Genomic DNA, 72,089 nt, shown 5'->3' with positions numbered 1-72,089 from the left:
ATTAAAGCCAAATGATGATAGAGTCATCCTCAGGTATTGCCAGTTTATGCGGTCGAAAGCTTTTTCAGCATCCAGCGTTAGCAATACAGATGGCAGTTTGTTTTTTCCCATCTGATGTACGAGGTTGATGGTCCTCCTCGTGCCATCAGTGGTTTGTCGACCCTCCACAAAACCTAGCTGATCATTGTTTATAATGGTGGGAAGAATTTTCTTTAGCCTATCAGCAATCATTTTTGCATAAATTTTTACATCCGTATTTATGAGAGAAATGGGTCTGTAACAGCCAACATGTTCAGAGTCCCCCCCTGGTTTTGGGATCAGAGTTATCGTAGCTTCCAGCATAGTTGCTGGAAAAGAACCCGACAGGTTCATTAAGAGCATTAGTAAGGAAGGGGGAGAGAAGAGTAGAAAAAGACTTGTAATAGTCATTAGTAAATCCATCCGGGCCAGGGGATTTTTTTGGTTTTAGGGAGTTGATTGTACATAGGGTTTCTAATTCTGTAAAAGGGGAGTTAAGAATAGTTAAGTTATCGGGAGTAATTTGTGGAAGTTTTATTTTAGATAGGAGTTTATTGATTACTTCAAAAGTTGGTTGGGGAAAGTGAGGATCGTTTTTAAGGTTATAGAGCCTGGAGTAGTAATCTGCAAAGGAGTTAGCTATTTCCTCTGAAATGGAGGTTGTGTTAACTCTTTAAGATTAAATATTTAGATCCCAGCAAGGAACCAAATTTGGCTTTCTAGGTAGCAGCCTGACAGCCGAAGTTATGAACCTCTTACTCTAGCGGTGGATCGTGAGGTTTTGATTAAAATAAAAAAAAAATAAAAAAAGACCCTAGGACTGAATTTTGGACCTTAAAAGTACTAGGTTTGAGGCCCTTTTCTAGTTAATTCTGGAGGAAATCTAAGATCTGACCCATGTTAGGTTGAAAGGTTGAAATGTATCTGCAGGACTGGATTTACCCAGGAAATGAACATCTTCCATATTTTACCGTATATGGCTATTGTTACCGGTTTTCTGTTCTGTTTTTTTGTTGTTTGTGTTATAAGAACTCTCTAAAAAAAAACAATCTAAGAGACCTCTGGCTCTCAGGATTGTGGTCTCAATAGCCAGGCAGCTAAGTTCAACTTGTGGAGATCTGAGTAATATAGAGGACCTTGATGGTGAAGGTTGTTGAGCCGAGGCAGCATCAAGAGACCCTAGTGGGTTAAAACCAAACCAAACCAGCTTCTGTGGAGCTACTTGGGTGCTATCAAAATTGTAGTGACCCTGTCTGCTCCAATTTTCTGCAATGTCCTTGCTGGAACCGGAATTGGTGGGAAGGCATAGGTCAGCATGAAGTTCCAAGGATGAGCGAATACATCTACTACCAGACATTTTTCTCTTGGGTTTAGCGAAAAGTAGTTCTCCACATTTGCTTTCTGATAATTTGCAAAAAAAAAATCTCTCCAGATAGCCCCATTTTCTAACTAACATATGGAACACCTCTGAGTCTGGGCTCCACTTGCCTGGGAGGATGTCTCTTTTGCAGGGAAAGTCTGCTTGGATGTTGGCAGAGTACTTCAAGTGGAAGATCGATACTGATAGATGTTGCTGTGGCCAAGAAAATATTCTTTTGGAGACTATCTTAAGACTTATGTCTTGTGCTCCCCTGGTCACATAGATGGGCCACAGTTATGTGGTCTGAAAAGATTTTCATATGGGACCCTTGACTTAAGGATGTTGCAGCTTTGAGAGCTTCATCTCCAGCCTTCAGTTCTCTGAAGTTGGAAGATTTGAGGCTAATTTCAGGTGTCCAGAGCCCTGAAAGGATGTTTATGCAACTATGGCTCCCCAACCCCTTTAGCTGGCATCTGTTGTGACTGTTACCAAGGGATCATGATTCTAGCAGACTGCCCTCTGTAGATTTTTTGGAACCATTCACCAAAAGAGAGGCTTTTACACAGCCTGGTAGAGAGATCTATCCGTTAAATGACCAAGGGGATGCAGCCATGGACCCAAATACTGACATTGCCGAATTCAGAGTCGCTGATCTCTGGTCTTGTAGAATCAAGATTCTGGATTTTACCTTGAATTGTCTGTCTTCCTTCAAGAAGGATGTTTGCAGGAAACCAGAATGATGCCGAGAAACTTCAAATGGAAGAACGTTGTACTGATAGTGGAGGATATGATGGTTCTAGGACACTGCACATCTCAAGAACTTCCTGTGAGGCTGGTGGAAGGGAATGTGATAATAGGGGTCTCTTAGATCAATCATTGCCATTATGAAGTTCTGCCCCATCATGGAATTGTGGACCGGATTGATTCCATCTTGAACCGTCTTGTAGACATGTTAGTTCAATGGTTTTAGATTAATTATGATCCGGTGAGAGCCATTGGGTTTCTTTACCAGGAAAAGATATGATTATTGACATGTTCCAATTTACACTCCTGGAACGGGGGACATAACCCCTGAGTTTAGGAATTCCTGAAGATCTGATGTGAGTAGATCTTGTGACGTCTGGGTTGGAAGGGAGGTGACTCAGACACTGTGGAGGATAGGAGGAAAACTCGATCTTCAGACCTTCTCTGATGGTATTCAAGAACCACTGGCTGTAGGATATAATTTGCCATTGAAAAAGAAAGTTTGAGATATAGCCTCCTACCATATTGGAGTCATAGTTTGTCTTGATGTTGGTTTTGGGAAACAAAGATGTTCTTGCCTTTCCCACCTTTGGGGTAATTTCAACACTCTGTCTTTCCTTTACTTTTACACTGAGGTTGGTTCTAAGGGAGACGAAAAAAAACCTTTTTTCTTTAGGGGTTTTTTGCTCCGGCACAGACACCGGCATGCAGAGGGAGGAGATGCTGGTGAGCTCAGGGAGGCCCCCACCATGGATCACCATTCTGCTTTACCTTTTGCAAAGACACAGGAAAAATAGAGAGGTCACGAAACTAAGGAAACGGGAGCAGCTACGGGGTAGGAAAGTCAGAACCACGACCTCAGCAGCCCGGTTAAAATAAGGTACGTTGGCAGTGCTTTGTTCACTGGCCACAGAGCACCACAAGATAACCTCTTTATGCCCCATAGGTACAGGAAAAAACACTGGAGATGTTAGGCGGGAGTGGCCATTTAACATGTGTTTTCTGTCCCTATTAGTGTGGGGAGTTAACCTCCTGTGGTGCTGTTGTGGAGGGTGCCTGGCAAAAATTAAAAAATAAAAAAAGCCATCATTCTATGAAGAAAAGTCATGCTGACTTCCATAAATTTGATTAAAAGGGGGTTATTTGGTTGTGTCTAAAGTCACTTAAGAGTTGAAAAAGAGTGCTGCTGATGACATTATACAACCCATCACGATTTTCCACAAGTCTTAGCATGTGTGTGGGGTCCTAACATCATCCTTCAGTAAGTATGTGGTAGCCAATGGTTCTGGATGGCGTCAATTAACCCTTTTAAATTTAAGATCACTAGTTATTTAAAAACAGTCAGCTCAACTTCTTATAATGGTTAAAATAGCAAAGTGCTTGAAAAAACATGCAACTTTGCAATTTTACCCTTCTATCAGTTCAAGAACGGAGAGATTTTTAATTTTATAGTTTACTGCTTACTGTACTCTACGAGAGTGGCCAGTTTCCTACACGAAGTGTGTGCTTGCAAGTGTGGCTCAAAAGCTGGATTGATCCCTGCATTTTACCAGCTAAAGGCTATGTGCGCGCTCTGCACCGCACCGAAAATGTGCGCTTCAGAGCGCAGCTGAAAAAGAGAATTTTGTTTACTTACCGTAAATTCTTTTTCTTATAGTTCCGACATGGGAGACCCAGACCATGGGTGTATAGCTTCTGCCTCCGGAGGACACACAAAGTACTACACTAAAAAGTGTAGCTCCTCCCTCCGAGCATATACACCCCCTGGATCACCAAATACAGCCAGTTTAGTGCAAAAGCTGAAGGAGGACATCCACCCACAAGTAAAAATAGAGCAAAACCCGGAACAACCGTAGCCTCTGTCTACAATAATAGCCGGTGAAAACACACGGAACAAGAAAACTGCCAACAGGCAAAGGGAGGGTGCTGGGTCTCCCATGTCGGAACTATAAGAAAAAGAATTTACGGTAAGTAAACAAAAAAGAGAATTTTGTTTACTTACCGTAAATTCTTTTTCTTATAGTTCCGTCATGGGAGACCCAGACCATGGGTGTATAGCTACTGCCCCCCGGAGGACACACAAAGTTACTACACTCAAAACGTGTAGCTCCTCCCTCCCAGTATATACACCCCCTGCTAGCCAGTCCTAGCCAGTTTAGTGCAAAAGCTGAAGGAGGACATCCACCCACAAGAAGAGACAGAGTAAAAACCGGAACCTCTGTCTAAAACAATAACAGCCGGTGAAGACACCGGAACAAGAAACCTGCCAACAGGCAATAGGGAGGGTGCTGGGTCTCCCATGACGGAACTATAAGAAAAAGAATTTACGGTAAGTAAACAAAATTCTCTTTTTCTTTATCGTTCCTATGGGAGACCCAGACCATGGGACGTTCCAAAGCAGTCCATGGGTGGGAATAAACAGACAACTGAGAAGCAGGCAAAACCTAACTTCACAAATGGGCGACAGACGCCTGAAAGATGCGTCTGCCTAAGCCCGCGTCTGCCAAAGCATAAGCATGCCTTGGATAGAGCTTCGAAAAAAGTATGCAAACTAATTCGAGCTGCAGTCTGACAGACCTACTGAGCCGTAGCCTGGAGCCTGAAAGCCCAAAAAGGCACCGACAGGTCTGATCAAATGTGCTCTGATCCCCGGCGGGGAAGGCACTTGAGTACACTTGTTGGCCCTCGGAAATGGCCGACCTAAGCCAACGAACCAGGGTCGGCTTAGATGCCGAGAGACCGCTACACTGACTAGCGGTCAGCACCAGAGAGAGGTGCACTGCCTAATAACGGCGGTGCAAAACACATAGATCCGGAGCGCCCGCACCAGATCCAGGATATGCAACGCTTTCTCAAGCGATGAACAGGGGCCGGACAAAAGGAAGGCAGGAAAATTGCCCCGGATAAGGTGGAAGCAGTAACCACCTCAGGGAAAAAAGTCCGGAGTCGGACGGAGACCACCTTGTCTTGATGCAACAGGCCAAGAAGGGGGTGACTCCGAGAGAGTACAGCCAGAACTCTCTGGCGGGAAATTATAGCCACTAGAAGACTACTTTCTGTGAAAAGATGAAACAAAGAAACCTCCCTAAGAGGCGCAAAGGGGGGTTTCCGGGAACCGAGAGGACCGGATTAAGGTCCCAGGGCTCCATAGGCCGCAGGAAAGGCGGAATAATGTGAAAGAGACAGGAGGGTCGGCAAGGCTAAAAAGGTCAAAGGACACTTTGAAGCTCGAGTCATAGCGGAGATGACTTCAGGAAGGATACCAGAAGTCGCCAAGATCCAGGACTCAAGAGCTACGCCGTCAATCTGAGAATCCAGAATTCTGACGGAAAAAACGGACCCTCTTGAGAAAAGGTCTGAACGGTCCGGAAGATGCCATGGCAACCCAACGGACAGAAGGAGCAGGGCAGGGTACCAAGCCTGCCTGGGTCAGTCTGGAGAATGAGAATGACCCGACGGCCCCCTTAACTGATCTTGCGCAGGACTCTGGGCAAGAGGTAGAGACGAAGCTGGGATCAAACATGAACCAGTGTGCCTACCGCAAAACCTGAGGATTGTGGACCACGGTTGGACAGCTGAAATAGTCTGCCTCGCAGTTTTCACATCTAGGATGTGGGCTGCGGATATGGTGGACTAGGAGTCACTTGTCCACTGAAAAATGATGAGCCGCCAAGATTGCCAGGCGGCTGAGTGTCCCGCCCTGGAAGTTGATGTAGGAAAACGCTGTCACGTTGTCCGACTGGACTCGAATGTGCCTAGGCGCCAACAGATGGTGAAGGCTTAGAGAGCTAGAAATACAGCTCTGATTTCCAGCACATTGAACCAGAGGGCTGATTCGGACAGAGTCCAAGCGCCCTGCGCTCCACAATGGAGATATACTGCTCCCAAGGCGAAAAGACCAGTACCCTGGTGAGAATCACCCGGGACGGGGCCAGGAAGGAGCATCCCTGAGACAGAGTGGCCGATACCACCACTGCAACGAGCCCCTGGTCAGTGGCGAAGCCACCACTCCGAGAAGGAGGGAGGTCGCGTGTACAGCGGAAACCCTCCAGTCTCAGAGGACGCAGGAGAAACTGGGCAAGGAATCGCTTCCATTGACGCCACCGTCTGACCAGCACCTTATTTGGTGTCTGATAGAACGACGTCGACCGCCAGCGGAGGGACTACTGATCGACTAAGAGCAGCTTCACAAGTGCCGACAGAGTCTCGAATTGCGTCCCTGAAAACCTCTGATGCGAAGTCAGAGTGGGCCTGGACAGAATGACAAGCCACCCGAATAGATTAGAGTGGTGAGAGTAAGCGAAGTACTCTGCTAAGAGTCTGCACTGGATGAAACCCTGAGAAGAAGGCCGTCCAGGGCAAACGATCACTGCCAATCCTTAGGGGTGCAGGACCCTAATCACAGCAGCCTCATGAGAATACTCGATGGGCCGTGGCTAACCGCAAGGGAAGAGCCACGAATTGGATCACTCTGATGGCAAAACGTAGTCAACGCTGGTGTGAACCTGCGATTGACCCCTGCAGAAAGGCATCTCTGATGCCGATGGCTACTAGGGAATCTCCTTGGGTTCTTGATTGATCCGGTGAAAAACACACGGAACAAGACCGAGACTCCATGTGAAAACGCCACACCTGACCATGCTTGAAAAGCTAAAGATCCAGGTCGGAAGGCACCGCCCTCTTCGGGGACTAGAAATGGATTTAAGCAAAAATCTCAGAACCGTTCCCAGTCGGCAACCGGAACAATTACTCCGTTGGCCTGCAAGAAATGCCACGGCCTGTGAGAAGGCGGCGGCTTTGGGGCCGGGAGGAGTTGACAGAAAAAATCTGTTTGGCGGGTGGACAGAATTCCATCCTGTAGCCATGGGAGATATAAACTCGCCCCCACTGAACGGAGACGTGGTAGAACCATACGTCGCCAAGTGGAGAGAGCCTGCCACCGACCAAGGAGGTGGTTGGCGTGGCCAGATAGCTCGGAGGAAGCTGACTCCGTGGTAGCATCTCCTGCGGTCTTCTGAAGACGCAGCTTCAAGCCATTTGGTTCCATGAACTAAGGCCGAGCTAGAGGACGATCAGAAGGAGGAACGGAAACCACCGAAACCTCAACTGATTCCTGCCCTGGTTTAGGTTTGTGGCAAGGGAGAACTCTCGTCGCCGAGAGCTTCCTAAATTTCATCTAGTTGGTTCCGAAGAGACTGTTCCCACCAAAGGGAAGCCCAGCAAGGAACCTCTATAGAGGCATCTGCCTTCCATTGCCGAAGCCACACCTGCGGAAAGCGAGGAAAGTAGCCAAAACCACCGCTGTGCGGTGTCCAGCATGGCAGACTTGGCAGAGGATGGAAAGACTGAAGTCTGGAAGTTCAGGCAACCGTCTTGGGCATAGAGTCCCTGTGAGGGAATGCATCTCCTCTGAGGAGCCATCAGCCACTGACATAACGGTCCGGGCTGAGCCACCTGAGGTGAATGAGCCCACCTCTTGACCACCATTGGTGGACGGGGGAAACCCAGTCCTCAGAATCACGCTTCATGGGAAGCGACTGTCAGAGCGGACCCTGGGCTGGTCACAGGGGCCTGAAAACTGGAGTAGTTAAGGAACACACGTTGTGTTCACCTAGATAAGGTAACTCCGGCGGATTGAGGTCCAGTACTGGATCCTTATAGAGGTGCCGTCAGCCACTGATACAACTATCCGGGCTGAAAGTCTGGACACCGGAGTGGCCACGCTTGGCGAATGAGTACACTCCTTGACCACCTCTGATGGGAGGGGGAGACAGGCAGCAGAACCCCGCTGTGGGATCTGCAGGACAGGCTGCGGGCTTGGACGCAGCGGGCTGAAAACTGGAGTGGCTAAGGAACACACTCCTCGTCTTGCTAAAGGTATACTGATGCCTTTTTGCCAGCGGGGAATACTCCCCTGATACAGGCGGATGGAGGTCCATACAAGTATAATGGACGCAATCTAATCATTCGCATCCCCGTCATCTACGGACGGATCAAAGAACGTAAAGCAGCGTCCGAGCCCCTGATAGAGACATCCTCCTCGTCCAGTGAGTCAGCTCGTATCGGAGCTGCGGGACGGGGAAGGACAGGGGACCCTGCGTCTCCCTGTCAGGAGGACGGGGTCTGTGAGCTTTGCTGAGCAAGCAGAAAACGCCCTGAGAAGGGGGTTGCATGCTCAGCGGATGCCGGGACAGCCGACCCCTGGAAAAAGAGATTCCCCCAGGGGTCAGCCACCGAACCCGGAGCAGCTGGAGGGACCCAAGCTGAGGGGCCACAGCGGTTATGAGCTCGGTACAGCCGTACGAGACTACCAGCAGTGGATAATAAAAAACAGCCTGCAGCCTCGCTCTGTGAGACCTGCTGCAGAGGTGGGGGGCTCTGTCTAGAATGTCTAGAAAACACAAGACAGGGGTTCAGCCTGGGGAGACTCCAGGCTGAGGCACCACCACCTAAGAACCATTACAGTATGGGTCTGTGCCGGTTCAGGCAATATGAGCCTACATGCAGAACATGTAGTGTACAGCCTTGGAGCTGTGCTCCTAGTGAGACATGCTGCTGAGGAGGAGGTACTATAATAAAGAATTAACTCCTTCACAATGCCCTGATAGTATATAAAAGTGCACAACCAGAGGTTGTGACTTGTCAGGCCGCTATTGTGAGTGCCCCCCCAGGTTCCAAACCTGGACCCCCAGCCAGATATTCACTCCCTGCAGCCAGCGCCGATCAGCGTACTAAGAATGCTGAGAAAATGGCGCTAGAGTGAGGGGGGAGGGCGGGGGTTAACCCAGGAGCGGGAATCGGAGGGCTAAGAAATGTACAGGGGAGGGAATCATCTCCTCAACAAGGAGTGTCCTCCCCTGTGCAGAGCGGCGGTTGGGCGGCGCTGCAGCGTCCCCCTGCATGCCTGACATGCAGGGGAACGAGACGAAACTAGGCCGCGGCTGAAGCCGGGGCCTAGAGTTAAACATGCGGCCGAAAATCAGGCATCATCGGCGCGGTACACAGAAAAAAAACAGTGGAACCGGCCGGAAACACAGTAAAAGCAGCATTATCAAAGTCAAACACTGTCCCCCTAATAAAGTGCCCGACATTGCAGAAGGACCCTCTGAATAACGTCTCTATACTTAGCTTTGAGACGCAGGGTCCAGTCCTCCGTCCAGCAGGGTCCTGTCAAAGGGCTGCGGATGGAGGCCGGTCTCCTGCAAAGCAGTGAGAACCGTGTTGGCTCCCACTTCAAGCCAGAGCCCCTAAGGGATGGTGAAGGAGCGCGGCATGAAGGGCTCTTGCCCTGATCAACCTTAACAGCACTGCCGCCAGGGAAGTGTGAAGGGACATGCCGGGGGTCCAGTGGACCCGCTTTTCTTCCAAATCTTTAGAAAAAATGAAAATCAAAAAAGGATGCATGTGTGTGTGTGATCCTCCTGACACAAAGCATGAAACTGGCTAGGACTGGCTAGCAGGGGGTGTATATACTGGGAGGGAGGAGCTACACGTTTTGAGTGTAGTAACTTTGTGTGTCCTCCGGGGGGCAGTAGCTATACACCCATGGTCTGGGTCTCCCATAGGAACGATAAAGAAATTCTCTTTTTCTTCATCGTTCCTTATGGGAGACCCAGACCATGGGACGTCTCAAAGCAGTCCATGGGTGGGAATAAACAGAAAACTGAGAAGTAGGCAAAACCTAACTTCACAAATGGGCGACAGCCGCCTGAAGGATGCGTTTGCCCAAGCTCGCATCTGCCGAAGCATGAGCATGCACTTGGTAGTGCTTCGAAAAAGTATGCAGACTGCACCAAGTGGCAGCCTGACAGACCTGCTGAGCCGTAGCCTGGTGCCCGAAAGCCCAAGAGGCACCGACAGCTCTGGTCAAGTGTGCCTTGATCCCCGGCGGGGGAGGCACATGAGTACACTGGTAGGCATCGGAAAAGACCGACCCAATCCAACGAGGTAGGGTCGGCTTAGAAGCCGAGAGGCCCTTACGCCGACCAGTGGTCAGCACAGAGGAGAGGTGCACCGCCTAAGAGCAGCGGTGCGAAACACATAGATCCGGAGCGCCCGCACCAGATCCAGAGAACGCAACGCCTTTTCAAAGCGATGAACAGGAGCCGACCAAAAGGAAGGCAGGGAAATGTCCCGGTTAAGGTGGAAGGAGAAACCACCTTAGGGAGAAAGTCCGGAGTCGGACGGAGAACCACCTTGTCTTGATAAAAAAGAAAAAGGCGACTCCGAAGAGAGTGCAGCCAAATCAGAGACTCTCCCGAGAGAAGTTATGGCCACTAGAAAAACCACTTTCTGTGAAAGACAAGACAAAGAAACCGCCCTAAGAGACTCAAAGGGGGGTTTCTAGAAGCCGTGAGGACCGGATTAAGGTCCCAGGGCAGCAAGGGCCGCCGGTAAGGCGGAGAGATGTGAGATGCGCCCTGCATGAAGGAGCACACCTGAGCCAGCCGGGCGATACGCCGCTGGAACAACACTGACAGAGCCGAGACCTGTCCCTTGAGGGAATTGAGGGATAGTCCTAGCTGCAGACCGGCCTGTAGAAGGGACAGGAGGGTCGGCAAGGAAAAACGGCCAAGAAGCATGGCCGGAAGAGCGACACCAGGACAGGAAAATTTTCCAGGTCCTGTGAAAGATTTTGGCCAAGGAATACTTCCGAGCCCGAGTCACAATGGAGATGACTTCAAGAGGAATACCAGAAGTCGTCAAGATCCAGGACTCAAGAGCCACACCGTCAATCTGAGAGCCGCAGAATTCTGGCGGAAAGACGGACCTTGAGAAAGAAGGTCTGGACGGTCCGGGAGATGTCACGGCACCTCTACGGACAGACGGAGCAGGCCAGAGTACCAAGCCCGCCTGGGTCAGTCTGGAGCAATGAGAATGACCCGACGGCCCTCCATTCTGATCTTGCGCAGGACTCTGGGCAAGAGCTAGAGGGGGAAACACGTAAGACAGACGAAACTGGGACCAATATTGAACCAGCGCGTCTGCTGCAAAAGCCTGAGGATCGTGGGAGCGAAGATCCACGTCCGGAGAGCCCCACTTGCGGCAGATTGACCGAAACACTGCCGGATGCAGAGCCCACTCGCCTCTGTCCACGGTTTGACGGCTGAGATAATCTGCCTTCCAGGTTTCCACGTCTGGGATGTGGACTGCGGATATGGAGGACTTTGAGTCCTCCGTCCACGGAAGGATTCGTTGAACCTCCAATCTTGCCAGGCGGCTGAGTGTCCCGCCCTGGTGGTTGATGTAGGCAACCGCTGTCGCGTTGCCTGACTGGACTCGAATGTGCTTGGCCGCCAACAGGAGGGGAAAGGCTAAGAGAGCTAGAAGCACAGCTCTGATTTCCAGCACATTGATCGAGAGGGCTGATTCGGCCGAAGTCCAAGAGCCCTGCGCTCCGTGGTGGAGATATCCTGCTCCCCAGCCGGATAGACTGGCATCCGTGGTGAGGATCACCCAGGACGGAGCCAGGAAGGAGCGTCTCTGAAGAGAGAGGGGCCGAAGCCACCACAGAAAGGAGCCCCTGGTCTGTGGCGACAGAGCCAAAGTCCGCTAGTTCCAACAGCGGAAAATGTCCAGCTGCAGAGGACGCAGAAGGAACTGGGCAAGGGAACCGCTTGTATTGACGCCACCATCTTACCCAACACCTGCATTAGGTGCGTAAAGGAATGACGGCGGAGCCTCAGCAAAGAGCGCACCGCCAGAGGAGGGACTGCTGTTTGACTAAGGGCAGCTTCACAAGTGCCGGCAGAGTCTCGAATTGCATCCTTGGGTACGTGAGCGGAGTCAGAGTGGACTTGGACAGAAGACAAGCCACCTGAATTGGCTAGAGTGGCGAGAGTGAGCGAGGTACTCCGCTGACAGTCTGCACTGGATGAAGCCTTGACTAGAAGGCCGTCCAGGAAAACGGGATCACTGCCAACCCCTGGAGGTGCAGAACCGCAACCACTGCTGCCATGACCTTGAGGATACTCGAGGGGTCGTGGCTAACCCCAAGGGAAGAGCCACGATTGGAAATGTTCCTCCCCGATTGCAAAACGTAGCCAACGCTGGTGTGAAACTGCAATTGGCACATGCAGATAGGCATCGCTGATGTCGATGGATGCCAGGAAATCTCCTTGGGTCATTGAGGCAATGACTGATCGCAGAGACTCCATGCGAAATGCCGCACCTGAACTGCTGGTTGAGAAACTTGAGATCCAGGTCGGAAGGCACCGTCCTTTTCGAGGACTAGGAAGAGATTTGAGTAGAAATCTCAGAACCGTTCCCAGTCGGGAACCGGTACAATTACTCCGTTGGCCTGCAAGGATGCCACGGCCTGCGAGAAGGCGGCGGCCTTGAAGCAGGGGGGAGTTGACAGAAAAAAATCTGTTTGGCGGGCTGGAAGAGAATTCTATCCTGTAGCCGTGGGAGACGATATCCCGCACCCACTGATCGGAGACGTGTTGAAACCACACGTCGCCAAGGTGGGAGAGCCTGCCACCGACCAAGGACGTTACTGGCGCGGCCAGATAGTCAAGAGGAGGCTGCCTTAGTGGCAGCAGCTCCTGCGGTCTTCCGAGGACGCGGCTTCGTGCGCCAGTTGGTCCACGGTCCTTGGCTGAGTTAGTGGACGAGGCCGTGGGCTTAGAGGACGACCAGTTGGAGGAACGAAAGGAACGAAACCTCGACTGGTTCCTGCCCTGGACAGGTTTTGTGGTTTGTGGCATGGAAGTACTCTTCCTGCCAGACGCTTTCTTAATAATTTCATCCAGTTATTCACCGAATAGTCTGGTCCCAGCAAAAGGGAGCCCAGAAAGGAACTTCTTTGAAGAAGCATCTGCCTCACTCTCGAAGCCACAGGAGCCTGCGGATAGCGAGGGAATTAGCCGAAGACACCGCAGTGCGGTGAGAGCTCCGGTATGGCAGACAGGGCATAGGATGAAAAAGCTGAAGCCTGAAGGTTAAGGCAACCATTTCGGGCATAGAGTCCCTGGTGAGGGAATGCATCTCCTCTAGAGAAGCAGAGATGGCTTTGAGAGCCCACACTGCTGCAAAAGATGGGGAGAACGAGGCCCCCGCCGCCTCCTATACAGATTTGACCAGAAGGTCAACCTGGCGGACAGTGGAATGCTTAGAGAAGTGCCATCAGCCACTGATACAACTGTCTGGGCTGAAAGTCTAGACACCGGAGGGTCCACCTATGGTGATTGAGCCCACTCCTTGACCACCTCTGGTGGAAGGGGAACAGTCATCAGAACCACGCTTTGGGAAGCGTCTGTCAGGACAGGCTCTGGGTTTGGTCACAGTGGCCTGAAAAAAACTGGAGTGGTTAAAGAACACACTCCCCGTTCTCTTAGGCAAGGTATACTGATGCTTTTCTGCCAGAGGGGGTTGCTCCCTTGATACAGGCGGATTGAGGTCCAGTACAAATATAATGGACGCAATCAAATGATTAGCATCTGCGTCACCTTCGGACAAAATGGTACATGGAGTAGCGTCCGAGCCCCTAGTAAAGGCATCCTCCCCGTCCTGCGAGTCAGCTCGTGAATCAGAGCCGCGGGACGAGGAAGGAAAGGGGACCCTGCGTCTCCATTTTAGGAGGACGGGGTCTGAGACCAGATGAAGAATCCTCTGTGAGCTTCGCTGAGCGAGCCGTGGCAGCAGAAGCGCCCTGAGAAGGGGGCTGATGCATGCTCAGCAGTGTCCGGGACAGCTGTCCCCTGGAGAGAGGGATTCAACCCAAGCCGGGGGTTCAACCACCGGAGCCGGAGCAGCCGGAGGGACCACTGTGGATGAACTTCCAGGCTGCGGCACCACTATGTTAGAGCAGGCATCACAATGTGGTTATGTGCTCGGTACAGGCAGTACGAGCCTACATGCAGTGCATATTAAGAACAGCCTTGCAGCCTTGCTCTGATGTGAGACATGCTGCAGAAGTGGGGGCTCTGGCCAGAATGACCCCCAGCAGAGTATATAAACAGAGTATATAAGCAGCTCCACAACCGGAGGTTGTGGCTTGCCAGACCGTTTACATAGAGACATCTCTGTGCCCTCCAGATCCCCCAGCCCAGGCCCCCAGTGTCACAATGTGATTATGCAGACATGCATGAAAACGCTGGTAAAATGGCGCCGGAGCGAGGAGAGGGGGCGGGGCCTACTCTGAGAGCGGGATCCGGAGGGCAAATGAGGTATACAGGGGAGGGAATCTTTCCTCAGTGAGGAGTGTCCCTTCCCTGTGCTGAACAGCCGCTGGGCGGAGCCACACTGTCCCTCTGCATGACTGACATGCAGGGGCAGTGAAATCGAAACTAGGCCTCAGGCGAAGCCGGGGCCTAGATTTAAACATGCGGCCAGCGCGCAGGCACCATCGGCGCGGTTCTCCAGTGAAAACTGGAGAACCGGCCGGAAATGTTAACACAGTCACATAACACACTCTCCCCCACAAATAAAGTACAAGGGACCCCTGGAAAGACCACTTTCTGTGGTAATAACGTCTCAGTACTTAGCTTGAGAGACGCAGGGCCATGTCCCTGAGGGATGAGTGCTCCGTCCAGCAGGATCCATACGGGCTGCGGATGGAGACCGGTCTCCTGCGAGGCAGGGAGAACCGTGTTGGCTCACACTTCAAGCCAGAGCCCGAGGGGATGGTAAAGGAGCGCGGCATGAAAGGGCTCCAGCCCTGAATCAACCTTAACAGCACCGCCGACACAGTGGGGTGAGAAGGGACATGCCGGGAGTCCAGGCTTGGACCGGCTTTTCTTCAAACACTTCCAAAAATCAAAATCAGATGAGAATGCATGTGTGGATGTGTGCCTCCTGAACACAAAGCATTGATCTGGATGTATTTGGTGATCCAGGGGGTGTATATGCTAGGAGGGAGGAGCTACACTTTTTAGTGTAGTACTTTGTGTGTCCTCCGGAGGCAGAAGCTATACACCCATGGTCTGGGTCTCCCATAAGGAACGATGAAGAAAAGCTGCGTTCTGAAGCGCATGGTGCCGGCAGATTCGTGCGCTCTGCATGCTGCCTCTCCCTATAGACAGCATGCAGAACGCACGAAAAAAGTGACATGTCACTTCTTAGAACTCGATTCGGCAAGCAACCGAATCGCTGCGTTCTAACATGCCACGTGCGCACGGCCCCTGCACAATCTCCATAGATTGTGCAGGGGACGCAGGACGCATGCCGTTACGCTGCGGTGCAGAACGCAGCGTAACTGCATGTAATACGCACACGTGCGCACATACCCTTAAAGCCCCTGCGCTCCTCTGATGTTAAGGCCAGGGCCAAAACGGGGGACTACTGCGATCCTTGCATGACACTCTGTTCACGCTAGCAGCACAGGGGGAGCCAAGTGTCACTGCGACTGAGGTCTGATCATGCGATCGAACCACAGCTACGGGGGGCGGGCCAGCGCTGAGGAGGGTCGGGCCGACACTGCGGCAGGGAGGGAGGAATTTATTTCCCTCTCTCCTCCATTACCAGCTATTGCCATTCACCTAGGTTATCAGTAACAATTCATGTTTTTCTTTCTTCCAATCAGATGTGCAATGCTGAAGGTAAAGAAAACGCCAGCAGTAATAAAAAAAATTGTTTTTACTTAGAAGCAATCAGAATGTCAACAAAACATTTGCAACTTTTTTTTTTCTTTTTCGCAATTACAGAGTGGTATTCAGTTAAACAGAACAACAATTATGATGCTAAGACAACTGAAAATGAAATGATCTACATCCCCATATAACTAGTCTGTGCTGTGCACAACATGAACCTGCTCAAATTTCCATGCCAATTTACAACCCCCATCCTGTACCAGGCAAGGTCAAGTGGCCATTGAAAAACCACAAAAGGAGGGATAATTTAAAAATAAAACAAACAAGAAAAAAAAAAAAAAAAAAAAGGAAAAGGAAGTCTAAAGACACAGCTGGTAGTGTGCTACCTATACAAGAAAAAAAAAAATTAAAATAAAAAAACGGAAATAAAGACACTGTACAGTTTAAAAACAAATCTTACACATTCATATATTTGATTTGTTTTTATCTTTTAAAAATGAGTGAGCTGTGTACAGGGGGTTAAATGCTATATAGACAAAATTAAAAAAAAAAAAAAAAAAGAAAAAAAAAAAAAAAAGGCTCATGGAGATGCTCATTCATCATCATCTTCTTCCTCTTCTTCTTCGTCTTCCTCCTCCTCTTCTTCATCTTCATCCTCGTCTTCATCATCCTCAGCTCTCTTGCTCTTTTCAGGCTTAGCAGGGGCCTTTTTTCCTGTATCTAGTTTGCCTTTGGAGCGATATAGTGCCATATCCTGCAAGGAAAAAAAAAAAAAAAAAATACACAATGCACATATGTGAGATCTCAACTTCCCAAAATGCAAATAAGTAATTACATAACACATTATATACAAAACACTTTCTGGCCTCCAACATCTTTTTTCCCCCACATGTTCTATCTGCGTTTTTCTTGGATAGATCATGTATCCATTATAGCCCGCAGTGCATATATATCCATGTTTTTTTGAGGATCGCATGTCTGTGCAAAAGTCAAGGAGACATGTCTGTTTCTTACCGGAATCACAGGCGAATAGTACCAATAAGAGTCTATGGGTTAATGATAATCATGGACAGCACAGGGACGGCATCCGTGATCAACATTGTAATGGATAGGAAGTTTAATTTATTTATCAATATGTGAACGTTATGTAGGTTAGTATATAAGTGGAGTTCAGTAGCTTCAAAAATTAAAATGTGTGAATGAATAAAAAGTGTCAATTAAAAAACAATCAAAAAAAAAAAAAGAAGTTTATAGGTCTCTCTCTCGATATATTAAACACTTACATATATGTAACGGTAAGCTCTTCAAGTAACCAAAGGATTGGACTAAAGCTTTCTGGTTACACACTGCCACCTTCTGCATAAAGCCATGGTGAGCAGTGCTATACCAGCTACTGTAACATTATATAGCTTTCATCGGTAGAACAATTTCATAAGATCATCATACACCAGGGTTAGGTGAACAGGGACTGCTTTAGTCACACAAATTATATTTTTTCTCTGGAACCATGTGGCATGAGAAGGCAGAAGACGAGAACCTGCCGATTAGCCAATGCTTACATGAATTTATAACACAACACACAATTCTGTGTTTTGTGTTTTTTTGCTGAATGGAGCCATGAGTGACATAATAACAAACTGACTCGTTCACTTAAATTGACTTACATCCGAATTCATTTGGGTTTCCAGTTTTAAAGGTGAGACTAACAACTCGGCTGTCAAATACAGATGTAAACAGAGTCTTTTCGAATTTGGAAGACTGGACAAATATAGAAATTGGCCATTTTTGTATGCTAAATATCTTTTTCTTCCTTCGTATTCCTTTAAGCAGTAATGCATATCTATATTCTTACATTCACGGTTTCCATGCTTTAGCATTACAGAGTGCTAGTGTATTTTTTTGTCATTATATGTCATGTTCAGTTATGCACATGTTCACACTGCTTGTTAGGGAGTGACATCAGTATTTGTCTAGATTATGGGGTCATGCCTTCTGGCTGTGCACCCCTCCCCCACTAACCACAGATGATTTAAGTCTCTATAGCAGGTTCCTATGAGCCCATAATCAGGATGTTCCCAGAGAAGCTTCAGGTCAGTGTATGTACCCAGGAATACGAGTTTGCCTTGATGTGGCTACTGGGCAGATATAGAAATGGCCATTTTTGTATGCTACATATGCGAATCCTGTTTGTAGAAAACTTCAGGAAGACCTAATGGTAGCAATTATCTAATACCCCCCCCCACCTAAAAAATTAAATAAAAAAAAATAATTAGAAAATTGTGCAATGGGAGCAAAGCCTCTTGCCCATTTTCCACCAGGAGAAAACGGTCACATTACTATCATGGTGCCCCCCTTCCTAAAGTTTGGGGAGATCAATACAAACAATGAAGTCATGTCACTAAAAGTACAGACGGCTACCTTCTTATACTTCTCCTTCAGTTTGGATGCTTTCTTCTCGTAAGGCACCTTGTCCTCTGATGCAGTGTTATTCCACATCTCTCCTAATTTCTTTGCAACGTCTCCAATGGTCAGACCTGGATGCTCCCCTTTGATTTTAGGACGGAAGTCGGAGCAAAACAAGAAGAAAGCAGAGCTGTGTGGAAAAATAAATATATGGGGTGAAATAAAAAGAAACATAATACATTCTCTACTGAGGGTGTTTTCAGCCTAACATCATGACTTAATACTACACCATTAAGTTTGTCAAGGGTCTTGTGCCCAGATTCAGGAGCTGAGCCCGCTCTATACTGGGCAGATGCCGCTATATAACATAGGTGTAGTCTGCCTTTAACAGCAGCGATCAGCACTACCGGAGTTTGCGGCTGTTAACTTCTTAAATGCAACTGTCAATCGCTGGAAATGGCATTTAAGCACCATGATCTAGTCAGGGTGTGCATTTATGGTCCCTCCACTACAATACGGTAACTGATGGGTTATATGTCAGCGGGGCCAGCTGAGGGCCTCACGGGCCTGTCATATTTCTGCTATGACATCCATACACAACCTGGGCATTATAGAAAGTTGTTTTTTGCTATGTAAAACAGTCAGTACAAGCATAAAAAAAAAAAGTTGTGGGTTATGGAAAATAGTGGCATTTTTTTTGCAATCACCGTAATTTTACCGACCTGGAGAATCATGTTCTCAGATTAGTCTTTAATTAAAACCTTAAAAAAAACCTCATATGTCTATGTTGGCGCTAACTATATCAAAGTCATGGTCAAGCTGCCAAGAAGAAAAAAAAAAAAAAAAGGGGGGATAAATAAGAAAACACGAAAATAAGATGGCTGTGTCCTTAAAAGTGTTAACTCACGGTGGTCTCTTTGGTGCATTGGGGTCCTTAAACTTCTTTTTTGTTTCTCCTTTCGGTGGCATGTATACTTTCATTTCATTTTCATAACGAACCTTGTCAGCTTTCGCCATGTCTTCAAACTTTCCCTTCTCTTTAGCAGACATGGTCTATGTAGTAGACAAGAAAATTCAGTGTACAGAAAAAAAGAAAAAACTGCAAAGTACAAACATAAGAGGAAATTTTTGCCATGTTATCAAGATTGCCTAAAAATAAGCTGCAGTTTGCTGGACTTTGCACACAGGCACAGGACAGCAGAGTGGGCCTATTCTTTATACCTTACCTGCCATCTTCACACAGGACAGACGGCATCGCAGGCGGCGTACTTATACTATGCATGCAGGTCGCACATTCATTTTTATGCTCTTAGCATAAATTTGTACTTAAAGTTGAGTTTGACTAAAAATGTCAGCCAGAATCCAAACAACATCATGAATATTTTACCTTCCACCGTTCGGAGCACTTCTTGGAGAATTCTGCAAAGTTCACAGATGCATCAGGATGCTTTTTCTTGTGCTCTTCTCTGCACGTCTGCACAAAGTAGGCATAGGAGGACATTTTTCCTCTGGGCTTCTTAGGATCACCTTTCCCCATCTTAACAAGATTCTGTAAGAAAAGAGTCAGATTTATCAACCAAATGCTCCTACTCCATCAAACTAGTTCTGCAAAATGGGGATTTGTACTTTATATTCTCTATTATTCTTGCAAGAATAAAGTATCTGCAGCTTATTTTGGGTGCCCCCCTCCTTTTTTTGCCCTCAGTTAAGGCAGCTTTCACACTATGTTTTTTTAACATGCGTCCTGAACGTTTTTTTTAACGCAAAAACGGATCCAGTTAAAATGCGTTTTCATTTCAATGCATTTGCAATGGACTCGCGTCAACATGCGTTCACCTGCGTTTGCGTGCGTTATAGTGAGGATCCAGCGACTTGCAGTTTATCATTTTTCAAAAACGCTACTTGTAGCGTTTTTGAGCTGCGTCCAAATACTAAAAAAATTGCTGGATCATGACTAAACAGCATGCAAACGCATGTGAACGCTGGCATGCTGATAGACAGGATCCTGCTTGCTCTACTGAGCATGCCCAGAAACCAGCCTCGCGTGATCGATCACTCCCTCTCTGTCTCACTCCCTCGCCTGAGAGCTGCGGACACTCGTAACCAAGAAATATCGGGTAACCAAGCAAAGCGCTTCTCTTAGTTACCCGATGTTTACGTGTGCAGGGAGCAGGCAGCCCGGCTCCTAGCACCTGCAGATGCTCGTAACCAAGGTAAATATCGGGTATCCAAGCAAGTTACCCGATGTTTACCTTGGTTACGAGCCTCCGCAGCTGTCAGATGCCGGCTCCCAGTCTATCACGTTCAGTTCCACTGACTCCGGATCACATGACTCCAATTCCCGCCCATAAACTTAAAGTGACAGGATCCTGCAAAATAACACATGCATTTGCATGTGTTTTTTTGCTGTAAAAGCAGGAACCGCTTTTACAGCAAAAAAACGTTCATGACGCATGTTAAAAAAAAAAGTAGTGTGAAAGCAGCCTTACAGATCCATATGTACAGAGCCTACGTGGCCAGGCATGCTTGCTTATCCTCTTTGTAGTCATGGGCTCTGTGGTAATAATATTTATTCATGTATATAGCGCTATTGATTCCACATTCTTTGTCGTGTGGGAGGAAACCCGAGAACCCGGAGGAAACCCACGCAAACACATGGAGAACATACAAACTCCTTGCAGATGGTGTCCTTGGTGGGATTTGAACCCAGGACCCTAGTGCTGCAAGACTGCAGTGCTAACCACTGAGCCACCGTGCAGCTTGGTGTGATAGAGTTATTCTCCCCTAATACACCTACATATATTATTTTTTCCATGCGATTTCTTACCAGGAGTCTTAGTACAATATTGGCAACAAAGGGAAAAGTACATGCCCCTTGTTCCTCAATGGAAGACCTAGTACGTCTGCATACAAAAAAAAAAAAAAAAAAAAAAGTGAGCCATAAAACAGCTTTGTGAATGTTTAATCTCACATTTCGGCTATCTGAGACTTTGATATTGACCATAGGATACCAGTCATCTTGTGTACTTTACTCACTGAAGCAATGAGACAAAGCAGCAACCCCATCCGGGGGTCTAGAAAAACAAAAACTGAGGCGTACTGAGCCTGGACTTGTGACTGCACTGCATTTTGCATTTCCACTTGCTGGACACGACTCCCTCTTGTGCTGCCCATTATATTGATACTAAGGATCCGGGTCCCACTCATGACATCCCCTAAAAACCCCTCCATCAATTAACTGAAAGGTCATTAATAGGGATGATCGATTACTTCAAATATTCGGCTTCGCGAATATTTGCCTAATAGGTCATCACTATTCGCGAATATTCAATGCGCAATGTAAGTCTATGGGAAACCCGAATAACAACTATTCGGAACTATTCGGGCTTCCCATAGACTTATATTGCGCATCGAATATTCGCATAGCAGTGACCTATTCATCGGATATTTGCGAAGCCGAATATTTGAGGTATTCGATCATCCCTAGTCATTAACATCCAAAATCCTGGAAACCTTTAGTGTGAGACCTATAGATGTAGCCGGTGTCACAGTGACCTGCTGGGCTCACTATGGCCGCGCTGCTCCAGCACGCAGATAATATGGCGGCGGGTCATTTACTATACATTTGCGCGGCTGAGCTTTGCAAGATGCGTTTGAATATTCGTTGTGCCGAGCCGACGCTGTACTTGAATGTAGTGTTAAGGAGCAGACTAAATTGTGTCCGGTGAAAATACCTACAGCATATCACAAAAGTGAGTACACCCCCCATCAAATTTTTGTAACTACTTGTTATATCTTTTCATGGGACAACACTGAAGCTATGACACTGATATAATGTACAGTAGTCAGTATACAGCTTGTATTAAACAATAACTTGGTGTGCCCTCTAAATACAGAGCCATTAATGTCTAAATTTCTGGCTACAAAAGTGAGTACACCCCTAAGTGAAAATGGGCAAATTGTGCCCAGCCAGCCATTTTCCCTCCCCAGGGTCATGTGATGAATTAGTGTTACAAGGTCTCAGGTGTGAAGGGAGCCAACATCCAGGATTTTCCCATATAAAGCACAGGCCCATACTGGCTCTGGCATGTCGATTAATATCATACCTTCACTTTTCGGATTGGATCTTTGATTGCAGAAAAAAAAAAGTTCATAAACTTCCAGAAATTAACTCTTTGATCGTTGTGTGGATGGGCCTCTGTGGGTCACGTCCTCTTTGTAAATTCCTCCTCCGGCAGATTTTTTTTTTTCCTATCTGCGCATGCGCAGATACCGCTCATTCTTCTCCACAGTCTTTAATAAATGGTGCCTGAGATCTCGGTACACACATACGCTGACTCTGGCGCCTTTTTAATGAAGACATCATTACTTTAGCAATGCACACACCGCCAACATCTGCAATGGCGGCGCAGCATGAAATGAAATTAATTCAAAGAATGAACCAATTTCTGCAACTTTATGAAAGTTTTTTTTCTGCAGTCAAAGATCCGATCTGAAATGTGATGGTATGATTTTAATCACCATACTAGACACTAGAGCCAGTATGGCACTGCTTTTACTTTATATAGGAAACGCCTGCTGGTTGTTTCCTATTAAATTTGGTATTACCCTCTCCAAGGATCAGAAAAAAAAAAAAAAAAAAAAAAAAAAAAAAATTGTTGCTCTTCATAAAGATGGCCAAGGCTATAAAGAAGATTGCCATCACCTTGAAACTGAGCTGCAGCACGGTGGCCAAGACCATACAGTGGTTTAACAAGAGAGGAGCCACTCAGAACAGGCCTCACGATGGTGAACAAAATGAGTTAAGATGTAGGAGTGCTGCCATCATTGCTGCAGAGGTTACAGAAGAGTAGGGGGGGGGGCTTTGTGGCCTGTCAGTGCTCAGACCATACTCCACACACTGCTCTGCATGGCTGTCGTTCAAGAGGGAATCCTTTTCTAAAGATGATGCACAAGAAAGCTCGCAAATAGTTAAGACGAGCAGACTAAGGACATGGATTACTGGAGCCATGTCCGATGAGACCAAGATAAACTTATATGGTCCAGAGGATATCATGTGTGTGTAGCAGCAAACCGTTGAAGAGTACAAAGACAAGTGTGTCCTGCCCACTGTCAAGCATAGTGATGGTCATGCATCATGATTTGTGGCTGCAAGAGTGATGTCGGCTGTGGGGAGCACCAGTTTATTGAGGTAACCATGAATGCCAACATGTACAGTGACATACTGAACCAGAGCATGACCCCCTCCCTGATACAGAGCTGTAGGCAGTATTCCAACATAACGAACCCAAACACACCTCCAAGGCGACGACTGCCTTGCTAAGAAACTGAGGGTAAATGGTGCTGGACTGGCCAAGTGTCCCCATATGTAAACCCCATGTAGCATCTCTGAGGCCTTCTCAAACGGAAGGTGGAGGAGCACAAGGTCTCTAACATTCACTAGCTCCGTGATGTCATCAAAGAAGATGGAAGAGGATCCAATGGCTCCTGTGAAGCTCTAGTGATTTTGCCCAAGAGAGTTAAGGCAGTGTATTTCATTTCAGAGAAAAGGAACTTTGAACACTCCTTGCCACCTCCCAAGGATAAGTCGGCAGACACATTCCACAAGCAGCTTTTTATTTTACAAGTTTCAAGATATATTTTTAATGTTTTTCTACATGGGCATGCAGATTGAGCCCAGAGATTGACTGCAGTGGTCATCCTGCTGTCTGTCTACAAAGACTGGGCAGTGAAAATCAGTGCTGGACCTGGGGGAGGGTGGAGATTATAACCTTAAAATACGTCTGCAGTGCTATAGAAGAATTAGACTTAATCCTGGACAACCACTAATGTGGAAGCAAAGCAACTGCATATAAAAGATACATCTACGGTATGTAATATATCTGGTTCTCATAGGAGATTGCAGGCCCTAAATACACATATGGGCAATGGCTGTGTGCAGAACACTGAAACCTGCACATTTGGCACCTGGATAGGATGAGGGTGGAAACCAAAATGTTTCCATTCATTGGCTGCAAACCGAGATCTTGAAAAAGTTAAGAATTGTAGCAAAATAACCTTGAAAAGGTCGGCTTTGCTGTAAGAGCAGTGGAAGAGAGAAAGTTGGGAGCCGGTTATACAATGGTGTCAATGAGACTTTCCTTCAAATAAAATAAACATCTGTTAGTGGTCTGAGCACCTTTGCCCCTCGCCTTATCTGGGTTTTTACACATGGGATTCCCCCCACACTGTCCCCTTCCTTGTTTTATGGGCGCGTGATTCTACATTCTATGTTAATATACACTAGAAATAAATAGATGCATAACAAAAGCCTCGACTCTGTGCAGGAGCCCGAGCGTCTCCTGACGGACCCAGTGGCCTTTATGGGCCCATTATTTCAATAAACTACTGTACAATACTCGTACTCGAACTTCTAGGACATATAGTTCACTCTTGTTACATCTTCACGTTCAGTGTCAAGACACCTTGAACTAACAGGCCACATCCTCGAAGGAAGAAAGACACAACTAACCTTAGCCATGTGAGAATACCGTAGTAGGAAATACTGGACACGATAAGCGGTAGGCCCAATCGTCTATAGATCGTTCCTACAACAGTGACCTGCACCTGATATTCCTTCCTCACCAGTCTGTTTCCACTACGTCAAAATAAAACTCTCCAAAAATGGACAAGGATCTAACTTATCCAACTGGATAACAAGTGATGTGCTCAGCGTAGTAGTATCTTGTGGTAGGAGTAAGGGGTACTTTGCACACTACGACATCGCAGGTGCGATGTCGGTGGGGTCAAATCGAAAGTGACACTTCCGGCGTCGCTCTCGACATCGTAGTGTGTAAAGCCTAGATGATACGATTAACGAGAGCAAAAGTGTCGTAATCGTATCATTGGTGTAGTGTCGGCGAAAACCATAATTACCTTGCTGCGATTGTCCGATGTTGTGCCTCGTTCCTGCGGCAGCGCACATCGCTGTGTGTGAAGACGCAGGAGCGAGGAACATCTACCTGCGTCCCGGCCGGCAATGCGGAAGGAAGGAGGTGGGCGGGATGTTTACATCCTGCTCATCTCCGCCCCTCCGCTGCTATTGGTCGCCTGTCGTATGACGTCGCTATGACGCCGCACGACCCGCCCCCTTAATAAGGAGGCGGAACGCCGGCCAGAGCGACGTCCCAGGACAGGTGAGTGCATGTGAAGCTGCCGTAGCGATAATGTTCGCTACGCCAGCTATCACCATGATATCGCAGCTGCGACGGGGACTATCGCACTCGGCATCGCAGCATCGGCTTGCGATGTCGTAGTGTGCAAAGTACCCCTAACTCAAATGTTCCTGAATCTTCACTACAACCACGATGGGCCGCATCATGCAAGCGGCCTCCACTAGTGAAGAGCAAGCACTACCAAGCTCAGTATTCAGAACAAGCAGTTGGGATGCTCCGGCGGGCTCGACTTGTGTATTGAATATTACAGAAGTCAATGGAGGACTCGAGTATATTTCTGAGAAATTTTCCAGAAAAAAAATGCTTGTGTCTCCCAATACACTTGGGTACTCAAGTTGCGCCCATCTGAGCATCTAACTGCTCGTTACAGGTATTCGAACATATTAGTGCTCGGTCGTCACTAGTCTCCACAAAGTCAAACGACGATGGAGGTTTTCTCCCGGGTCATTGCCTGTTGTAATATTCACTGCTTGTGCCAATTTGGCAGCCTATGCTGGACCTTCTTGTTCCACAACATCCATAAAACAGCCTGCTAGCTGATCTCTCTACATCTTGTGCCACATGTGTCGCCTCACAACTATATGTACAGTGGCTACAATCCTGCAGTACAGAGCCATAGGCGTCCCCGATGCCACCATATGGCAGCTCTGGGAAAGTTCACTTCTCAGGAACAGAAGATGACAACCCCCTCCATGTACCCGAGAATAAGTGGAGCAAGCACTTAGGGTCAGTTTATTATTGCATTTGCAGCTTTTTTCCTCTCTACTGTTTGGTGTTTTCAGTTTAGTATTTTTTTAATTTGTGCCTTTTTATCCATTTTATATGTTCCCCTGTTTTTGTTTTTTTTAGGTTTGTCATTGTGAGTGGTGTTTCCATGATGTTGTCCGCTGATTCCTAAATTGTGTCATCAATGTCTGATTTGAAGGCGTCTGACACCACGCACCACCAGTTGATCAGCTGTTTTCGATGCAAACAGCAGGCAATGCTCAGTTCCAAAGCTGCCCAGTCTTCTAATAGCGGCGGCCACCGGGTACTGCACATCTGCCTCCTATGGATTTGAAAGGGAGGCAGATGTGCAGTACCGGGCCGCCGCCACTATAAGGTGGGGAGCTCTGGAAGTGAACATTTCTAGTCGCCTGCTGTCACTCCTGGCACAGTTGATCGGCGGGGATGCGGGGTGTTGGATCCCGGCAAGACATTGATGACGTATCCCAAGGATAGGCCATGAACGTAAAAGTCGTCAACCGCCTCTTTAAATTTTTAACAAATGTTCTCCACCTCCAGTCTGATTTTTTTTTGCATTATTTGAGCAAATAAGCCATACTTGCACATATAGCTTAATTTGTATGCAAATAACTGTATATTGGTGCACCACTACGCCCCCTTATTGTGCATGTTGGGGGGCTTCTCCCGATTCTGATTGACAGTGCAGACTTCCTAGACTGAGCTCTGCCTAAAACCAGCCAGCGTGTGTGGACAAGCACACTGAAACTGCCTGACATGTTCTTTCCAGTGTCCCGCAATGGCCCTCAGTGCCTGGGCACGTTTTCCTCCCTGCTGACGTTAAATATAATTACTGAGACATGGTTAGATGACAGTTATGACTGGGCGGCTAACCTGCAAGGATATGATTTGTTTAGGAGGGATCGTAAAAAAAGGAAAGGGGGTGGAGTATGTCTATATATAAAGTCCAGTTTAAAGCCCAGACTAAGAGAAGATATTCAAGAGGGAAATGAAGAGGTGGAGTCTCTATGGGTGGAGATACAAGGAGGGAAAACTAATAAAATCCTCATAGGAGTTTGTTATAAGCCACCAAATATAACAGAAACTACTGAAAATGTATTATTGAAACAAATAGACAAAGCAGCAAATCACAATGAGGTGATTATTATGGGGGACTTCAACTACCCCGATATAGACTGGGAAACTGAAACCTGCGTATCTCAGAAAGGAAACCGGCTTCTGTCAGTAACTAAGGATAATTATCTGTCCCAACTTGTGCCGGGCCCAACTAGAGGGGCAGCCCTTCTGGACTTAATTTTAAGCAACAGGCCAGATAGAATAACAGACGTACGAGTGGATGGGCACCTAGGGAATGGTGACCACAATATAATACAATTCCACTTGTCCTTGGAGGGGGGGGGGGGTTACAAAAACGCTGAATTTCAGGAAAGCAAAATTTGATCAGCTTAGAGAAGACCTTCGCCAAATTGATTGGGACAATGTCCTCAAAAATGGGAGCACAGAAAATAAGTGGGGAAATTTTTAAATCGGTATTAAACACCCATTGCGAGCGAGCCACACCATACCGGAAATAAAAGGGCTAGGAACAGGAGAAAACCAATGTGGCTAAATAAGGATGTAAAAGGGGCAATGAATAATAAGAAAAAGGCATTTATAAAGCTAAAACAAGAAGGCAGCGAAGAAGCATTAAAAATATATAGATAAAAAAATAAAAATGTGTAAAAAACAAATACATTTAGCAAAAGTAGAAACTGAGAGACTCATTGCTAAGGAAAGCAAAACAAATCCCAAACTATTCTTTAATTATATAAACAGAAAAAAGATTAAAATTGATGGTGTTGGCCCTTTAAAGAATAATGAGGGTAAAATCATAGAAAGCGATGTGGGAAAAGCAAATGTTTTAAATACTTTTTTCTCAACTGTGTTCACACAGGAAAAGCATATGCCAGGGGAAATGCAGAGTGATCATGTAAACGCTTCATTAAGTATGACCTGCCTAACCCAGGAAGAAGTGCAGAACCGACTAAGTAACATTAAAATTGACAAATCACCAGGCCCTGATGGCATTCACCCTCGGGTATTAAGGGAGTTAAGTAGTGTGATAGACAGGCCTCTGTTCCTTATATTTAAAGACTCTATAGAAACTGGGTCTGTTCCACTGGATTGGCGGCTAGCAAATGTGGTACCAATATTCAAAAAAGGGTGCAAAAGGGAACCTGGAAACTATAGGCCGGTAAGCTTAACATCTGTTGTGGGTAAAATGTTTGAAGGGTTTTTAAGGGATACTATTATGGAATGTCTCAATGTTAATAATTGTTTAACTCCATATCAACATGGATTTATGAAGGATCGCTCCTGTCAAACTAACCTGATCAGCTTCTATGAGGATGTAAGCTCTCACATGGACCGAGGAGAATCATTGGATGTCATTTATCTCGACTTTGGTAAAGCATTTGACACTGTCCCACATAAAAGACTGCTAAGTAAAATGAGAAAGCTTGGGCTCGGGGAAAATGTGTGTAGATGGGTAGGTAGCTGGCTTAGTGGTAGAAAACAAAGAGTGGTTATTAATGGCGCATACTCAGATTGGGCCAGGGTTACTAGTGGGGTGCCACAGGGGTCTGTATTGGGCCCCCTACTATTTAATATATTTATTAATGATCTGGTGGATGGTTTACAGAGTAAAATATCAGCATTTGCAGATGATACAAAACTATGTAAGGTAGTTAACACAAAGGAGGACAGTTTGCAACTACAGATGGATTTGAGTAAATTGGAGAATTGGGCTGAAAAATGGCAAATGAGGTTTAACACAGATAAGTGTAAGGTTATGCACAAGGGAAGGAGAAACAGATGCTACGATTACTTACTAAATGGGAAACCGCTGGGGAAACCAGACATGGAAAAATACTTAGACATCTTAGTGAATAAGAATCTAAATTGGAGTGCCCAGTGTCAGGCAGCAGCCACCAAAGCAAATAGGGTGATGGGATGCATTAGAAGAGGTCTGGGGGCACGAGATGAAAACATCATTCTCCCTCTGTACAAATCACTCGTCAGACCACACTTGGAGTATTGTGTGCAGTTTTGGGCGCCGGTGCTCAAGAAAGACATTACTGAACTTGAAAGGGTTCAGAGGCGGGCTACTAAAATAATAAATGGAGTGGGTGCATTACAATACACGGAAAGGTTATCAAAATTAGGTCTATTTACTCTAGAAAAGAGAAGACTTAGGGGAGACCTAATAAATATGTACAAATATATCAGAGGGCCATATAGAGATCTCTCCCATGATCTGTTTGTACCAAGGACTATGACAAGAAAAAGGGGGCATTCTCTTCGATTGGAGGAAAGAAAGTTCCTACATCAGCATAGAAGAGGGTTCTTCACGGTAAGAGCAGTGAGGCTCTGGAACTCTCTTCCTGAGGAAGTGGTGATGGCCAACTCACTGAATGAATTTAAGAGAGGAATGGATGCTTTTCTTGATAGCAAAAGTATAGAAGGTTATAAATAGCATAATCTTACAGGTAGATAGAAGAGCGACCAAGATTATTAGAGGAATTGGTGGGCTGCAATACCAAGACAGGTTATTAAACTTGGGGTTATTTAGTTTGGAAAAACAAAGGCTTAGGGGGGATCTAATCACAATGTATAAATATATGAGGGGACAGTACAGAGACCTTTCCAAAGATCTCTTTACACCTAGGCCTGCGACTGGAACACGGGGGCATCCGCTAGGTCTTGAGGAAAGAAGGTTTAATCATAATCACTGACGAGGATTCTTTACTGTACGAGCAGTGACACTATGGAGCTCTCTGCCGCATGATGTTGTAATGAGTGATTCACTACTAACATTTAAGCAGAGCCTGGACGCTCTTCTTGAAAAATATAATATTACCAGTTATGTATATTAGATTTTATGACAGGGTGTTGATCCAGGGAACTAGTCTGATTGCCGTATGTGGAGTCAGGAAGGAATTTTTTTTCCCCATTGGAGCTTATTTGACACATTGGGTTTTTTTTGCCTTCCTCTGGATCAACATGTTAGGCTACGGGTTGAACTAGATGGACTTAGAGTCTCCCTTCAACCTTAAAAACTATGAAACTATTTAACCCCAAGTATATTACTATTTTGCCTTAGTGATTTGAAAAATTCACCCACATATAACGTCTTCCTCACAAGGTGAATTTTCAGTTTTGCGTCTCATTCCAAGAGTTTCATTTTTTTTTATTTTTTTTTTTTTTAATTGTTCTGTCAACATTGCCATGTGGTGGTACCGGGGCTGGAGTGCTATTTTGTAAAATTGCTTTTACAACATTCATTGTGTGGTAACAATGACCCGATTACAGCAATACACATTAGTACTCACATAACATATGTAAACATACACCTACAAGTGTACAATTGTCTTTCTGCTAACATTGCACTGCTTTTAAAAAATAAAATGTATTTATTTTTTAAATAAATAAATAGTGTTTCATTTCCCAATAACGTTTTTTCATCAATAGAGCTGAGGACATTTTTTTTTCTTACGAGTTAGGTGTTGACATTGTGAGGTACCGTATTTTTCGCTTTATAAGACGCACTGGAATATAAGACGCACCCCAAACTTAGACATAAAAAAAGGTAAAAAAAAGAAAAATGGGGTCCGTCTTATACTCCGGTGTTCTCTTACCGGAGGGGGGCAGCAGTGGTGGTGAAGCGGGGTCACAGGAGGCACAGGTTGTGCTGGCAGGCGCGGCAGGTCAGTGGCAGCGGGGTCCGTGGTTGCAGGTGCCGTGGCGTCCGTGGTTGCAGGCGCGGTGGCATCCGCGGTGGCAGGATCCGTGGGGTCCGTGGTGGCGGCAGCAGCCGTGGCGTGTGAGCCGTGCAGCAGGCCGGTGCAGTGAGTGTCCGCGGTCCCGGTTCAGTGGTGGCAGCGGCGGCGGCGACTGCTCAGTGGTGGCAGGGACTGCTCAGTGGTGGAGTGTGTCCGCGGTCCCGGTTCAGTGGTGGCAGTGGCGGCGACGGCTCAGTGGTGGGAGTGGCGGCGACGGCTCAGTGGTGGGAGCGGCGGTAACTGCTCAGTGGTGGCAGCGGCAGGGACTGCTCAGTGGTGGCGTGTGTCCGCGGTCCCGGTTCAGTGGTGGCAGCGGCGGCGGCTCAGTGGTGGGAGCGGCGGCAACTGCTCAGTGGTGGCAGCGGCAGGGACTGCTCAGTGGTGGCGTGTGTCCGCGGTCCCGGTTCAGTGGTGGCAGCGGCTCAGTGGTGGGAGCGGCGGCAACTGCTCAGTGGTGGCAGCGGCAGGGACTGCTCAGTGGTGGCGTGTGTCCGCGGTCCCGGTTCAGTGGTGGCAGCGGCGGCGGCTCAGTGGTGGGAGCGGCGGCGACGGCTCAGTGGTGGAGTGTGTCCGCGGTCCCGATTCAAGTAATGGCGCCCGGAGCGACGCATGCGCAGATGGAGCTCTCATCCAAGGGCTCCATCTGCGCACGCGCTGACTCCCGGAGCAGCGCGTGCGCAGATGGAGCTCTCATCCAAGAGCTCCACCGGCGCCATCATTTGAAAGTGGGACCGCGGACAACTGGTAAGCTGCACAGCCGCCCGCCCCGCATGCACAGAGTGGCAGCCAGCAGGCTGCCCGCCCACTCTGCGTACAAGCCGCCGGGTACCTGTGCTTGCGTGCGGTGGCAGCCGGGTACCCATGGCTGTGTGCGGGCGGCAGATGGGTGACTGTGTGAGGGCGGCAGCCGGGTACCTGCACGGGCACCCGACTGCCGCTCGCACACAGCACCCGGCTGCCGCCCGCACACAGCCATGGGTACCCGTCTGCCACCGCATGCAAGCACAGGTACCTGGCTGCCGACCCCACACAGCACCCGCTGCCGCCCGCACACAGCCACGGGTACCCGGCTGCCGCTGCATGCAAGTACAGGTACCCGGCCGCTTGCATGCAGCCACAGGCACCCGCCCGATCGCCTCAGACAGGACCCCCCCCCCCCCCGCTACCGCTTTATAAGACGCACCCCCCATTTTCCTCCCAAAATTTGGGGAGGAAAAGTGCGTCTTATAAAGCGAAAAATACGGTACTTAAATTTTTTTATTGTTTTGATTTTATTTTTTAGGCTTTAGAGACAGAAAAAAAAAAAACCCCTATTCTGGCATTTAGATTATGTTTTTCCTATATGGCATTTCTATGGGTAAGCTTTTTTTTTTTGAAAAATTTAACTTTGACAGACTTGTCGAAAGCAAATATACTTATTTTTTTTATTTTCAAATTGGAAAAGGGGTGGTGATGGAGGAGTGCTTTACTTATTTTTCTCACTTTGGGTAGATCACCTAAGGAAGTAGTGCAAGTCATCATATGATTTTGGGTTTTACATACCACCACACTAGTTAGGTGTACTCACAGTTTCCTTGTCTTGTTTGATTTATAGTGAGAGATATATATATATATATATATATATATATATATATATCAGCATTGTGCTATATGGCAAAAATTAGGCTATGTGCGCACGTGTGCGTATTACATGCAGTTACGCTGCGATCTGCAGCGCAGCGTAACTGCATGCGTCCTGCGTCCCCTGCACAGTCTATGGAGATTGTGCAGGAGCCGTGCGCACGTGGCATATTAGAACGCAGTGATTCGGCTGCTGCCCGAATCGCTGCGTTCTAAGAAGTGACATGTCACTTCTTTCGTGCGGTTTGCATGCTGTCTATAGGGAGAGGCAGAATGCAGAGCGCACGTTCTCTGCCGGCACCATGCGCTTCAGAACGGAGCTTTTCAGCTGCGCTCTGAAGCGCACCTTTTAGGTGCAGTGCAGAGCGCACACGTGCGCACATAGCCTTACACTCCTTTCATGGAATTATAGACAGGTGTCAGCTGCATTACACAGCCTGCACCCAATGTGTCTGGAGTGGGCTCAGCTGCAGAGAACGCTTCAATCAAGGGCACCTGATATCTGCCGTACATGTACATCAGATATTGGGAGGGGGTAAAGAACATATGCTCACTAGTTTTATCCCCTGCTGCTTCCCCAGCAGCCTTTTCTTCCTTGGTAGCAAAAAGGAGATCCTGCCTAGACACAACTGCTGCAGACAATCACTGGTGGGGAGGCACCGGACGATACAGAGGAGTGGTGGGCCCCACTGGCCAGGGATCTGCCTCTGGTCACCACTATTATTGCACCTTTACACAAGGCGGCTATTTTTAGGAAAAGTTTGGATGTTTTAGTTATGTTATATTTAATTTATTTTAGTCCTCTTCACACTTTCTCTTTTTTATTTGAAATATATATATATATATATATTTTTTAATAAGCATTTCAAATGTTTTTCCAATTTTTTGTGAGTTTTTTGAAAAGTACTATTATTTATATGGAAAACACCAATTGCTACAGAGCACATAATATGTGTGTTGGATCCCCATATCTGATGTCATAGTAGGAGACAACCCTTTTAACACTAGAACTACTGAGGTAGTCATTTTTACTACTTTGCACCATGTATTTCTATATAGGTGTCACGAGTCCAGTAGTTCTACCGTAGTGTAATCTATTTTAAACCTATGATTTCATACCTGAATTTTTATTATATACACATTTTTTCCCCCAGCTTTTACATTGATTTACATAAGCAATGAATTATATAATTTTGAGAGATTTCTCTTAGGTAAAATACTGAATGTGTGAACATGGCCTCAGTATTTGGAAGCCAAAATGAGGAGTGGGAAAATAAAAAATAATAAATACAGAAGTGGAGCCTGTGTTACTATTAGGCTGTGTGCCCATGATCAGTGTTTGCAGCGTTTTGGACACCGCATGCTTCACCTGCGTCCAAAACGCTGTGTTGTACAGTACAAGCATAGTGGACGAAATTTCTAGAAATCCCGTGCCCACTGCACTTGCTTTTTTCCGCAGCAAACACTGACTTTCCAGACCGCAGCATGTCAATTGTTTGCTGTGGATTCGCATGCGTCCTCCGTAGGGAGAACACAGTGAGGAAACAGCAGCGCACAGAACCCTGATCGTGGGTACAAGCAGCTGCAGTCTCCTGCGGAGGAGACTCGCGGACCCATTGCGTCCAGGACGCAGTGAGTCCTGATCGTGGGCACATGTCCTTAAACTTTTCCTCTAAGTGTTGCACTCCTGATTTGGGCCACAAATACTGAGGTAACAACTCACTAAATTCTTATGTGCATGAAAAACTGAGAAATAGATTGTATTGTGTACACTCCTTAGGCCAGAGTCACACTTGCGAGTGCCTCGCGTGTAACTCGCGCGAGTCTCTCATTGCAACACCCGGCACGGACTCGCACTCTCCTGACAGGAGCGGGTCGGTTGCATGTATGTCTATGCAGCTGAGACGCTTCTGTCCGGAGAGTGTGAGTCCATGCCGGGTGATTCAATGAGAGACTCGCAAGTGTGACTCTGGCCTAGGGGAGGAAGGATGTCTTTTTTTCCCTCTTTTCTTTCAAGAACCATCATCTACAAATTTGAGAACACTTCCCTTTTTTATTTTAGACGTCATTGGGTGAAGAACTCTACAAACTGAAATTTCCCTCTCATCACGCTACTGATACAAACCTGGTCAGAGCAGAGAAAGGTTACCGTAACTGCAAGTTTCTTTATTTAAAAGGGAATCTGTCACCAGGTTTTTGCTCTCCCATCCGAGCAGCATAATGTAGAGACAGAGACCCTGATTCCTGCGATGTGTCACTTACTGAGCCGTTTGCTGTCATTTTGATAAAAATCAATGTTTTCTTTTTTAGCAGTTATTTGAATGTGACGTTGTATAATCTGCCCACATCAATGATTGGCAGCTTTCTGCTCATATGCAGTGCACACAGAAAGCTGCCATTTAGTGGCGGAGGTTATACAGAGCTCATGAATATGCTGGACTACCTGCAGCACACCAATTATTCCTCTAACGATAATCTCCTGCTGATTAAACAGTAATTTTATCAAAACGACACTAAGCAGCCCAGTAAATGACATTGCTGGAATCAGGATCTCTGCCCTACATTATGCTGCACTCATCTTAGGTGGCAAAAACCTGGTGACAGATTGCCTGTAAAAAGGGTTTATGGATTAAGAGAATTTTAAGGAAAGGGTTGTATATTGGTCACCTAGCCTATAGTCAAACTATGTGAACATCACATTGTCACACCACAATATTGCATTATGGTCAGGGCTACATGGTGACCTTAGTCGTGTCAACAAAAGAGAAAAGAAAAAAAAGAAGGGAATTTTGTTACTTACCGTAAATTCCTTTTCTTCTAGCTCCTATTGGGAGACCCAGACGATTGGGTGTATAGCACTGCCTCCGGAGGCCACACAAAGCAATTACACTAAAAAGTGTAAGGCCCCTCCCCTTCTGGCTATACACCCCCAGTGGGATCACTGGCTCACCAGTTTTAGTGCAAAAGCAAGAAGGAGGAAAGCCAATAACTGGTTTAAACAAATTCACTCCGAAGTAACGTCGGAGAACTGAAAACCATTCAACATGAACAACATGTGTACCCGAAAAACAACCAAAAATCCCGAAGGACAACAGGGCGGGTGCTGGGTCTCCCAATAGGAGCTAGAAGAAAAGGAATTTACGGTAAGTAACAAAATTCCCTTCTTCTTCGGCGCTCCATTGGGAGACCCAGACGATTGGGACGTCCAAAAGCTGTCCCTGGGTGGGTAAAGAAATACCTCATGTTAGAGCTGCAAAGACAGCCCTCCCCTACGGGGAGGCAACTGCCGCCTGCAGGACTCTTCTACCTAGGCTGGCGTCCGCCGAAGCATAGGTATGCACCTGATAATGTTTGGTGAAAGTGTGCAGACTCGACCAGGTAGCTGCCTGGCACACCTGTTGAGCCGTAGCCTGGTGTCGTAATGCCCAGGACGCACCCACGGCTCTGGTAGAATGGGCCTTCAGCCCTGATGGAACCGGAAGCCCAGCAGAACGGTAGGCTTCAAGAATTGGTTCTTTGATCCATCGAGCCAGGGTGGCCTTGGAAGCCTGCGACCCTTTGCGCTTACCAGCGACAAGGACAAAGAGTGCATCCGAACGGCGCAGGGGCGCCGTGCGGGAAATGTAGATTCTGAGTGCTCTCACCAGATCTAACAAATGTAAATCCTTCTCATAGCGATGAACTGCATGAGGACAAAAAGAAGGCAAAGAGATATCCTGATTAAGATGAAAAGAGGATACCACCTTCGGGAACAACTCCTGAATGGGTCGCAGCACTACCTTGTCCTGGTGGAAGACCAGGAAGGGAGCCTTGGATGACAGCGCTGCTAGCTCAGACACTCTCCGAAGAGATGTGATCGCTACCAGAAAAGCCACTTTCTGTGATAGTCTAGAAGGTGAAACCTCCCTCAGAGGCTCGAAGGGCGGCTTCTGGAGGGCAACCAGTACCCTGTTCAGATCCCATGGATCTAACGGCCGCTTGTACGGGGGTACGATATGACAAACCCCCTGCAGGAACGTGCGTACCTTAGAAAGTCGTGCTAGACGCTTCTGAAAAAAGACGGATAGCGCCGAGACTTGCCCTTTAAGGGAGCCGAGCGACAAACCTTTTTCTAACCTAGATTGCAGGAAAGAAAGAAATGTAGGCAATGCAAATGGCCAGGGAGACACTCCCTGAGCAGAGCACCAGGATAAGAATATCCTCCACGTTCTGTGGTAGATCTTAGCGGACGTGGGCTTCCTAGCCTGTCTCATGGTGGCAACGACCCCTTGGGATAATCCTGAAGACGCTAGGATCCAGGACTCAATGGCCACACAGTCAGGTTCAGGGCCGCAGAATTCCGATGGAAAAACGGCCCTTGGGACAGCAAGTCTGGTCGGTCTGGTAGTGCCTACGGTTGGCCGACCGTGAGATGCCACAGATCCGGATACCACGCCCTCCTTGGCCAGTCTGGGGCGACGAGTATGACGCGGCTGCAGTCGGATCTGATCTTGCGTAGCACCCTGGGCAAGAGTGCCAGAGGTGGAAACACATAAGGGATCCGGAACTGCGACCAATCTTGCACTAAGGCGTCTGCCGCCAGAGCTCTGTGATCGCGAGACCGTGCCATGAAGGTTGGGACCTTGTTGTTGTGCCGGGACGCCATTAAGTCGACGTCCGGCCTTCCCCAGCGGCGACAGATTTCCTGAAACACGTCCGGGTGAAGGGACCATTCCCCTGCGTCCATGCCCTGGCGACTGAGGAAGTCTGCTTCCCAGTTTTCTACGCCGGGGATGTGAACTGCGGATATGGTGGAGGCCGTGGCTTCCACCCACCTCAGAATCCGCCGGACTTCCTGGAAGGCTTGCCGACTGCGTGTCCCCCCTTGGTGGTTGATGTATGCCACCGCTGTGGAGTTGTCCGACTGAATTCGGATTTGCCTTCCTTCCAGCCACTGCTGGAAGGCTAGTAGGGCAAGATACACTGCTCTGATTTCCAGAACATTGATCTGAAGGGTGGACTCCTGCTGGGTCCACGTACCCTGAGCCCTGTGGTGGAGAAAAACTGCTCCCCATCCTGACAGACTCGCGTCTGTCGTGACCACCGCCCAGGACGGTGGTAGGAAGGATCTTCCCTGTGATAATGAGGTGGGAAGAAGCCACCACTGCAGAGAGTCCTTGGCCGTCTGGGAAAGGGAGACTTTCCTGCCCAGGGATGTTGACTTCCCGTCCCATTGGCGGAGAATGTCCCATTGAAGTGGGCGCAGATGAAACTGCGCAAACGGAACCGCCTCCATTGTCGCCACCATCTTCCCGAGGAAGTGCATGAGGCGTCTTAAGGAGTGCGACTGACTTTGAAGGAGAGCCTGCACCCCAGTCTGTAGTGACCGCTGCTTGTCCAGCGGAAGCTTCACTATCGCTGAGAGAGTATGAAACTCCATGCCAAGATACGTCAGTGATTGGGTCGGTAACAGAGTTGACTTTGAGAAGTTGATGATCCACCCGAACGTCTGGAGAGTCTCCAGTGCAACGTTCAGGCTGAGTTGGCATGCCTCCTGAGAGGGTGCCTTGACAAGTAGATCGTCCAAGTAAGGGATCATAGAGTGTCCCTGAGAGTGCAAGACTGCTACCACTGCCGCCATGACCTTGGTGAACACCCGTGGGGCTGTCGCCAGACCAAATGGCAGAGCTACGAACTGAAGATGGTCGTCTCCTATCACGAAGCGTAGAAAGCGTTGGTGCTCTGTAGCAATCGGCACGTGGAGATAAGCATCTTTGATGTCTATTGATGCTAGGAAATCTCCTTGAGACATTGAGGCAATGACAGAGCGGAGGGATTCCATCCGGAACCGCCTGGCGTTCACATGCTTGTTGAGCAGTTTTAGGTCCAGAACAGGACGGAATGAGCCGTCCTTTTTTGGCACCACAAAGAGATTGGAGTAAAAACCTTGTCCTTGTTCCCGAAGAGGAACAGGGACCACCACTCCTTCTGCTCTTAGAGAATGCACCGCCTGCAGAAGGGCATCTGCTCGGTCGGGATGTGGGGAAGTTCTGAAGAACCGAGGCGGAGGACGAGAACTGAACTCTATCCTGTACCCGTGAGACAAAATGTCTGTTACCCACCGGTCTTTGACCTGTGGCAGCCAAATGTCGCAAAAGCGGGAGAGCCTGCCACCGACCGAGGATGCGGATGGAGGCGGCCGAAAGTCATGAGGCAGCCGCCTTGGAAGCGGTACCTCCGGTTGCTTTCTTGGGGCGTGAGTGAGTCCGCCAGGAATCAGAGCTCCTTTGCTCCTTCTGAGTCCCTTTGGACGAGGAGAATTGGGGCTTGCCCGAGCCTCGAAAGGACCGAAACTTTGACTGCCACTTCCTCTGTTGAGGTTTGCTTGATCTGGGCTGGGGTAAGGAAGAGTCCTTACCTTTGGACTGTTTAATGATTTCCGCCAATTGCTCACCAAACAGTCTGTCTCCAGATAATGGCAAGCTGGTTAAACATTTTTTAGAAGCAGAATCTGCTTTCCATTCTTTTAACCACAAGGCTCTGCGCAAAACTACAGAGTTGGCGGATGCCATTGAGGTACGGCTCGTAGAGTCTAGTACCGCATTGATAGCGTAGGTCGCAAACGCAGTCATTTGCGTAGTTAAGGACGCCACTTGCGGCACTGCTGGACTTAAGAAAGAGTCCACCTGTGCCAGACCAGCTGAAATAGCTTGGAGCGCCCACACGGCCGCGAATGCTGGAGCAAACGACGCGCCAATAGCTTCATAGACAGATTTCAACCAAAGGTCCATCTGTCTGTCATTGGCATCTTTAAGTGAAGCCCCATCCTCCACTGCAACTATGGATCTAGCTGCAAGCCTGGATATTGGAGGGTCCACTTTTGGACACTGGGTCCAGCGTTTGACCACGTCAGGGGGAAAGGGATAACGTGTATCCTTCAGACGTTTGGAAAAAACGCTTGTCCGGATAAGCATGGTGTTTCTGGATTGATTCTCTGAAGTCAGAGTGGTCCAGAAAAGTACTCAATTTACGCTTGGGATACAGGAAATGGAATTTCTCCTGCTGGGCAGCTGCCTCCTCTGCTGAAGGGGCTGGGGGAGAAATATCCAACAGCCTATTGATGGCCGCTATAAGGTCATTTACCATGGCGTCACCATCTGGCGTATCCAAATTGAGTGCGGTGTCAGGACCAGACTCCTGATCACCCACCTCTGTCTCATCATATAGAGACCCTTCTCGCTGAGACCCTGACCCGCGTGACGACGTGGAGGGTCTCTCCCAGCGAGCTCGCTTAGGCGGCCTGGGACTGTCATCAGAGTCAGAGCCCTCAGCCTGTGATGCCTGGGACCCCCTTGAAGTACGGATTAGTTCCAACTGAGGGGGACCGGGGAACATAGACACAGCAGTGTCCATGGTCTGAGCAACTGGCCTGGACTGCAAGGTCTCCAGGATTTTTGTCATAGTCACAGACATTTTATCAGCAAAGACTGCAAATTCTGTCCCCGTCACCGGGGCAGGGTTCACAGGCGTCTCTGCCTGGGCTACCACCACCATAGGCTCTGGCTGACGAAGTGCCACTGGGACTGAACATTGCACACAATGAGAGTCGTTGGAGCCTGCTGGTAGATTAGCCCCACATGCTGTACAAGCAGTGTATACAGCCCGTGCCTTGGCACCCTTGCGTTTTGTGGATGACATGTTGCTGTCTCCTCAGAGCAATATAGGGGTATACAGCCAAGAAGCGACCGTACAGTGCAGTATATATATATATATATATATATATATCTGGTACAGGAAAAAGTACACCAATACACACTGTGGCACTAGTGGGGCCAGCACTAATGTGCTGCTTACCGCCCGCTAAACGCGGGTGTGTGGTCGCCAGAAATCCCTAGTCTGGGTCTCCCAGAGCCTGTGTCCATCCTCCAGCCAGACTGCATGCAGGAATGGCTGCCGGCGTCCTGTGGAGGGGGGGGGGGGGGCCCTGGGCGTGCTCAGACCAAAAGCGGGAAACCTGCGTCCCACTGTGCCTAGTGAGAGGGCTGGAGCATGTAAATAAGGCTCCAGCCCTCGGCGCTGACGATTGCACAGCGTCTGTCCCATTCCCTGATTGACAGGGAGGGGGCGGGAACGAAGCGGAGCTAGGCCGCAAAAGCCGGGGACTAAATTTATAAGCGCCGCCGCCGTAAAAGCGCGGTCGGCGCTAAGTCCCCGGCGCACTACAAGTCCCAGTCGCGCCGCCGCTCCGAGAGTGGCCGGCGCGGTAGTTCCCAGCACATGAATTCACACAGCTAAGCTGCTGTGACTCAAACCCCAGCGTGCAGCGCTACTGTCCCCGGCGCACTAACACACCCAGCAAGTCTGGCGTGTGCGTGCCTGTCTGTACGGGGACACAGAGTACCTGAAAGTTGCAGGGCCTTGTCCCTGAACGGTACCCAGCTCCGTATCCAGCAGGTTCACTGGGTCTGTGGATGGAGCCCGGCCTCAGGGCTTGGGGGCCGGTAAGATCCCACTTCCTCAGAGCCCCTCAGGGGGATGGGGAAGGAAAACAGCATGTGGGCTCCAGCCTCTGTACCCGCAATGGGTACCTCAACCTTACAAACCACAAGTGGGGTAAGAAGGGAGCATGCTGGGGGCCCCATATGGGCCCTCTTTTCTTCCATCCGACATAGTCAGCAGCTACTGCTGACTAAACAGTGGAGCTATGCGTGGATGTCTGACCTCCTTCGCACAAAGCAGAAAACTGGTGAGCCAGTGATCCCACTGGGGGTGTATAGCCAGAAGGGGAGGGGCCTTACACTTTTTAGTGTAATTGCTTTGTGTGGCCTCCGGAGGCAGTGCTATACACCCAATCGTCTGGGTCTCCCAATGGAGCGCCGAAGAAAAGTAGAGTGTGATGTCCTCAGCTCGCTGCGGTGTATTTTATGAGGCGATTTGGATGGAAGCTTCATGCAATCGAGTATCTGTAACCTCCATGAGACCGGAAGGCCCACAGCAGACGCTTAGCAAGTGAGGGAGTCGCATGTGATGTTCATTGTCGCGTCATGACCAGATAATCATATTCTTGTAATGTGATCTTGATGTAATGTCCCAATTCACTGTATAGCCCGAACCTAGAGATTATCGCTGTGATCACTCCGCAGTAGGAGACTATCCAAAGCCTACTGGAGTTTTGGTTGCGGGTCACACACGACTTTGCCAGTTGCTCATGGCTATGTGATTCCTATGATATAGTGAAATTGCCACACACCTCACCACCTTCACTTTTGTTATGTTGCGATGCAACATAGCCATAAAGTTGGGGACATATTGTGACTTTGGACTTATGGGGTAATTTTTTTTAAATCATACTACTGAAAGTCTATGTGATCATTTTGCACACGAAGACATCATTATCCCACTATTCTAAGGGGTAATCTGGCGCCAGTCACTTCTACAGCCATCTGCCGGCTCAAGAGACTGGTATCATGAATAGAGTTGAGTGAGTACCTAACTTTTCGTACTCCCTATACTCATAACGAGTACTGTCTAATACTCGTGTATTTATTCTGAATAGTATCTGCAATGCAAGTCAATGGGGAAAACTCGCAAAGTAATGAATAACCTGAATGCCGTACTATACGTGCGAGTAGCAAATAGTGCGGAATTCGTGTTACTCGTCACATTGACAGTTTTTCACCATTGACTTGCATTGCACACGCTATTCAGAATGAATACGTGAGTATTAGACAGTGCTCGTTATGAGTATAGCGGGTACGAATAGTTAGGTACCCGCTCAGCTCTAATTGTGAGCCTATAGATAAAGATGCAGGCACAATTCACGATACCTGGATGTCTTTAATCGGACCTACCCATGGTTTCAGGTGGAAACGTTTTGTTTCTTCGGTATCAGTGATGGAAGAATAAAGTTCTCTTTACACCGAGAGCGCTGTTCCCATCTTTACCTGTTATGTATGTAACGCCAAGTTGGGGGTCATCCTATCCTTCGGGGAATGTGCATCTCAGGATTTTACACAAGTGTGGAAGGTTATCGCTGTCCTCATTTTTCTGACAAGGTATAGTGAACCGTCCTATTGATTAGGCGACATCTGTGCAGTATTGCTGCTTGTACTCATGTGCCGGCAGATATCGGTAGAGGCGACGTCATGGCTGATGACTCCCAATGCAGAAGTGAGAAGAACTGGATCACCCCTTTAAAAAGGAGAGCACTTCATCCTGGAATGTTAGGAAGGAGCCCGACTTGAGCCCATACTTGACCTCCGCTTCCTTCTATAGGAAATAGCCAAGCACTGAGCAACTTTGCGACATCCAAGACAAGACCTCACTAGAGAATCCAGTCCATTGGCCTCGTCAGTGATCTGTGTCTGCCAGACGGGAGACCCGATACCCACCTCCTACTGGATGGCATCAGCAGCTCTTTGTTTGATTAGCCGGCCTATCCCAGGCCAACTAATCAAACAGATAAGAGGCAGTTATCAGGTCAGTGATGAAGCCGATGGTGAAATTCAATTCACAGAATCTAGTCCAACTACTGAGCCCTAATCTGGGATTGCTGGAGATCTGAGCGGTCTGACCCCCAATAAATACTGGCTGTAGTGTAATGTAATACATAGTAACTAATGTAATAGTGTAATATATACTGGCTGTAGTGTAACGTAATGTAATATATAGTAACTAGTGTAATAACATATAATGTAGTGATGGGTCGGTCGCGAACGATCCGACACAAAGATTCGGCTCCCTGCTGTGACAGACAAGAGCCGGATCACCAATGAGAGCCACTAAAATATCTAAACGGCTCTTTTTGTAGCTGAAACCCCGCCCATCCACGGCACAACTCCGCCTACTCAACAATCTAATTGGTCACTTGTAAGTGGGCGGGGTTTTGGCGGCGTTACTATAATCTTAAATATGTGTTCACCTGGGGTGAACACATATTTAATAAGGAGCAGAGAACGATCTGAAAGATCCGGCTCTTTTTGTTGAGCAGAGCCATGGGTACCGGATCACCAAAAAGAGCCGGACTGCCCATCACTAATATAATGGCTGTAGTGTAATGTAATATATAGTGACTAGTGTAATATAATATACACTGACGGTAGTGTAAGTTATATTATATGCCTTTTATAATGTGTGAATACCGCGCAGCAGGTACTCTATACCGCGTAGACGGTAGATACTGTATACCGCGCAGCACACAGGCGGTAGACACTGTATACCGTGAATACAGGAGAACGTGCTGTTTTGGATACAGCCGTCCCCCGCGGATGTCGGACCAGGGCTGCGTAAACCTTTATGCTAATTTCTCAAGTCTGAAGAAATGTGAACCGGTTTTGTTCAACTTCTAGGAGCCATCTTCAGTCTTATGTGGCACTGTCGTGACCTGTGTCTTAGCTTTGACACTCACATGCAGTGCACCAGTCCACCAGGACATTTATATATTTTTTTTTCTTTCCAATCTCTTGTGCATGAAAGAAAGTCCCCTTGAAATGTGTCCATCCGCGTGTCTGTGGGTGGCAGGAGCCCGGCCGGGGGAGCGGTGTCCCGGCTGTGTCACTCCGCGCCGCTCCGGTGCTGTCTCCGCGCAGACATTATGCGGGGCTCGGTGTGAGGAGAAAGAGACTGGGAGAGATAGAGGGAGCCGGGGCCGCGCGCGCGCTCCCGCGCAGGATGACGCCGCCGCCGGGGCCGCGCTCGCCCTTTCTCCCTATTGTTGCCGTGCACGCGCCCCCTCACGCTATTAGAACCACCATGTTAGAGAGTGCAGCTCGCAACCGCCATCTCATAGAGCAGCGGCGGAGCGGCCACCTTCCTCCCCTGGGCGGAGAGGGCACCTGCGACCCTCAGCCCGGCCGCTCGTGTGGCACAGCAGCCACCCTCTGCTCCCCGGCTCGCGCCCTATTCTCTTGTTTTCCCCATAGGCAGCCATGTTACCGCACATCCTGAGGTAATTTCGGCATCCCCTGCCAATACGCCCTACATATACCCCCGCCGATTATAACGGCCGGCGGTGCCCGGGCTTGCTTTATTAACCCCCTCCTCGCGGGGCATGAGTGCCCGGAGCGTCGCCCTTCCGTTCCCAGAAGCGGATTTACCCGCCGGGCGTTATTAAAAGTTCACCTCGCACCTCCAGCAGTAAATAATAACATTATCCCCGGTTTCCAGTCAGTTTCCCCGCTTCTCCGTTCACCCCGTATAAACAGATTTTACTCCCCCCAAATTCGCCGTTTTTCCCCCTCCCCGATGTTTATAACGTTAATCCCGGCCCGGGATTATTTGTCGTCTTTAGGCGGATTAGGACGGTCCACGGGTGGAGGTGATTTGACATCCGTTCTCGCGCACAATACTTACCTTCCATAGACATTGCCAGTCACTGTGTCAGGCTTAGAGCCGCGTATACTCACCCAATGCTGAGTCTATGGAGCTCAATGTACTGCAATGGCTGTGAGAGAAAGCGGGATCGATACGCAGCCTCTTCACACTCTTCCCAATCTGTAACATTACTCTCAGCTCAGGCGGACGCTGATTGGCCGCCGCCAACTCGTCCCTCCCTCTCATTGGTCGGCTCGCCTCCATTGTCCTGACCAGCGGCCGACGGTGATTGGACTGAATTTAGGCGACGTCACCCAAGAGCAAAACAGCGCGCAAATACGAAATGTCCTCAGTGTGTGAGCCGCTCGAGCGGGATGCAGCTGTAAGGCTGAGTTATAGTGTTTGCAATGCAAGTCCATAGAACCCAATGTAGGCAGCGACGGAGCGGGGGCTTCTGTACATTCCGGGGCTATGACGTGACACCGGGCGGACTGCTGCCGGCACTGCAGCCCCGGCGGACACCCTCACCCCCGCTACACCCTACAGCCATACACAGCCAAAACATTTCACTCCATTGTGCCTCCTGTATAACACGGCTGTCGTGAACGCGCACAATGATAGGACTGGGCCGGCGAGCCCTCATAGTCGGGGCTCCGGCTCATTTCTACGGGCAGAAAGCGAATCCCCCGTTATTCTACATCAGCAACACGACGGCTACAGCCCGGCCATCCTGTGCGGGAGACGGCGGGGTCCTGGGCACTCACTGCTGGGGAACCACAAGTCCAAACACACTCTGCCGGCCAGCGTGTGCACAGCCGTGCTGCTGGGACCTGTGGTTCCACATCTGGGACGAGCCGACGATCAAACTGGTGTGATGCAGGGTAAATCACATATCACACTACACTGCATGGCCTATAGTATATACTACTTGTACACTGCTCAGTATATGTGTGTATATATATATATATATATACACACACGTATATACTGCCTCTACATTGCACGGTATGTAATATATAATGTCTGTACAGTATACAGTATATACCATCCAAATATACCGCTCACTATATGGTATATAACGCATGTACACTGCATGGTATATAGTATATGCCACCTCTATAAGGCATGGCATTAACTACATCCAACGTTACATTATATAATGGTATATACTATAACCTACATTACACTACAGCCAGTATATATTCTATTACACTACAGTCAGTATTTATTATATTACATTACAGTCAGTATATATTATAATACATTACACTACAGCCAGTATATATTATATTACATTACAGTCAGATTGTATTACATTAAACTAGTCAGTATATATTATATTACTGTCAGTATATATATTACATTACACTACAGTCAGTATATATTATATCAGAGTCAGTATATATTATAATACATTACACTACAGCCAGTATATATTATATTACATTACAGTCAGATTGTATTAGATTAAACTAGTCAGTATATATTATATTACTGTCAGTATATATATTACATTACACTACAGTCAGTATATATTATATCAGAGTCAGTATATATTATAATACATTACACTACAGCCCGTATATATTATATTACATTACAGTCAGATTGTATTGCATTAAACTACAGTCAGTATATATTATATTACTGTCAGTATATATTATATTACATTACACTACAGTCAGTATATATTATATCAGAGTCAGTATATATTATAATACATTACACTACAGTCAGTGTATATTATCTTACATTACAGTCAGTATATATTATAATACATTACACTACAGTCAGGATATATTATATTACATTTGTCAGATTATATTACATTACACTACAGTCAGTATATATTACATTACATTACAGTCATATATATTATAATACATTACACTACAGACAGTATATAGTATATTACACTACAGTCCGTATATATTACATTACACTACAGTCAGATATATATTACATTACACTACAATCAGTATATAGTATATTACATTACACTACAGTCAGTGTATATTATCTTACATTACAATCAGTATATATTATAATACATTACACTACAGTCAGGATATATTATATTACATTACACTACACTCAGTATATAGTATATTACATTACACTACACTCAGTATATAGTATACGGTATTACATTACACTACAGTCAGTATATATTACATTACACTACAGTCAGATATATATTACATTACACTACAGTCAGTATATAGTATATTACATTACACTACAGCCAGTGTATATTATCTTACATTACACTACAGTCAGGATATATTATATGACATTTGTCAAATTATAATACATTACACTAGTCAGTATATATTATATTACACTACAGTCAGTATATAATACATTACATTACACTATAGTCAGTATAAATTATCTTACATTACACTCCGATTATATTACATTACACTACAGTCAGTATATATTATAATATATTACACTACATTCAGTATACAATATATTATATTACATTACAGTCAGATTATATTACATTACTCTACAGTCAGTATATACAGTATGTATTTGGATGAATTCATCATACCATCAACAAAGAAATAAGCTCCCTGTACCACCAGCTTTAAAAAAAAGTCCCAAAACATCTGTTTTTTAGGGTGTTTTACAGTTTGTTGAATAGGATCAGCTCGCAATGGTTCATTTTTGCTTCTTCTAACAACACTTGCTCTGTAACCTTGAACAAAAAGATGGGTTTCATCACTGAAAACTACCTTTTTTCACTGGCTAGTTGTCCAAGATTTAGATTTTTTTGCCCATGCGAGTCATTTTACCTTCATTGGAGATGTCAGAAGTTGTTTCTTTACTGGCTTTGTTGCCCTCCGACCAACCTCCAAAAGCCTGCGCCGTACAGTCGAATCACTAATATCAATACCTGCAGCGAACAAGTCTCTTTGGAGGTCTTTACTTGTTTTTCTTGCATTAATTTTACTATTTCTGATAAGAATTTTATCAGTTCTTGGTGTCGTTTTCCTTTTTCTTCCACATTTCCCTTTTCGTTTTGGAGAAAACGATCCAGTTTCATTGTATGTGAAAATTATTCTTGAAACGGTAGATTTTGCAATACCAACGGTGGAAGCGATTTCTCTTACAGTCAGACTTGTATGTTCATTAAGAGTAATAATTCTAGACCTCTTCCGTGGAGTAACATCCATTTTTTCAGACACGAATCACACTGAGAGAAAAGCTACACTAAACCACTCATCACAGAAACAAGCTCTCAACTGAAGCTGAGGGGGAAGCTAGCTGTTATTGTCTGACTAAAACCAGTCAAACCACATTTTGTTACTCAAGGTTGTACACTCACATCTGTTCAAAGCAGTTAAAACTGGTTTGAATCACTGACTGGTAACCATCTTACGATTTTACTTAAAAAAATGCTTTCTTTGTCGCTCCATTGGGAGACCCAGACAATTGGGTGTATAGCTTCTGCCTCCGGAGGCCACACAAAGTATTACACTTAAAAGTGTAAAGCCCCTCCCCTTCTGCCTATACACCCCCCGTGCATCACGGGCTCCTCAGTTTTTATGCTTTGTGCGAAGGAGGCTGACATCCACGCATAGCTCCACATCTTAGTCAGCAGCAGCTGCTGACTAGGTCGGATGGAAGAAAAGAGGGCCCATAACAGGGCCCCCAGCATGCTCCCTTCTCACCCCACTCTGGTCGGCGGTGTTGTTAAGGTTGAGGTACCCATTGCGGGTACATAGGCAGGAGCCACATGCTGTTTTCCTTCCCCATCCCTTAGGGGCTCTGGGTGAAGTGGGATCCTAATCGGTCTCCAGGCACTGGGACCGTGCTCCCTCCGCAGCCCCTGGGGAATCTGCTGGACAGGAGCCGGGTATCTTCAGAGACAAGGCCCTGCTACTGTGAGGTACTCTGTGTCCCCTTGGGGGACCGCGCATGGAGCGCTTGTGCCATACACACTGCAGCACTGCTGGGTGTGTTAGTGCGCCGGGGACTACCGCGCCGACCGCGCTTATTTGCCGGCCGCGCTTATAACTTTAGTCCCCGGCTTTTGCGGCCTAGTATCGCATATTCCCGCCCCCAGGCCTGCCAGTCAGGGGAAGGGCGGGACGCTGCACAGGACGTCAGCGCTGAGGGCTGGAGTATACTTTGTATCCTCCTCCCCCCTCACTCAGCTCAGTGGGGCACCAGATTCTCGCACTTTCTAGGGCACGCCCACGGCCCCCTCCTCTTCACAGAACGCCGGCAGCCATTCCTGTCAGCACTTCTAACGCTGGAGAGGAGAGACAACACGGCTATGGGAGACCCAGGCAGGGATTCTGGTGATCACACAACCGCTTTGAGCGGTCGGTAAGCAGCACCTAAGGTGCTGGCCCCACTGAGTGCCGAAGTGTACTTATATATATATGCTTATATGCTATAGATTTACACTGTACGGTCGCACTGTTGATTTTTGGCTATATACCCTCCTGGATTGTACTCAGAGGAGACAACAGCATGTCGTCCGCAAAAAGCAAGGGTGCCAAAGCACAGGCTTACTTTGCAACCTGTACCTCATGTGCGGCTCTACTACCGGCAGGTTCCACCGACCCTCATTGTGTGCAATGCTCGGCCCCTGTGGCACTTACTCAGCCGGAGCCTCTGCTACTGGTGGCCCAGGTGGAGCCACCTGCTACCACTGTCCAGGTGACAGGGACGGAGTTTGCAGTATTTGCTGACAAACTTGCTGAGAGTATGGATAAATGGTCTGCTAAGATACTAGAAGCCTTGCAGTCCAGACCGGTAACTCAGGCCAGGGGCACTGTTGAATCATTGACCCCAGGCCCCCCTCAGTTGGAGCAGCAAAGTGCTCCTGGGGTGACCCATAGGTCCCAGGGTGAGGTCTCTGACACGGACCGCAGTCCCAGGTCGCCTAAGCGGGCTCGCTGGGAAATTCCCTCGACTTCATCACACTGTTCAGGGTCTCAGCAGGAGGACTCTCTGGATGATGAAGCGGAGGTAGCAGATCAGGATTCTGATCCTGAGGCCGCTCTCAACCTAGATACACCTGAAGGTGACGCCATAGTGAATGACCTTATAGCGACCATCAATCAGGTGTTGGATATTTCTCCCCCAGCTCCTCCAATTGAGGAGTCAGCTTCTCAGCAGGAGAAATTCCGTTTCAGGTTTCCCAAGCGTACAATGAGCACGTTTCTGGATCACTCTGACTTCAGAGAGGCAGTCCAGAAACACCGAGCTTGTCCAGATAAGCGTTTTTCCAAGCGCCTTAACACGTTACCCCTTCCCCCCTGACGTTGTCAAGGGCTGGGCTCAGTGTCCCAAGGTGGACCCTCCTGTCTCCAGACTGGCGGCTAGATCCATAGTTGCAGTGGAAGATGGGGCTTCACTCAAAGATGCCACTGACAGACAGATGGAGCTCTGGTTGAAATCCATCTACGAAGCTATCGGCGCGTCTTTTGCTCCAGCATTCGCAGCCGTATGGGCACTCCAAGCTATCTCAGCTTGTCATGCGCAGATTAATGCAGTCACACGTACGTCTGCTCCGCAAGTGGTGTCCTTAACCTCTCAGGCGTCGGCGTTTGCGTCCTACGCCATTAATGCTGTCCTGGACTCTGCGAGCCGTACGGCGGTAGCATCCGCCAATTCGGTGGCAGTCCGCAGGGCCATGTGGTTACGGGAATGGAAGGCAGACTCTGCTTCCAAAAAGTTCTTAACCAGTTTGCCATTTTCTGGCGACCGCCTGTTTGGTGAGCGATTGGATGAAATCATTAAACAATCCAAGGGAAAGGACTCATCCTTACCCCAGTCCAAACCAAACAGACCTCAACAACGGAAGGTACAATCCAGGTTTCGGTCCTTTCGGCCCGCGGGCAGGTCTCAATTCTCCTCGTCCAAAAGGCCTCAGAAGGATCAGAGGAACTCCGATTCATGGCGGTCTAAGTCACGTCCTAAAAAGACCGCCGGAGGAACCGCTCCCAAAGCGGCCTCCTCATGACTTTCGGCCTCCTCACACCACATCCTCGGTCGGTGGTAGGCTTTCCCGCTTTTGCGACGCCTGGCTGCCACAGGTAAAAGACCGTTGGGTGAGAGACATTCTGTCTCACGGTTACAGGATAGAGTTCAGCTCTCGTCCTCCGACTCGATTCTTCAGAACATCTCCGCCCCCCGAGCGAGCTGATGCTCTTCTGCAGGCGGTGTGCACTCTGAAGGCAGAAGGAGTGGTGATCCCTGTTCCTTTTCAGCAACAGGGTCAAGGTTTTTACTCCAACTTGTTCGTGGTGCCGAAAAAGGACGGATCCTTCCGTCCTGTTCTGGACCTAAAACTGCTCAACAAACACGTAAAAACCAGGCGGTTCCGGATGGAATCGCTCCGCTCCGTCATCGCCTCAATGTCCCAAGGAGATTTCCTAGCATCAATCGACATCAAAGATGCTTATCTCCACGTACCGATTGCACCAGAGCATCAACGCTTCCTGCGTTTCGCCATAGGGGACGAACACCTTCAGTTCGTGGCTCTGCCTTTCGGCCTGGCGACAGCCCCACGGGTCTTCACCAAGGTCATGGCAACAGTAGTAGCAGTTCTGCACTCTCAGGGACACTCGGTGATCCCTTACTTAGACGATCTGCTTGTCAAGGCACCCTCTCAAGGGGCATGCCAACACAGCCTGAACATTGCTCTGGAGACTCTCCAGAGTTTCGGGTGGATCATCAATTTTCCAAAGTCAAATCTGACACCGGCCCAATCACTGACATATCTTGGCATGGAGTTTCATACTCTCTCAGCGATAGTGAAGCTTCCGCTGGACAAACAGCGTTCACTACAGACAGGGGTGCAATCTCTCCTTCAAGGTCAGTCACACCCACTGAGGCGCCTCATGCACTTCCTAGGGAAGATGGTAGCAGCAATGGAGGCAGTTCCTTTTGCGCAGTTTCATCTGCGTCCACTTCAATGGGACATTCTCCGCAAATGGGACAGGAAGTTGACGTCCCTCGACAGGAACGTCTCCCTTTCTCGGGCAGCCAAGGCTTCCCTTCAGTGGTGGCTTCTTCCCACTTCTCTGTCGAAGGGGAAATCCTTCCTGCCCCCATCCTGGGCTGTGGTCACGACAGACGCGAGCCTGTCAGGGTGGGGAGCGGTCTTTCTCCACCACAGGGCTCAGGGTACCTGGACTCAGCCAGAGTCCTCCCTTCAGATCAATGTTCTGGAGATAAGGGCAGTGTATCTTGCCCTAAAGGCGTTCCAGCCGTGGTTGGAAGGCAAGCAGATCCGAATTCAGTCGGACAACTCCACAGACGGTGGCATACATCAACCACCAAGGCGGAACACGCAGTCGGCAAGCCTTCCAGGAAGTCCGGCGGATTCTGCTATGGGTGGAAGCCACAGCCTCCACCATATCCGCAGTTCACATCCCGGGCGTGGAAAACTGGGAAGCAGACTTTCTCAGTCGCCAGGGCATGGACGCTGGGGAATGGTCCCTTCACCCGGACGTGTTTCAGGAGATCTGTTGCCGCTGGGGGATGCCGGACGTCGACCTAATGGCGTCCCGGCACAACAACAAGGTCCCGACGTTCATGGCACGGTCTCAAGATCACAGAGCTCTGGCGGCAGACGCCTTAGTTCAGGATTGGTCGCAGTTTCAACTCCCTTATGTGTTTCCCCCTCTGGCACTGTTGCCCAGAGTGTTACGCAAGATCAGGTCCGACTGCCGCCGCGCCATCCTTGTTGCTCCAGACTGGCCGAGGAGGTCGTGGTACCCGGATCTGTGGCATCTCACGGTGGGCCAACCGTGGGCACTACCAGACCGACCAGACTTGCTGTCTCAAGGGCCGTTTTTCCATCTGAATTCTGCGGCCCTCAACCTGACTGTGTGGCCATTGAGTCCTGGATCCTAGCGTCTTCAGGGTTATCTCAAGAGGTCATTGCCACTATGAGACAGGCTAGGAAACCAACGTCCGCCAAGATCTACCACAGAACGTGGAGGATATTCTTATCTTGGTGCTCTGATCAGGGTTTTTCTCCCTGGCCATTTGCCTTGCCCACTTTTCTTTCCTTCCTGCAATCCGGATTGGAAAAAGGTTTGTCGCTCGGCTCCCTTAAGGGACAAGTCTCAGCGCTCTCTGTGTTTTTTCAGAAGCGCCTAGCCAGACTTCCACAGGTACGCACGTTCCTGCAGGGGGTTTGTCACATAGTCCCTCCTTACAAGCGGCCGTTAGAACCCTGGGATCTGAACAGGGTGCTGATGGCTCTTCAGAAACCACCTTTCGAGCCAATGAAGGATATTTCTCTCTCACGCCTTTCGCAGAAAGTGGTCTTCCTAGTAGCAGTCACATCACTTCGGAGAGTGTGGGAGCTAGCAGCGCTGTCATGCAAAGCCCCTTTCCTGGTGTTTCACCAGGACAAGGTGGTTCTGCGTCCGGTTCCGGAATTCCTCCCCAAGGTGGTATCCCCCTTTCATCTCAATCAGGATATCTCCTTACCCTCTTTTTGTCCTCATCCAGTTCACCAATGTGAAAGGGATTTGCACTTGTTAGATCTGGTGAGAGCACTCAGACTCTACATTTCTCGTACGGCGCCCCTGCGCCGCTCGGATGCACTCTTTTTCCTTGTCGCTGGCCAGCGTAAAGGGTCACAGGCTTCCAAATCAACCCTGGCTCGGTGGATCAAGGAACCAATTCTCGAAGCTTACCGATCTTCTGGGCTTCCGGTTCCCTCAGGGCTGAAGGCCCATTCTACCAGAGCCGTGGGCGCGTCCTGGGCTTTGCGGCACTAGGCTACGGCTCAGCAGGTGTGTCAGGCTGCTACCTGGTCGAGCCTGCACACTTTCACAAAACACTATCAGGTGCATACCTATGCTTCGGCAGATGCCAGCCTAGGTAGGCGAGTCCTTCAGGCGGCGGTTGCCCACCTGTAGGATGGGGCCGTTTTACGGCTCTATTACGAGGTATTATTTTACCCACCCAGGGACTGCTTTTGGACGTCCCAATTGTCTGGGTCTCCCAATGGAGCGACAAAGAAGAAGGGAATTTTGTTTACTTACCGTAAATTCCTTTTCTTCTAGCTCCAATTGGGAGACCCAGCACCCGCCCCTGTTCCCTTCGGGCTGTTGTTCTTTGTGTACACATGTTGTTCATGTTGAATGGTTTCAGTTCTCCGAAATTCCTTCGGATTGAATTTACTTTAAACCAATTTATAATTTTTCCTCCTTCTTGCTTTTGCACCAAAACTGAGGAGCCCGTGATGCACGGGGGGTGTATAGGCAGAAGGGGAGGGGCTTTACACTTTTAAGTGTAATACTTTGTGTGGCCTCCGGAGGCAGAAGCTATACACCCAATTGTCTGGGTCTCCCAATTGGAGCTAGAAGAAAAGGAATTTACGGTAAGTAAACAAAATTCCCTTCTTGTCCCAATTAATTTGCACAACACTGTATTATATTACATTACGCTATAGTCAGTATATATTATATTACCGTCAGTATATATTATATTACATATGTGACGCCCTGGGCAAGCCAGGGGTCACAGGTCATAACACCACCACACCCTACACCCCGGATAGGTACACCAAAGCTACACAAAAATCCTTGTTGCCTTCCTCCAGGGGCTGATGTCCACACCAGGGGGTGGGCCAGGTGGTTGGCTCCGCCCACCGAGGAGTTCACAGCCCTGGAGGCGGGAAAACCAGGCAGAACAGTGAGAGGACAGTTAGAGATGAGTTAAGAGTGAAGTGGTAGAGGAGCAAGTGAGAGGAGTAAAAGTGGAAGAGAAAGTGACAGTTGAGAAAGCCTGAAGTTGGTCCGGGTGTGTGCCCCGGACTGAGAACAGCAAGGTTAGCAGACGGCGGTGACCGTCTGCAGGAGAGGCTGCTTGGTGGTTGCCGAAAGGACCGTGGACGGGTGGTGGCCCGGCAGTACCGGAGCGGTATACGAAGAGAAGCCAGCACCATTGGCAGGGGCCTTTCGGATCCCGGCAAGGCTAGGAGTCGCCGTGAATTTGCCAAATCCGTCAGTGAAGGGGACCTCTGGGTCTCCCAGCAACCAAGTCCCGATTGAAGGCAACAGTCCAACCGTTAGAGAAAGACACCGCCAAGGCACCAGTTTCTCAGGGCCAGCGCCTGTGGGGAAAGAGGGGCTCCTCCGGCACATATCCAAGCCGGGGAGCAGGTTACCGGTGGGAACCCATCGCTACCAACATAGACTTAGGTGCAGGAAAAGGGACCGTCACCGTCAACTACTGGGGAAAAGCAACAGCAGCCGTCCGTGGGAACCATCTTTCCAGCCGTGTGTTTTACCGAGAACTGTGTCCCCGTCTCAGGCTGAGTGAGTACCACAGTGCCGTGAGGCACAGCGCTGCCCCCGCGTCCCTGCACCCCACCAAGCCCTGCACCGGCCCCGCCATCCCTCATCCCCCAACTCATCACTGGGCCCCGGGACTACAACCCCCTACCCACGGAGGGGAGAACCAACAACTTTGCTGCTCCCTGTCATCGCTCCCGGGATCCCCATACAGAGCAGCGGTGGTGTCCATACAATCACCACAACCGTGGGTGGCATCACGGACAATAAACTATCCCAAAAACCAAACCCCTTTCACTCACGGGCGAGGAGTGCCGCTCGAGTCCTCGGGATCCGGCCCATCGCTCGAGCCACCGAGCAGCAGCAGGCCGCAGCAGCAGCGGCAGCCGGACCCGAGCAGTGGGAGAGCGCAGCGTCCCCTCCTCCGCCCGCGACACATACTACTATAGTCAGTATATATTATATTACATTACAGTCAGTATCTATTTTACATTACACTACACTCAGTTTATATTATAGTACATTATACTATAGTCAGTATATATTATATTACATTAGACTAAAGTCAGTATATACTACATTACACTATAGTCAGTGTATATTACATTACACTATCATCAGTGTATATTACATTACACTATAGTCAGTGTATATTACATTACACTATCATCAGTGTATATTACATTACACTATAGTCAGTGTATATTACATTACACTATCATCAGTGTATATTACATTACACTATAGTCAGTGTATATTACATTACACTATCATCAGTGTATATTACATTACCCTATAGTCAGTGTATATTACATTACACTATCATTAGTGTATATTACATTACACTATAGTCAGTGTATATTACATTACACTATCATCAGTGTATATTACATTACCCTATAGTCAGTGTATATTACATTACACTATGTTCAATATATATTAAATTACACTATAGTTAGTATATATTATATCCTACATTACACTAGTCAGTATATATTATATTTTACATTACACTATAGTCAGTATATTTTATATTATATTACACCATAGTCAGTATATACATATACAGTGTGTCCACCCATGTCCTGTCTACCGCCATTAACATACGAACGGCGGCAGCTATAGGTATAGAAGTGGTGTCTAGCTATAGTAAAGTAGCCATGTGCTACGCAATGAAACCACCTATAGCGCCACCTGGTGGAAAACAACGGAGTTAGCATTTTTATCTCGAAAATGGAACGAGATAGAGAAAAAAAGTGAATTACAAAGTTGTAGGGCATCATCATTTCAATACGAATCGATACCTTGCATACAGAAATGCTATGATTAGAATGTGTAAAACTCACAAGGCTGCGGACGTGAAGCGATACCTCATGGACACCTTCCTACAAGTCATTGCATATGGTGACTGCGTGGAGTGGCCTCCATGCTCACCTGACCTGACCCCATTGGACTTCTTTCTCTGAGGTCACATCAAACAGCAGGTGTATGTGACCCCTCCAACAACATTGCTGTATCTACGACAACGTATCACAGATCAGATGCTTGTGCAAACGTGTCACCTACCATATTGCACAACGTGCAGCAAGATACAGTATGCTGTCCAGAGTCCAGATGTGCATTGCAGCCGACGGTGGCCACTTTGAGCATCAAAGTTAAATGAGCGCCATATGCGTGACCAGCATTCAATGTTTTGGGGGGGATAATGAGTTTCATATCATAGCATTTCTGTATGCAAGGTGTCGATTTGTATTGAATTGATGATGCCCTACAATTTTTTTATTCACTTTTTTTCTCTATCTCGTTACATTTTCATGATAAAAATGCTAACTCGTTGTTTTCCACCAGGTGGCGCTATAGGTGGTTTCATTGCGTAGCGCATGGCTACGTTACTATACCAAGACACCACTTCTTTGCCTATAGCTGCCGCCGTTCTCAAGTTAATGGCGGTGGACAGGATATGGGTGGACACACTGTATACATTACACTACTATAATCGGTGCAGTGGCATACAAAAGTTTGAGCAATCCTGGTCAAAATTACTGTTATTGTGAGCAGTTAGGTAAGGGAATTCTCTAATAGGCATAAAGTTAAAGATGACACATTTCCTTTTTATTTTAGGCAAACAAAAAATATTTTCATTTTTTACATTTTAAAAATTACAAAAAAGAAAAATTAGTCAATGCAAAAGTTTGGACACCCTTGGAGTTTTGTGTACCCAGATAATTTTGACCAAGGTTTCAGACCTTAAATTAGGCTGTTAGGGTTATGGCTTGTTCACTATCATCTTTAGGAAAGGCCAGGTGATACAAATTTCATAGCTTTATAAAAACCAAGCCTCCTCTAGCCTTGTCCCAAAAAAATAGCAGACATGGATTTTTCTAACCAGCTACCTATCACTCTAAAAATGAAAATGGTGGAGGCCCACAAAGCAAGAGAATGCGATAAGATAGCAAAGTGATTTCAAGTTGTTTCCTCAGTTCAAAATGTAATTTAGAAATGGCAGTTGACATGAACAGTGGAGGTGAAGATAAGGTCTGGAAGACCAAGCAAAATTTCTGTGAGAGCTACTTGTAGGATTGCTAGAGAGGCAAATCAAAACCCCCATCCAACTGCAAAATACATTCAGGAAGATTTAGCAGATTCTGGAGTTGTGGGTAACTGTTCAGAGACACCTGCATAAATATGGCCTTCATGGAAGAGTCATCAGAAGAAAACCTCTCCTGCATCTTTACCATAAAACTCAGCATCAGTAGTATGCAAAATAACATCTAAACAAGCTGACACATTCTGGAAACAAGTCCTTTGGACTGTTGAGGTTAAAATAGAAGTCTTTGGCCACAATGATGAAGGTATGTGTGGAGAAAAAAGGGCACAGAATTTCATGAAAAGAACATGTCACCAACCATTAAGCATGAGGGTGGCTCAAACATGCTTTGGGGTTGTGTTGCAGCCAATGGCACAAGGGAACATTTCACAGATAGAGGGAAGAATGGACTCAATGAAATTTCAACCAATTTATGATGCACACATAACACCATCTGTAAAAAAGCTGACGTTAAAAAGAGGATGGCTTCTACAAATGAATAATGATTATAAACACATCACAAAATCCCCTGTGGGCGTGCTAACATGTATTAGAATGCCCAGGGTCACGGCAACGCGATACAAAGCTGCACATGCCCGCGACTTTGTAGTCTTTAGCATTACGCTCCTTTGACGCCGTGTGTATGCACTCTGGCTTCAAAGACGCTCACTGTCCATGATCGAAAATCGTCCACACTTCCAGTCATGCGCACTGCTCCTCTATGAAGCCTGGACACATACACGCGGCTTCTGAGTAGTGCGCATATACCTGGCATCAAAGGATTTGGGGTCATGCAGGGCATGGTAATGCATATTAGCACACCCATAGGGGCATGCTAACATGCTAAGTGGGGCAACTAGCCAGGAAATTAACATCCCTGTGACTAGTCACATCCTCTTTAGCATATCATAAAGAGTTTTTAAAAATACTTTTTCTAAAAATCTGTTTGTGTATGCCAGTAAATGCAGGTAGTGTTAGTCAAGGATTCTAAATATGTACCCAGAACTGCTCATGGTTCTGGGTGCACTTGGCACCTGAAAGGTTCCCTTTAAATCCCACATGAGACTAGTAGGTATATATAATATCTCACATTATACTATAGTCAGCATACATTATATCCATGGACTGACTGGGTCTGAAATTCAGTCCTGGCATTTAAATGCACACAGGCCCATTCTGTCTCCGCCCCCTTCCCCAGATGCAGATCTCTATTGCTAATATTACCCTTCAAGATTTACTACAAAACTTAGATTTCAAATAATAACGCTATATAAAAGTTAAATAACATTAATGATAATATCACAATAGTACACTCCCTGACAGAAGTTCTGTCGCTCATCCATGTTATGTAAATAAAAGCTTATAACCTGATTTCAAATTCATCCATTGGTTTTATAAATTACTCTTTTGAAAGCTGAAACCCTCCCAAATTTGGTTTAGGTTATGAAAATAAAAAGATGCTTCAAAGCTAAAATATTGATCATTTAATGAACACAGAAAGGTCAGATTTTGGCAAAACAAAAGTTTTGTCGCCCACAGAAAATAATGTGAAATTCAAACAAATAATTAACTTCTAATACAAAGATATGTTGCATAACATTGGTGAATGAAGTTGTGGTGCTATTAGAGACATATTTAATATTTTGTGTGACTTCCATGAGCTTGAAGGACTGCATACATGCGGTTCAACAATGATTCATACAATTTATTGATGAAGTAATCAGGAATAGCAAAGAATGCAGTCTTACATGCCTCCCAGAGTTCATCTAGATTCTTCGGTTTTGTCTTCCAAGCTTCCTCTTTCATCCTACCCCAAATATGCTCAATGATATTCATGTCTGGTGACTGGGCTGGCCAGTCCTTGAGCACCTTGATCTTCTTTGCCAGGAGGAACTTTGTTGTAGAAATGGATGTATGAGATGGAGCACCATCCTGCTGGAGAATTTGACCCTTTTATGATTGGGAATGTAAGAGGTAGCTAATACTTCTTGATATTTTAGGCTATTGATATTGCCTTCCACATTGCAAATGTTTTGCACACCCCCATACTGATTGTAACCCCGGATCATGATCTTTCCACCACCAAATTTAACTGTTTTCTGGGTGTATTTTGGATCTATACGGGCTGCACTAGGTCTCCTGCAGTATTTGCGGAGGCTGTGGTGTAATTCATCTGAAGATTTATCAGAGAAATCCACCTTCTGCCATTTTTCCAGCATCCATCTGCTTAGCAGGCTGTGGGACTTGGCAAATGCCACACGTTTTTTTAATTGCTTTTTGTTTAGTGCTGGCTTCTGGGCAGTGATTCGACCATGGAGGCCATTTCAAGACAGAATCCTACAAACTGTTCTAGTTGACACAGGGAATTGAGGTGACCAGGCCTGTTGGAGCTCTGCTGCAGTGGAAGAGGGGCTGGCTTTGGATTTTCTAACCAACAAACGTTTCTCTTGAGCAGTTGTCTTGTGGGGTCTGCCAGACCTGGGCTTGTCAAAAACATCTCCAGTATCTTCAAATATTTTTTAATTCTTTGTACTAGACGCTGAGACACATTAAGGTGCCATCCACCTCTGCAGTGGATCTGGTCTTCAGCCTCTTGATAATCAAGGCTTTGGTCGCAGGGTAGATTTTTGGCATGTTCTCTTAGGTCAATTTGCAGTTCAAATGAAGGTCTGGGGTGCTGGGTTTCTTTTTATACACACCCACTAATTAACCAATCATTTAGTGAGCACAGGTGAGGCTGTAAACTAGGATTGGATGCATTATATGACAAGGCGACAAAACTTTTGTCTTGCCAAAATCTAACCTTTCTGTGTTCATTAAATGATCAATATTTCAGCTTTGCAGCAACTTTATTTTCATAACCTAAACCAAATTTGGCAGGGTGTCAGCTTTCAAAAGAGTAATTTATAAAACCAATGTATGAATTTAAAGTCAGGTGATAAGCTTTTATTTACATAAAATGGATAAGCGACAGAACCTCTGTCAGGGAGTGTATTATTACAATATAAAACTAAAATACAAATACCTCAAGACTAGGGCTGAGTGGATCCGCACTGTAAAAGTCAGGATCCGTGCAATTTCAAAGCTACCCGGGTGCCGGACCCGGGATTCCGGGTGCATGATGCGGATCCGGCACTGGGGAATTTATTTGGAAACAACAATACTTACGAGACTTGGTGTCATGGCGGAAAACTGCTTCCGGGTCGCGCATTCACTTCCTGTTCCTGTGATTGGTTGCAGTCAGAAGCACCCCCAGCCCGTGACAGCGTCTGCATGCAGTCATTGCTCATCGCGGCTCAGTCATAGGCTACACTCACAGCCAGCGGTCATTCTTTGTGGCAGCTAGCTGTGAGATATAGCAGAGCTGGATGCCTCATTGTAGGATCTTGTATGGATTATGCCAGACTTGCAGGGTGTTGGGGGTTAATAAAGTGGTGAAGAAGGGTGTATTTTTATTTTTTTTTCCAAATAAAGGATTTTTTCTCTGTGTTTGTGCTTATTTACTTTCATGTACAGATTAATGATGGAGGTATCTCATAGACACCTGTGCCATCACTAACCTAGGGTTTAGTAGCAGCTGTTCACTGTTATTAACCCCTGCTATTACCCCGATTGCCAACGCACCAGGGCAATTTGGGAAGAGCCGGTAAAGCACCGTGATTGTCACATCTAATGGTTGCGGCAATACCGGGCTGCAGGCCGTGCTGTTATGGTCCGGAGACCGATCTTGCAAAAATCCCATAAAAGGATAATGATGATACACCAGAGTAGTTGGAAACTTAGCTGGCTGCAATCCACTGACTACACAAACACAACTAGAAGTAGCGGTGGAGCGGTCCTAACAAACCTAGACTCCTCGTCACCGCCAGAGAACTAACTAACCTCAAAGAGCAAATGAGGAATCATGACTTGCCTCAAAGCAGCCCCAAAGGCAAGTCAAAAGCCCCCAACATATAAGGACGGTGATGTAAGAAAAAACAATACACAGTTGATAGATATAGAATAAGCAAAGTGAGGCCCTGCTAGCTAGATACAAAAGTATAGGATAGATTGCTGGTTGCAGCCAGTAAAAACCCTTAAAAATACCAACACCTAATAATCAAAAATGTCCTTAAAAATCGCACGATCTTTCCACCCACTATATCAGGAACTCTTGTGCAAATACATTAAATAACATGAAATACAAAAATATAAACTCCTGATCATGAAATACAAAAATATAAACTCTTGATCAAAAAACAGGGAGTAAAAACTCCCTTTCTTGCTGGGAAATCGCCCTCCAAAAATAGTGCAGGAAGAACACTTATTCACTTGCAAGAAACAAAAGGAATATTCTCAAACACTAATTTACAAGGTTGTGAGAGTGCCGTGAAGTCAAGGGTTGCAGGTAAGTCCATAGTTTAAGCACAATATCGTAGTTTGACACAAGAGCATAGTTTGAAGTTATCACTATAAGTTTCCCATTGTTTTTTTCTTTGTTTTTATAGTTTTATCATCCCCATTTAATAGGCGCTCCATGGACAATGCTACCAGGTGTGTATCTTGTCAGATGTATACATGCCTTGAACAGCCGTTCAAGGGTGAATATGTCTGCACTCGATGCAAACATGTTACATATTTGGAAGCCCAGGTACAGTGCCTTGCGAAAGTATTCAGCCCCTTTAAATTTTTCAACTTTTTCCCACATTTCAGGCTTTAAACATAAAGATAAAAAATGTAATGTTAAGGTGAAGAATCAACAACAAGCGGGACACAATTGTGAAGTTGAACGAAATTTATTGCTTATTTTAAACTTGTATAAAAAATAATAAACTGAAAATTGGGATGTGCAATATTATTTGGCCCCTTTAAGTTAATACTTTGTAGCGCCACCTTTTGGTGTAATTACAGCTGCAAGTCACTTGGGATATATGTTGTCTATCAGTTTTGCACATCGAGAGACTGAAATTCTTGCCCATTCTTCCTTTGCAAATAGCTGGAGCTGAGTGAGGTTAGATGGAGAGCGTTTGTGAACAGCAGTTTTCAGCTCTTTCCACAGATTGTTGATTGGATTCAGGTCTGGACTTTGACTTGGCCATTCTAACACCTGGATACGCTTATTTGTGAACCATTCCATTGTCGATTTTGCTTTATGTTTTGCATCATTCTCTTGTTGAAAGACAAATCTCCATACCAGTCTCAGGTCTTTTGCAGACTCCAACAGGTTGTCTTTAAGAATGGTCGTGTATTTGGCTCCATCCATCTTCCCATCAATTTTAACCATCTTCCCTGTCCCTGCTGAAGAAAAGCAGGCTGTTATGATTCAGTGACCGAGGAGGATCAAAAGGGGAAAAACTAGGAAACCCAGAAAATCACCAGAGTGGTTGGAAACTCATCAGACTGCAGACCTCTAACTGACAACACAACTAGAAGTAGACGTGGGACGTGCCTACGATGACCTAGTCGCCTCGACACAGCCGGAGAGCTAATTATTCCTAAAGAGAGAAAAACATGGAAAGCTATTCTGCCTCGGAGCAGTTCCCCAAAGATTATAGGTAGCCCCCAAACATGTAAAGCCGGTGAGACAAGATGAAACACAGGTAAAGAACAGATTCAGCAAAGATGAGGCCCAAACTATCTATATAGGAAAGGACAGAAAAGAGTACTGTCTGCAGCCGTGCAAAACCCTAACAAAAAACCAACACACCTGATATGAAAAACAGACCACACGATCTCTCCCCCACAGTACTTAATACCAAGCATGACAAGACAAAAATACATTGCAGAATATGGAGCTGGGTACACAGACATTCCCAGGAGGGAATAATCCAACTCCACCCAGAACTCCCCACACAAACAGAAACCAGGAAACAAGCCATAGTACCATAAAAACAACAAGAAAATGGAAACAAACCAGCAAGAGGTACAAAGACAAAACTTATCTGCAAAGCGGTCAGGTGGTAACAGAAGATAGGGCAGGTTCCAGAATGTCCACAGCACCACAGGCAACAACATTTATTACCGGCCCAGACCAAGAGAACACTACTCAGTAATATAGGCCCAGTCTGAGCAGCCTGATTTCCAATCGTCATCAGCTGTCTGGCTTCTGTTAAGCAGACCAACTCTACTACCAGCACTGGCCATAAGAGGGAGCCCCAAACTGGAACTTAGTCCAAATGTGTTCACAACAGTACCCCCCCTTGAGGAGGGGTCACCGAACCCTCACCAGAGCCCCTGGGTTTGTCAGGATGAGCCCGATGAAAAGCATGGACTAATCAATCAACATGTATTTCAGAAGCAAACACCCAAGAATTATCCTCCTGACCTTAACCTTTCCTCTTGACCAGGTACTGGAGCTTCCGTCTAGTAAGACGGGAATCCAAAATCTTCTCCACTACATTCAGATCCCCTTCGACCAACACAGGATCAGGAGGCGCAGCCATGGGCACTACCAGTTCAACATACTTTTTCAACAAAGACTTATGAAAGACATTGTGAATCTTGAAAATCTCTAGAAGAGCCAAACGAAAAGAAACATGATTAATCATCTCTAAAATCTTATAAGGCCCAATAAACCTTGGCTTAAATTTCGGAGAAGAAACTTTCATAGGAACATGTCTGGAAGACAACCAGACCATGTCCCCCACTTTAAAAAGGGGAACCACAGTCCTACGCCGTTTGGCAAACCGTTGGGTATTTTCTTTGGAGTGGGCAATTTATCCACCACTTGATCCCAAATTTGCTGCATTTTCTCTACCACAGAATCAACGCCCGGATAGGCTGAAGCCTCCACCTGCCCCAAAGTAAACTGAGGATGAAACCCAAAATTTAAAAAAAAAGAGACATCAAAGTGGCCAAACTAGCCGTTTTATTAAGAGCAAACTCAGCCAAAGACAAAAAGAAACCCAGTCATCCTGATCAGCAGACACAAAACATCTCAAATAGGTTTCCAAAGTCTGGATTGCTCTCTCAGTCTGTCCATTGGTCTGAGGATGAAATGCAGAGGAAAAGGATAACTCAATTCCCAGCCGTAAACAAAAGGCTCTCCAAAATCTAGACACAAACTGGATTCCTCTGTCGGATACAATGATTTCAGGGATACCATGCAAGCGAACCCCCTGACGGAGAAACAAGGGCACCAACTCCGAAGACGATGGAAACTTAGGCAGTGACACCAAATGGACCATTTTGGAAAATCTATCACAGATTACTCAAATAACCATCATCCTCTGAGAGACAGGGAGATCGGAAATAAAATCCATTAAGATGTGAGTCCATGGTCTCTTAGGCACCGGCAATGGCAATAACAATCCACTAGAACGAGAACAACAAGGCTTGGATCTAGAACAAATCCCACAGGATTGCACAAAACTTCTCACATCACAAGATAAAGAAGGCCACCAAAAGGATCTACCGGTACTCACCAAATCCCTGATGCCAAAAATCCCAGGATGACCAGCTAACGCAGAACAATGAATCTCAGACATCACTTTACTCCTCCACTGGTCAGGAACATACAATTTCCCCACAGGACATCTTTCAGGTTTGTCCTCCTGAAATTCCTCAAGAGCTAGTCTCAAATCGGGTGAAATAGTGGAATGAACCACTCCCTCATGAAGGATGGTAGCAGGCTCAGTCACATCAAGAGATTCCGCAAAGAAACTCCTAGAGAGGGCATCTGCCTTAATATTCTCAGTGCCCGAAAGATAAGAGACCACAAAATTAAAGCGCGTGAAAAACAAGGCCCATCTAGCCTTCCTGGGATTCAATCTCCTGGCTTCAAGATAGATCAGATTCTTATGATCGGTGAGTACAATAATTTGATGTCTTGCCCCCTCCAACCAATGTATCCATTCTTCAAAGGCCCACTTCATAGCCAATAATCCCGATTCCCCACATCATAATTTTGTTCCGGTGGGGAAAATTTTCGGGAAAAGAAGGCACAAGGTTTCATTTTAGAAGTCACAGGATCTCTTTGAAACAAGACTGCCCCTGCTCCGATTTCTGACGCATCAATCTCCTCCTGAAACGGAAGAGACACATCAGGCTGCCACAAGACTGGAGCAGAAGTAAACCTGACCTAGTCGCCTCGACACAGCCGGAGAGCTAATTATTCCTAAAGATAGAAAAACAAGGAAAGCTATTCTGCCTCAGAGCCGTTCCCCAAAGATTATATGTAGCCCCCAAACATGTAAAGCTGGTGAGATAAGATGAAACACAGTACACAGGTAAAGAACAGATTCAGAAAAGATGAGGCCCAAACTATCTATATAGGAAAGGACAGAAAAGAGCACTGTCTGCAGCCGCGCAAAACCCTAACAAAAAACCGACACACCTGATATGAAAAATTGAGACCACATGATCTCTCCCCCACTTTATCAGTACTCTGGTGTTACTTGGATCCAAGCAAAACACTAATATAGAGGAAGGACTGAAATAAATACCAAGCATGACAAGACAAAAATACAGTTAGGTCCAGAAATATTTGGACAGTGACACAATTTTCGCGAGTTGGGCTCTGCATGCCACCACATTGGATTTGAAATGAAACCTCTACAACAGAATTCAAGTGCAGATTGTAACGTTTAATTTGAAGGTTTGAACAAAAATATCTGATAGAAATTGTAGGAATTGTACACATTTCTTTACAAACACTCCACATTTTAGGAGGTCAAAAGTAATTGGACAAATAAACCAAACCCAAACAAAATATTTTTATTTTCAATATTTTGTTGCGAATCCTTTGGAGGCAATCACTGCCTTAAGTCTGGAACCCATGGACATCACCAAACGCTGGGTTTCCTCCTTCTTAATGCTTTGCCAGGCCTTTACAGCCGCAGCCTTCAGGTCTTGCTTGTTTGTGGGTCTTTCCGTCTTAAGTCTAGATTTGAGCAAGTGAAATGCATGCTCAATTGGGTTAAGAACTGGTGATTGACTTGGCCATTGCAGAATGTTCCACTTTTTTGCACTCATGAACTCCTGGGTAGCTTTGGCTGTATGCTTGGGGTCATTGTCCATCTGTACTATGAAGCGCCGTCCGATCAACTTTGCGGCATTTGGCTGAATCTGGGCTGAAAGTATATCCCGGTACACTTCAGAATTCATCCGGCTACTCTTGTCTGCTGTTATGTCATCAATAAACACAAGTGACCCAGTGCCATTGAAAGCCATGCATGCCCATGCCATCACGTTGCCTCCACCATGTTTTACAGAGGATGTGGTGTGCCTTGGATCATGTGCCGTTCCCTTTCTTCTCCAAACTTTTTTCTTCCCATCATTCTGGTACAGGTTGATCTTGGTCTCATCTGTCCATAGAATACTTTTCCAGAACTGAGCTGGCTTCATGAGGTTTTTTCAGCAAATTTAACTCTGGCCTGTCTATTTTTGGAATTGATGAATGGTTTGCATCTAGATGTGAACCCTTTGTATTTACTTTCATGGAGTCTTCTCTTTACTGTTGACTTAGAGACATATACACCTACTTCACTGAGAGTGTTCTGGACTTCAGTTGATGTTGTGAACGGGTTCTTCTTCACCAAAGAAAGTATGCGGCGATCATCCACCACTGTTGTCATCCGTGGACGCCCAGGCCTTTTTGAGTTCCCAAGCTCACCAGTCAATTCCTTTTTTCTCAGAATGTACCCGACTGTTGAGTTTGCTACTCCAAGCATGTCTGCTATCTCTCTGATGGAGTTTTTCTTTTTTTAAAGCCTCAGGATGTTCTGCTTCACCTCAATTGAGAGTTCCTTAGACCGCATGATGGTCACAGCAACAGCTTCCAAATGCAAAACCACACACCTGTAATCAACCCCAGACCTTTTAACTATTTCATTGATTACAGGTTAACGAGGGAGACGCCTTCAGAGTTAATTGCAGCCCTTAGAGTCCCTTGTCCAATTACTTTTGGTCCCTTTAAAAAGAGGAGGCTATGCATTACAGAGCTATGATTCCTAAACCCTTTCTCCGATTTGGATGTGAAAACTCTCATATTGCAGCTGGGAGTGTGCACTTTCAGCCCATATTATATATATAATTGTATTTCTGAACATGTTTTTGTAAACAGCTAAAATAACAAAACTTGTGTAACTGTCCAAATATTTCTGCACCTAACTGTACATTGCTGGGTACACAGACATTGCCAGCAGGGAATAATCCAACTCCACCCAGAACTCCACACAAACAGAAACCAGGAAACAAGCCTTAGTACCATAAAAACAACAAGAAAATGGAAACAAACCAGCAAGAGGTAAAAAGACAAACTTATCTGCAAAGAGTTCAGGTGGAAACAGAAGATAGGGCAGGCTCCAAAATGTCCACAGCACCACAGGAGACAACATTGATCACTGGCTCAGACCAAGAGAACACTACTCAGTAATATAGTAAACACACAAAGAGGCGATCAATTAGGTCCGAATTACAATTTTATTAGAGCAGAGTAGTGAAAAGGGGTCAACAAACGGTTTACATCACTGCAGTTAGCAAAAAGATGGATGCAAAAATAGACATGCTGAACAATATTCAGTCATAAGTATATATGTAAGAAAAACATTGCAAAAATGCGCCCAAAAAGGGAAGAAATTATTACTGATACTGGCCTAGTCACAAAGAAGATATAAACAAACCTTAATATAAGGTGTACCTCCTGCATATAACAATATAAAGCGCTGTTAGAATAGATAGCATAGAGCATGCAGTTAAGAGACACCTAATATAGGTAGTTTAAATATCTTTAATGCATAATATAATACACAGTATTCAATCTATAATATAAATTGGGGGAAAAAAAAGGAAAATAAGGACCTGATATTTATAGTGCAAAAAGTTAATATAGCATATGCCTGCACTAACACTGGTCAAAACACACACAATTGTGGATCATTTAGACCAGCAAAAAAAAGACATCCATTTACCCCCCATATAGTGCACGAACCATACACATAGGCTTATGGTTAAAATCCATAGACCCAAGAGCCAGAACAGAATTGGGCAGAATAATGCAAGGTAAATCAAGATTTATATATTACCTGGATATAAGCAACTGCAGTGGATTGCGCCCAATGCACATTTCGGTGTGTAATCTTCGTCAGGGGGCGTCCACAGCGCTTTATATTGTTATATGCAGGAGATACACCTTATATTAAGGTTTGTTTATATCTTCTTTGTGACTAGGCCAGTATCAGTAATAATTTCTTCCCTTTTTGGGCGCATTTTTGCAATGTTTTTCTAAGGCTATGTGCGCACGTTGCGTACTAGCCCTGCAGATATTTCTGCAGCGATCTGAAGAGCACATGTGCGCTTTAGATCGCTGCAGAAATGTCCGTAGTGAGCGCCGATTCCATGCGCTCTGCCTGCAGCTCCTGCCATAGACAGAGCAGGAGCTGCCGGCAAAGCGCAGGAAAGAAGTGACATGTCACTTCTTTTTGCGCAGCGCTTCGGCAGTAGCCGAAGCGCTGCGCTCTTAGACGCCACGTGCGCACGGCCCCTGCACAATCTCCATAGACTGTGCAGGGGCCGCAGGACGCATGCAGTTACGCTGCGCTACAAAGCGCAGCGTAACTGCATGTTTTTACGCAACGTGCGCACATAGCCTTACATATATCCTTATGAGTGAATATTGTTCAGCATGTCTATTTTTGCATCCATCTTTTTGCTAACTGCAGTGATGTAAACCGTTTGTTGACCCCTATTCACTACTCTGCACTAATAAAATTGTAATTCGGACCTAATTGATCGCCTCTTTGTGTGTTTACTGTAGTACTTTTTGCGATTTGGTCCTTATATTGTAGTCTCAATTCTGCTTACTATATGGTATTTCTACTTTTCTATCTATTTTATCAATATGCAGATTTTTTTCATGCCAATAATTATCAGTAATATAGGCCCAGTCTGAGCAGCCTGATTTCCAATCATCATCAGCTGTCTGGCTTCTGTAAAGCAGACCAACTGTACTATCAGCACTGGCCACAAGAGGAAGCCCCAAACCGGAACCTAGTCCAAATGTGTTCACAGCAGCAGGCCCAAACCATGATGCTGCCACCACCATGTTTGACAGTGGGGATGGTGTGTTCAGGGTGATGAGCTGTGTTTTTTTTACGCCAAGCATATCGTTGGACATTGTGCCCAAAAAGTTCGATTTTGGTTTCATCTGACCAGAGCACCTTTTTCCACATGTTTGGTGTGTTTCCCAGGTGGGATATCTTTGAGAAATAGCTTTCTTCTTGCCACTCTTCTATAAAGGCCAGATTTGTGCAGTGTATGACTGATTGTTGTCCTATGGACAGACTCTCCCAACTCAGCTGTAGATCTCTGCAGTTCATCCAGAGTGATCATGGGCCTCTTGGCTGCATCTCAGATCAGTCTTCTCCTTGTTTGAGATGAAATCTTTGAGGGATGGTCGGGTCTTGGTAGATTGCAATGGTATGATTCTCCTTACATTTGAATATGATCGCTTGCACAGTACTCCACAAACTTCTCCACAACAGTATCACAGACCTGCCTTTGTGTTCCTTGGTTTTCATGATGCTCTCTGTGCCTTAAAGAGAACACTGAGACTATCACAGAGCAGGTGCATTTATATGGAGACTTGATTACACACAGGTGGTTTATATTTATCATCATCAGTCATTTAGGACAACATTGGATTATTCAGAGATCCTCAATGAACTTCTGGAGTGAATTTGCTGCACTGAAAGTAAAGGGGCTGAATAATATTGCACACCCCAATTTTCAGTTTATTCTTTTTTACAGGTAAAATATATCTTTGTACCGTGTTAGCCAGTATAGATAAAAAATTGTTTAAAAGAACCGAAGTCCTCAGTGGTTGATACCTTTTAATGGCTAACTGAAAAGATGGTAATAATAGCAAGCTTTCGAGACTACTCAGGTCTCTTCATCAGGCATGGTATCACACAAAATCTGAAGATGTCGCTGTCCAGTTGTGCACGTTTCTTCAGAAGTGTCTTTAGTTCCATAAAGATGCGGTACATTCTGGTATCCTCCAGACTCCAACTTTTACAAAAGTTTAAAACAAGCAATAAATTTCGTTCAACTTCACAATTGTGTCCCAATTGTTGTTGATTCTTCACCATAACATTAACATTTTTATCTTTATGTTTGAAGCCTGAAATGTGGGAGAAGGTTTAAAAATTCAAGGGGGCCGAATACTTTTGCAAGGAACTGTAACTGATCTAAATATGCAGCTTGCAACACTCAGGAGCATTGCAAACCTGGAGAGGAGTTTAGAGCTCACTGAGCTTTCTCTGTCTGGGGCCAGTGCTATGAAGGAGGGTGGAGATGGGGAAGGTCAGGACCCAGAGGTAGGTAGCTGGGTAACCTGTTACACCTCGTGGCTCTCCTGTGGCAAGGAATGAGACAGTCTCCTTGCCTGCCACGAGCGCTCCTGCTCAGCAGCGCCGAAGGTCTGCCAGACTGCGCAGAGTGCAGGAGAAACCTCCTCAGAGAGGCAGCACGAGGGTGACACCTAGTGGTACTCCTGTTGCAAGAAATGAGGCGGTCTCCCATTCCTTGCCTGCCGCAGCTCCTCCTGCTCAGCAGCCTCGAAGGTCTGTGAGGTTGCACAATGTGCAGAGGTTTGCTGTTCAGGGAAGCAGTGAGACTCCCGTTATCTCTACACATTGTGAGACCGAGGATCCCGCCTCTATTTCCCAGAGGCAGAAGGGTGAGCATGTGCTATGCTTGGTGGATCCTGATTCGCCCACTGACGTCACACGGCTTGATGACAAGGCTGGTGACGTGGTGAATCCTGACTGGCCAGGCTGGGATGTCGTGGATCCTGATTGGGTCAAGTCCGTCATCTCCGCCTCGCGCCCGCCCTTGGCTGGAGCTACACCTCCTTAAAAGCTCCTCCTGCCATCATGGCGGCGTGCGACCGTCCTTCTATGTTTGGATGTCTGGCAGCGTGCTGCCACGCCACTGCTCAGGCATTATCGTCTTCTGTGGGCTTGGCCCTTGCTGCTTAGGCAGTACCTGGTTTGCAGGCCGTGTCCCTGCCTTGCTGCTCCGGCAGTAGCTCCTTCAACAGGCCGTGTTCCTGTCCCAGGTGAGCTCCTCGAGTCTCCACCGGACTCACCTGGTTATTGAAAGCACACGTGCGTGGGCACCTCTGTGCTACCCTCGTGCCATATTCTCGTGACTTCCACTGGCACACGTGTGTGGGCACCTCTGTGCTTCCCCGTGCAACAGGTACACCGAGCCGTGTGATCCCTGCCATACAACCCACACGGGTTAGGGCAGACCGGTGTACATAGATCGTCTGTGACATTCCAGATGATCGCTAGCAGCAACCCGCTCACTCTTCACCCACCATAGCAGCGGTCCCTTACACCGCACAGTGGACCTTGACCGGCGGAAGCTGTCCATTCCCCATCTTGGCACGCTTCCCCGGGTCCCCCTCGTAACATTACGGTCGCGCCAAAGGTCTGGCTATGGCTGAAGAGCAGCAGCAGTTGCTGCGTTATGTGCAGCAGTTGGA

General features: G+C 47.0%; 1 protein-coding gene across 1 annotated transcript; it reads right to left on the bottom strand.

Moving 5' to 3' along the window:
- Positions 1–15,682: 15,682 nt before the first annotated feature.
- On the bottom strand, positions 15,683–44,945 carry HMGB1 (high mobility group box 1). Its single transcript, XM_075334618.1, has 5 exons — positions 44,839–44,945; positions 19,445–19,606; positions 18,965–19,110; positions 18,073–18,247; positions 15,683–16,408 (listed from the first exon to the last, which is right to left on the bottom strand). The coding sequence occupies exons 2-5, from the start codon at positions 19,592–19,594 to the stop codon at positions 16,247–16,249; spliced, it is 633 nt and encodes a 210-aa protein (XP_075190733.1). The 5' UTR covers positions 19,595–19,606; positions 44,839–44,945; the 3' UTR covers positions 15,683–16,246.
- Positions 44,946–72,089: the final 27,144 nt, after the last annotated feature.

Source organism: Anomaloglossus baeobatrachus, chromosome 2, assembly GCF_048569485.1.
Source record: "Anomaloglossus baeobatrachus isolate aAnoBae1 chromosome 2, aAnoBae1.hap1, whole genome shotgun sequence".
NCBI lineage: Eukaryota > Metazoa > Chordata > Amphibia > Anura > Aromobatidae > Anomaloglossus > Anomaloglossus baeobatrachus.
This window is presented reverse-complemented; position numbering and strand designations above follow the sequence as displayed.

Bases quoted from the DNA above. Each gene is read 5' to 3' on its own strand.
- HMGB1 (XM_075334618.1), bottom strand. From the start codon at position 19,594: ATGGGGAAAGGTGATCCTAAGAAGCCCAGAGGAAAAATGTCCTCCTAT. The intron at 19,111-19,444 runs GTAAAATATTCA...TCTACTACATAG, and splicing joins AGTGCTCCGAACGGTGGAAG to ACCATGTCTGCTAAAGAGAA. The intron at 18,248-18,964 runs GTGAGTTAACAC...TTTTCCACACAG, and splicing joins AATGCACCAAAGAGACCACC to CTCTGCTTTCTTCTTGTTTT.